Raw genomic sequence first — 72,089 nt, forward strand, 5'->3', positions numbered from 1 at the left:
CTTGGATGGGTTGCTGAGCTGCATGGGAGCAACGCAGAGGGTGGAGAAGGGAGAGGGTTAGGAGTAGCAGGAAGGAGGGAAGGGGGGGAAAACAGGGTCTGGACTTCGAGCTTGCCATTGTTTTGGTTATTCTCAAAGTACATGTGGGATTGATAGGCCCTCGAATTTATATCATTAGGAGTACCAGAGTCTATTAGAGTAAAGCATACAGTTTTGCAGAAGTTAATAGCCGGTCCTTTTGGTGGACTAGACTCTAATAAAAAACCTATATATAATGTGGAAAAAAAAGAATATATAAAAAATAAATATTGTAAAAATTTTTCGGCCTCGATCTTATGAGGTGGTCATCGTATAGATGTTTATAGCTAGTAGAAAATATTGGAAAGATGACAACTAGCATGATACAAAGATAGAAATAACAAAGAGAACTACAGGATTATTTCTAAATTTATGTTATTCAAAATTTAATATTTTTTCAAATCATAGATTTTTGAGATGAAAATACTGCCAACACTCCACCACAAACTAAGGTAGGTATCACTAATAGCTTGGAACACAACTGTTGAAGGCATTAGGAGGCAAATCCATTGGTGAATATATCAATGAGTTTATCATTGGAGGAGATTAGTCACATATGAATGATGATGAGCTGTTCGCTCTTGAACGAAATGAAAATCAATTTCAATATGCTTGACCCGAGCATGGAATATGACATGGACAGTGAGATATATCACAAATAAATTGTTACACAAACATATAGAGAGTTGAGAAAATATGATAGCCAATTTTTGTAGTAAAGATTGAATCCAGTTTAGTTTAGCAGTAGCATTGGTGTGCCCTTTATATTTGGATTTAGTACTTGAACATGGATATGAGTCTATTTATGAATTGACATATTTTATTGACTGCAAAGGCAATATTAAAATGTGTAAGAGTAAGATATCGAAGTATATCCACCGCATTTTGATATTGAGTCGGCTCAAAAAATAGTGAACCATCAAAATGAAAGAATTGAAAATAAGAGTAGAGATAGGCTTGGAATCATCCATATTGATTTAATTTAAGAAGAAGACCATAAATATATTTTGATTGTCAGATGAAATCCAAAAGTTTTTATCTTAGCCTCTATGCCCAAAAAGCAGTAAAGAAGGCCTAGATCCTTCATCATGAATTCAAGTTGTAAAGAAGCAATAAGATTATCCAGGGGAGCAGTAAGAGTACCAAAAAGAATAATATAATAAGCATAAATCGAAAAAGTGCTATATATTTTTTGGTGTACTTAATAAAAAGTAAGACATCAACTTTAAACCCATAAAAAATAAAAGTATGTAAGTGAAAGCTCAACTATTGAACCTAAGTATGTGGTGCATATTTAAGACTATAAAGAGAAAGTTGTAGCTTGCAAATATAAGTGAGAGGTCTCAATCAGTGAAATCAAGAGGTTGTTTCATATAAACATCCTTAGTGAGATATCTATCAAGGAATACATTTTTGACATCCAATTGTTGAGTAGGCCAATCTTTAGAAATTGCAAGAAAAAAATACTGCAAATTCTGATAAGCTTGATAATTCGGCTAAACGCCTCATCATAATCAATACTCTCTTGTTGATTGAAGCTCTTAGCAATTAAACAAGCTTTATAGCACTCATGGAGCAATCCGTTGCTTTTTAATTTTGAACACATATTTGCAACCAATAATATGTTGTGAAGGAAAGGGTGGAACTAAAAGCTAGGTATTGGTATAGAGCAAGGCATTATACTGATCTATCATTGCTTTATGCCATTGAGGGTCATGTTAAGCTTGAGTAAAGTAAATGGGCTCAAAAAGAATATTGGAATGTACAAATGTTGGTAGATATTTTGTGCTAAAATAATGTGGCTTGAGCATATCATCTATTACAAGATTATTTGTTAATAAGTATAATATCTAAAATAATAACAAACAAGCACACGCAGGAAAAATAAGACACAATAATTTATATGGTTCAGCCTTTGACCTATATCTACAAGCAAAGATGGGGACAAATTTTACTATATCAAAAAAATATGGAGTACAAAGAGTATGCGATAGCTCAAATAACAAAAGATGGCCTTCCAAAAATAAAAGAGGTATGATTATAATATATATATGTGTGTGTGCGCGCACGCGCACACGTACGCGTGTGTGTCTATATATATAGCCATCAAATCTTAAAACAAAGAGAAAAAGCCAAAATACCAAAGCATACCAACAATATCCAAAATAGATTGGATTCATACAATTGGTCATATCAAATTCAAGCCACACTCAATAAATCTCCATTTTGGCTTGAATTCTGTTGGGTATAAAATACCCACAGCCGAAACCCTCATCGGAATCGACTACAGGATAGCTCCGCCCGGACTCCTATGGGAGCCGGGCTCCGCCGCCGACATCGACTACAGGACAGCTCCACCCGAACTCCTACGGGAGCCGGGCTCCGCCGCCGACATCGACTGCAGGACAGCTCCGCCCGGACTCCTACGGGAGCCGGGCTCCACCGCCGACATCGACTATATGACAGCTTCGCCCGGACTCCTACGGGAGCCGGGCTCCGTCATCGACAACTCCAACAGTTACGAGTAGGCTCCGCCCGGACTCCTACGGGAGCCGGGCTCCGCTGCCGACATCGACTACAGGACAGCTCCGCCCGGACTCCTACGGGAGCTGGGCTCCGCCGCCGACATCGATTACAGGACAGCTCCGCCCGGACTCCTACGGGAGCCGGGCTCCGCCGCCGACATCGACTACAGGACAGCTCCGCCCGGACTCCTACGGGAGCCGGGCTCCACCGCCGACATCGATTATAGGACAGCTCCGCCCGGACTCCTACGGGAGCCGGGCTCCATCCTCAGCGTCGACCGCTGGTAAGTCTCGTCCGGACTCCTACGGGAGCCAGACTTCGCCTTTGGCTTTAATTGCAGGAAGACTCCGCCCGGACTCCTACGGGAGTCGGGCTTTGTCCTCATCTCCAACAGCTGCCAGTAGCCTCCGTCCGGACTCCTACAGGAGCCGGACTCTGCCAACAACGTCAACTGCAAGCGGACTCCTACGGGAGCCGGATCTCTCCTTCGACTCTAATCACAGGAGGACTTCGTCCGGGCTCCTACGAGAGTCGGACTCCGTCCTCAACTTCGACGGCTACAAACAGACTATGTCCGGACTCCGTCCGGACCCCCACGGGAGTCGGGCTCCACCCACGACCCCAATCGCAAGGAGGACTCCGCCCGGATCCATACGAGGGCCGAACTCCAACCGCTGTCGAGCTTCAGCCGGCAGATCTGCACTCCCAGGCCACAATCACGGTCACGATCCTGCTCCATTTCCTGTGGCGAACTCCGCGCAGCTCCATCACTCCCTGACAGGCCGCAGTAACGGTCACAACACTGCTCCACTCTCTGCGGCGGATCCCGCGCCCACGCGGCTCCATTACTGCCTGACAGGCCACGATAAACGGCCGCGATCCTGCTCCACCTCCTGCAGCAGATATCGCACGATTCTCCCATCCGCTGGCAAGACGCCGCAGCATCTGCATCCCACTTCCCACGGTAGATTCCACGTGGCACGCCCCAGTGATGGCCACGGCTCCGCTCCACTACTCTTCGCAGTAGATTCCTCCTGACTAAGGGCGGCCCACTACCTGGCGGTTACAAACGTCGCCATCAATCCGTTACCTCCCCCGCCTATAAAAGGGGACCCAGATACGTTATTCTATAAGCTCATTTCTTATCTCAAAATTCTGCTAAGTTCTCCGTTCGAGCACTCCATTCTTGTTGAGGCAGAGAACTGACTTGAACGTCGGAGGGTCTTGCCGGAGCAACCCCACCTCCGGTTTAGACTTCCTTTGCAAGTCCCGACGGCGACCGTGGCTTCCCCGACTCCAGTTTCTCCGGCGCAAGCAGATTTTTGCACCAACAGGATTGGCACTAGAGGAAGGGCTGTGCCTTCGCAGTATCCTTGTTCTTAAAGGAGCGCTCAACGGATCCGCTTCCGATCATCTTTTCCGGTACCCAATCCTCCTTCCCTCATCTGATGCCTTCTCACGAGGTCTTTGCACAGCTACCTCCGGCTATGATCGTCGATAAGGGGTGGCCGGATGACCGGTCTCTGCCGGATTCTGTCAACGTCATCTCGGGGGAATCCCGACGGGAGGCAATCAGCGCACCAGCTACATCCCCCAAGCGGCAAAAGGTTGAAGAACCCGTAACCTTCACCGAAAAAGACACCCAGGGAGTCCAATTTCCTCATAATGATGCGGTCGTAGTTTCCTTGAATATAGCAAATTACGACGTCCGTCGCATTCTTGTCGACAACGAAAGTTCGGCCGACATCTTGTTCTACGACGCCTTTTCAAGATTGTCCACTCTTGGCGATCATCTAAGACCGATTTGCTCCCCCTTGATAGGGTTTACCGGTGATGCCGTTCCGACGGAGGGAATGATAGCTCTGACTGTGACCGCGGGTCAGTATCCAAAGCAGTCCAAAGCTCTGGTGAATTTTCTGGTGGTAAAGGCGCCATCAGCCTACAATGCAATCCTTGGCCGACCCGGCCTCAATGCACTCAGAGCTGTCGTTTCAACTTACCATTTGAAATTGAAGTTCCCCACCAACCAAGGGATCGGAGAGGTCCGAGGAGACCAGGCCCTGGCCAGACACTGCTACAGCATCGCCTTGCAAAGAAGTGATCAAGCGGACCTCTGTCCGGTCGATGGGTTGGATACTCGCGATGACCTCGCTGAAGAGAGAGGTGGTCCAATCGAAGATCTAATACCGATCCCTTTGAATGACGGGAACACGGAGCATGTGGTGTTAATTGGCTCCAACCTGGGGGAGGAGGTGCGGACGCGTCTCGTTGATTTCCTCCGAAGGAATGCGGACGTTTTCGCATGGGTCCCGGCGGATATACCGGGGATTGACACAGAAGTCATGGAACATCATCTAGCAGTCGACCCGAAACATCGGCCGACAAAAGAAAAAATCTGGAGTCATGCCCCAGAGAGGCAGAAGGCGATAGCCGAGGAAGTGGATAAGCTTCTCAAGGCTGGATTTATTAAGGAAGTCAATTATCCTGAGTGGATCTTCAATGTTGTTTTGGTCAAGAAAGCAAACGGCAAGTGGAGGATGTGTATCGACTTCAAAAAGCTGAATAAGGCTTGTCCAAAGGACAGCTACCCCCTTCCCAGGATCGACCAACTGGTGGATGCTACCTCAGGCCATAAGCTCCTCACTTTTATGGATGCATTCTCCGGCTATAACCAGATTAGAATGGCACCGGAAGATGAAGAAAAGATAGCTTTCATCACTAATCGCGGCCTTTACTGCTATAGGGTCATGCCATTCGGCCTCAAGAACGCGGGTGCAACCTACCAATGACTGGTGAACAAAATCTTCAAAGAGCAGATCGGCCGAAACATGGAGGTTTACGTGGACGATATGCTTGTAAAAAGCAGGTCTTCCAGAAATCATGTCGCCGACCTCGAGGAAACCTTTGGCGCTCTTCGAAAGTATAGAATGAAGCTGAACCCAACCAAATGCGCTTTTGGGGTAACCTCAGGAAAGTTCCTGGGCTTCATGGTATCGGGGCGTGGGATTGAGGTCAATCCAGAGAAAATTCACGCCATCCAAGAGATGACTGCCCCAAGGTCGATCAAGGAGGTTCAGTGCCTCACAGGAAGGATAGCGGCTCTTAATCGCTTTGTCGCGAGGTCGGCCGAACGATGTTTGCCCTTCTTTCAAACCCTCAAGCAGCCGAAGAACTTCTGTTGGACCTCTGAATGCCAACAGGCATTCGAAGAATTAAAAGGCTACCTTAGCTCACCCCCGCTACTGGCGAAGCCCGAACCTGGGGAGGAACTATTTTTGTACCTGGCAGTCTCTCCCACGGCCCTCGCAGCTGTCCTTGTCAAAGAAGAAACGAAAGTCCAGCGATCGGTCTACTACATTAGCCGCGCGTTGAGGGACGCCGAGACCAGGTATACTAAATTAGAAAAACTGACCTACGCCTTGTTGGTTGCAGCTCGGAGACTCCGACCTTACTTTCAAGGGCACACGGTGACGCTACTCACCGATCAACCGATCAAGGCAGTCTTGCACCGAGTTGATACCTCCGGAAGGATGGCAAAATGGGCGATCGAGCTCACGAAATTCGATATCAACTACAGACCTAGACCGACAGTAAAGGCCCAAATATTGGCAGATTTCATTGTAGAGTGCACCATCCTGGAGGAGGCCGAACCCGAGCAAAGCAGAGTTGACAGCCTGAAGTCTCAACCGGACTCCCCCAACGAAGAAGCCAGTCCCTCCGATTGCTTTTGGACCCTCTATGTGGACGGATCTTCCAACATGGCAGGTGCGGGTGCAGGCCTGATCTTGGTCAGCCCGGAGGGAGTCGTCGCGGAGTACGCCCTGCGTTTCGAGTTCCCCGCAACAAACAATGGAGCGGAATATGAGGCTCTGGTTGCAGGATTAAGGATCGCCAAAGAGCTGGGAATAGGTCAACTCTGGGTGCACAGCGATTCCCAACTTGTGGTGGGACAAGTCAGCGGGAGTTATGAAGCGCGGGAAGACAGTATGGCCAGGTACCTTGAGAAAGTGAAGGAGCTTACCCCCGCCTTTAGCAGTTTTGACATCAAGCAGATTCCAAGGTCGGAGAATACCAGAGCCGATCTTCTCTCCAAGCTGGCGACATCAGCTCCGGCCGAATTGCCCAAAGGCATCCTCTTTGAAGTTCTAAAACATCTGAGTACAGAAGAACCGCGGCCCGTAATGGAGATCGACCACGAGCCCAGCTGGGTCGACCCGCTGATGACCTATCTTAGAGATGGAGTTCTTCCCCGGGATGCGAAGGAGGCTCGGAAGCTCCGAAATCAAGCCTCCCGGTAGATCCTTTATGAGGGCAAATTGTACAAAAGATCATACTCCTTGCCCCTCTTAAGGTGCCTCCGGCCCTCGGAAGCTGACTACGCTTTATGAGAAGTACACGAGGGAGCTTGCGGAAGCCATTTGGGTGCCAGATCTTTATCCCACAAGCTACTCCGCCAAGGGTACTAATGGCCAACAATGCGTCATGATTCGATTGAATATGTCAAAAAGTGTAATCGATGCCAGAGATACGCCAACATCCAGAGACAGCCTGCTACCGAGCTCACCCCTTGAGTGCCCCATGGCCTTTTGCACAATGGGGGATGGATATTCTTGGCCCATTTCCCATGGCATCTGGGCAAAGGAAGTTCCTCCTTGTGGCGATCGACTACTTCACCAAATGGGTTGAAGCCGAGCCACTAGCAAAAATCACAGAAGCGAAAGTGCAGGATTTCGTCTGGAAATCGATTGTTTGCAAGTTCAGTTTGCCTAGAACCCTAATCACTGATAATGGACGGCAATTTGCGGGAGCCAGATTCGCCGAATTCTGTGAAGATCTAAACATCTTCCACAACTTCACATCGGTAGCCCATCCTCAGGAGAACGGTGAAGCTGAGGTAACTAACAGAACTCTTTTGCAGGGGATAAAGACAAGGCTTGAAAAAGCAAAAGGAACTTGGGCGGACGAGCTTTATCATGTGCTATGGGCGTATCGAACTACCCAGAGGTTACCTACAGGGGAGACTCCCTTTGCTTTAGCCTTTGGTACGGAAGCCGTCATCCCGATCGAGCTTAAACTCCCATCGGCATGAGTCGTGGCATTCGACGAACCCTAAAATGCACAAAGTCTCAGAGCCAACCTCGACCTGCTGGAAGAAAGATGGGAGATTGCTCAGGTTCGAATGGCAGCCTACAGACAGAAAGTTGCCCGATATTACAACGCTCGGATCAAGAACAAAGCCTTTAAAGCAGGAGATCTGGTGCTTCGACGAGCTGCTGTCTCGCAACCTCAGGACCGGGGGAAGCTCGCCCCGAACTGGGAGGGACCTTATGAGGTCAAAGAAGTAGTTCGGTCTAGAACTTATTATCTCAAAGAGCTCGGAGGAGCCGACCTCCCACGACCGTGGAGCTCAGAAAATTTACGGATGTACTACCAGTGACTTCGTTTTAGTCGAAAATCGCATACCCATGTGTCTTTAGACAATTCAAGTAAACTATGTCAAAAACAAAAGGGCAATCTCATAAAGTCGAAGGCCCAGTTCCTTTTAGACCGGATGGGGGGAGAGACCCTACAATGCCCATATGTACCCCTACAGCCCTGTTAGGGACAGGAGGAGAACCTCGCCCTAACTTGAGCAAAGTCGAAGGCCCGGTTCCTTTTAGACCGGATGGAGGGAGAGGCCCTACAACGCCCATATGTGCCCCCACAGCCCTGTTAGGGATAGGAGGAGAACCTCGCCCTAACTTGAGCAAAGTCGAAGGCCCGGTTCCTTTTAGACCGGATGGGAGGAGAGGCCCTACAACGCCCATATGTGCCCCCACAGCCCTGTTAGGGACAGGAGGAGAACCTCGCCCTAACTTGAGCAAAGTCGAAGGCCCGGTTCCTTTTAGACCGGATGGGGGGAGAGGCCCTACAACGCCCATATGTGCCCCCACAGCCGAAGTCCTCAGTGGCATCGACTACATGACAGCTTCGCCCGGACTCCTATGGGAGCCGGGCTCCGTCACCGACAACTCCAACAGTTACGAGCAGGCTCCGCCCGGACTCCTACGGGAGCCGGGCTCCGCCGCCGACATCGACTGCAGGACAGCTCCACCTGGACTCCTACGGGAGCCAGGCTCCACCGCCGACATCGACTACAGGACAGCTCCGCCCGGACTCCTACGGGAGCCGGGCTCCATCGCCGACATCGACTGCAGGACAGCTCCGCCCGGACTCCTACGGGAGCCAGGCTCCGCCGCCGACATCGACTGCAGGACAGCTCCGCCCGGACTCCTACGGGAGTCGGGCTCCGCCGCCGACATCGACTACATGACAGCTTCGCCCGGACTCCTATGGGAGCCGGGCTCCGTCACCGACAACTCCAACAGTTACGAGCAGGCTCCGCCCGGACTCCTACGGGAGCCGGGCTCCGCCGCCGACATCGACTGCAGGACAGCTCCGCCCGGACTCCTACGGGAGCCAGGCTCCGCCGCCGACATCGACTACATGACAGCTTCGCCCGGACTCCTACGGGAGCCGGGCTCCGTCACCGACAACTCCAACAGTTACGAGCAGGCTCCGCCCGGACTCCTACGGGAGCCGGGCTCCGCCGCCGACATCGACTACAGGACAGCTCCGCCCGGACTCCTACGGGAGCTGGGCTCCGCCGCCGATATCGACTACAGGACAGCTCCGTCCGGACTCCTACGGGAGCCGGATGGACTCCTACGGGAGTCGGACTCCGTCGATAACTTCAGCAGCGAGCAGACTCCGCCCGGACTCCCACGGGAGCCGGGCTCCGCCCTCAACGTCAACTGCTGGTAAGCCCCGCCTGGACTCCTACGGGAGCCGGACTTCACCTTTAACCTTGACTGCAGGAAAACTTCGCCCGGACTCCTACGGGAGCCGAGCTTCGTCCTCGACTCCAACGGCTGCAAGGCAGACTGCGATCGAAATCCTACGGGAGCCGGACGGACTCCCAAGGGAGCCGAACTTAGCTCCGACTTCAGCAGAGAAAAAATTCCAAGCAAAAAAGGAAAGCAAACGGTGCCCGAAGGCAACGGAAGCTCGAATCCCCGAATTTAAGCCCTAGGAGGGACCTCGGGCCCGAAGGGCCCCAAGCGAACCTACAACCATCAACGGAATGACAATTGGGTATCTTCGAACGGCGTAAAAGCCAAAAAGGAGCTCGGTAAATGACAACCCCACATGAACAGAAGAGGTCGTCGATGACCTTGGGACGACGTGAAAAAGAAAAGAAGAAGAGAAGGAAGAAAGAGGAAAGAAAAATGAAGAAGTTCGACAGACAACTATTTAATGCGAGATGCAGACGAGGTAACAAAATCTCTTTTTCATTTAACAAGAGTATACGTTATAGGATCCGGTGGGTCAGGAAAAAAAGAAAAAGAAGATACACGTCATCGCAAGCCTCGCTAACACGGTTCGGGAAGGATGAACCGGAGGCCGCTCCGAGCTGCAAACTCCTCTTCCCATCTCTGTCCTTCTCAGTCGCGTTCTCCAGTGCGTGTAACAGCTCTCGCCCCATCTCGCCTCATTCTGTCTCCGAAGTCCCAACCCTAGCGAGAAAAGGGTGGGATAGATCCCCGGAGGTGGTAAGGGCAACGGCGGCAGTAGCGAAGACCTGTTTCAAGAAGAACCGGAGTCACCTTGGAAGCGGTAGCGATGCCAGAGATATGCCTCATCTCCGAATGCACCACGACAGCCGCCACCCAAAATGCTCCAGCAAGGTCGGCATGCGCTACTTCCATCGTCCCCGCAACAAGTTCCATTGCCCCACCGTCGATGCCGACCGCCTCTGGTCCCTCGGCCCCGACGGCATCAAGGATCCCGCCATAGCTTATGACGACAGCTCTGCCCTCTTGGCCGGTCTCACCCCGCCTTGCTACTCCGAAATTCGCGGGCAGAATAACTTCACCGACAGCCCCCGTTATTAAACCCCTATTGTTGAAGGAATTCTTCCTTGAGCCCCCTTTAGAATGACGGAGATTCTCACCGGCCGCCGTTCTCCTCCTCACCTTCCTCCAAGCCCTAGACATCCCCTCAAGAACGGCCTCCGGGGTAGAGGACATGGCGTAGGAACCCTCAGAGAAGAATTGAGGGGCTGAAGAAGGCAAGGACTGGTGCGAGGGAAGCAAGGCTCTCAGGCGAAAGAAAGGCGCCAGGATGAAGCCACGAAAGGACTAGGGGTTTAAATAGCCGACGAATCCTAGCGCAGTTATGGCGGCGGGTATTCCTGGGCCAACTGGTGCGTGCCACGTGTCACGCTTATCCCCTTCATCGCTATCGAGAGTTGATCGTTCACAAATTTCCGTGGCACGACGCTTGGGATCGCGTTTCGACGGAGGTTCCGAAAAGACTCTTCAGGTCACCTTCACCGGAAAGCGGGCTTTGACGTGCACACATTAAATGCCAAAATATCTGAAGGCAGCAGTGTGCAAGATTCGAAGGGACGGTTCCGACTGTGCCCATCTCTCTCTCTGTACTTTCTTCGTTTGAAATTCAAACTCGGAAGTAGGGGGACTGGTGTTGGGTATAAAATACCCACAACCGAAACCCTCAGCGGAATCGACTACAGGACAGCTCCGCCCGGACTCCTACGGGAGCCGGGCTCCACCGCCGACATCGACTACAGGACAGCTCCGCCCGGACTCCTACGGGAGCCGGGCTCCGCCGCCGACATCGACTGCAGGACAGCTCCGCCCGGACTCCTACGGGAGCCGGGCTCCGCTGCCGACATCGACTACATGACAGCTTCGCCCGGACTCCTACGGGAGCTGGGCTCCGTCACCGACAACTCTAACAGTTACGAGCAGGCTCCGCCCGGACTCCTACGGGAGCCAGGCTCCGCCGCCGACATCGACTACAGGACAGCTCCGCCCGGACTCCTACGGGAGCTGGGCTCCGCCGCCGACATCGATTACAGGACAGCTCCGCCCGGACTCCTACGGGAGCCGGGCTCCGCCGCCGACATCGACTACAGGACAGCTCCACCCGGACTCCTACGGGAGCCGGGCTCCACCGCCGACATCGATTACAGGACAGCTCCGCCCGGACTCCTACGGGAGCCGGGCTCCATCCTCAGCGTCGACCGCTGGTAAGTCTCGTCCGGACTCCTATGGGAGCCAGACTTCGCCTTTGACTTTAATTGCAGGAAGACTCCGCCCGGACTCCTACGGGAGTCGGGCTTTGTCCTCAGCTCCAACAGCTGCCAGTAGCCTCCGTCCGGACTCCTACAGGAGTCGGACTCTGCCAACAACGTCAACTGCAAGCGGACTCCTACGGGAGCCGGATCTCTCCTTCGACTCTAATCACAGGAGGACTTCGTCCGGGCTCCTACGAGAGTCGGACTCCATCCTCAACTTCGACGGCTACAAACAGACTATGTCCGGACTCCGTCCGGACCCCCACGGGAGCCGGGCTCCACCCACGACCCCAATCGCAAGGAGGACTCCGCCCGGATCCATACGAGGGCCGAACTCCAACCGCTGCCGAGCTTCAGCCGGCAGATCTGCACTCCCAGGCCACAATCACGGCCACGATCCTGCTCCACTTCCTGCGACGAACTCTGCGCAGCTCCATCACTCCTTGACAGGCCGCAGTAACGGTCGCAACACTGCTCCACTCTCTGCGGCGGATCCCGCGCCCACGCGGCTCCATTACTGCCTGATAGGCCACGATAAACGGCCGCGATCCTGCTCCACCTCCTGCAGCAGATATCGCACGATTCTCCCATCTGCTGGCAAGACGCCGCAGCATCTGCATCCCACTTCCCACGGCAGATTCCACGTGGCACGCCCCAGTGATGGCCACGGCTCCGCTCCACTACTCTTCGCAGTAGATTCCTCCTGACTAAGGGCGGCCCACTACCTGACGGTTACAAACGTCGCCATCAATCCGTTACCTCCCCCGCCTATAAAAGGAGACCCAGATACGTTATTCTATAAGCTCATTTCTTATCTCAAAACTCTGTTAAGTTCTCCGTTCGAGCACTCCATTCTTGTTGAGGCAAAGAACTGACTTGAGCGTCGGAGGGTCTTGCCGGAGCAACCCCACCTCCGGTTTAGACTTCCTTTGCAGGTCCCGGCGGCGACCGCGGCTTCCCCGACTCCAGCTTCTCCGGCGCAAGCAGATTTTTGCACCAATAAATTCCATTAAGTTGCAATATAAAATAGTGAACTTCTCTTCATCTCCTCCAATAATGCCTTTAAGAACCTAGCTCAATATCTTAAAGTACGAGCCAAGTTCAAGCAGTGCTTGAACTTAAAAGTGGTAATTGGCTTGATCATTATATCTATTGGATGATCCATCGTAGAAATCTACTATAGTGCAATAACCCCTTATGGTACAATATTCTGAATGAAGTGGTATCTGACATCAATATGCTTGGTCCTCTTATGATACATCCGATTGCTAGTCAGATATATGATACTATGGCTATCATAATAAATAGTTATCATATCCTACTTCATCAATCAAATCTCCCAACCAAATAGTCTCCTTCATTGCCTCTATTACTGCCATATACTCTATCTCTGTAGTAGGCAAAGCAATAGTAGATAATAAAGTCGCTTTCTAGCTGATAGCACAATCTAAGAGAGCGAAGATATAATCTATCAGAAACCTCCTCCTATCTAAATTCCTTGCATAATCAGAGTCAACATAAGCAATAATACTACTGCAAGTGTCTAAACCCCAATCAGATACCAACCCAATATTTATAGTGTCTCTCAAATGGCACAAGATCCATTTCACAACATGCCAATGGACCTTTCTTGGATACCTCATATACCTGCTAATGGTACTGATGGCTTATAAGATATCTGAATGTGTGCAAACTATGGTATACATGATACTCCCAACTGTACTAGCATATGGAACACATGAGATATATTCCTCTTCATCTGATTGTAGAGATAAAGTCAATAAAAATTTGAAGTGTGCTGCAAGTGAAGTACTCACTGGCTTGCAATCTTACATACCAAAATGCTCAATCATCTTCATAATAATTTTTCTATGATAAGAACAATCTGTTTGTGCATTCATCTCTATGAATCTCTATATCCAAAACCTTCTTTGCTACACCCAAGTCCTTCATCTAAAATTCACTACTAAGCTAAGCCTTTAACATATTAATCTCAGACATATTCCTTATTGTAATAAGCATGTCATCAATATAGAGCAACAAATAAATAAAAGAACCATCTGAAAGCCTCTTGTAATAAATACAACTGTCATAGTCATCTGATAATAACTATGCCCAAATATAAATGATCAAATCACCGATACCACTGTCTAAGAGATTGTTTCAAATCATATAATGATTTTTTCAATAAGAAAATATGGTCCTCTTTATCCTAAACAACAAATCCCTCTAGCTACTATATGAAAATCTATTCCTCAAGCTCTCTATATAAAAAAATTATCTTGACATCAAGCTGCTCAGACTTTAAGTCAAATAACACAATAATGACAAGCAACATACGAATGGAGATATATCTCACGATAGGAAGAAAACTTCATTAAAATTTATATCTTTCCTCTAACTATAGTCCTTTGCAATCAAAACATGCTTTGAACCTTGATGCTTTAACCTCTGAGATTCTTTTTTTATTTTCGAAGATCCATTTGTATCTAACAATTTTCTGATTTTGTAGTGGTTTCTCTAGCTCCCATGTTTGATTCTTATGAAAAGACTTAATTTCTTCACTCATAGCAATAGACTACTGTGCAAACTCATTACTAGTGATGGCCTCATGAAAACTGACAGGATCTTGAACCTTAATAGATTGCTACAGAAAATACAAAAAAGACCAAATTTGCATATCCATGTCTCTAAGGAGGTCTAATCTACCTCCTTAACCTATCAATGGATATGGTGTATCACTACTCTTGTGAGGTATCTCTCTCATCAACAATCTCAAGCTCATCACCTTGAACTAGCTGAACTGAAATATCATCCTGTGTTGGACAAATTGAATGTCTAACTTCAAGCTTTACCTGCTCATCAACATCATGATCTTTATTTATAGCAACTGACTCCTTTTTTGAATCAAGCATAATCTTTTTATTATAAGTAACATCTCTATTGACTATGAATTTTTGAGAATCAGGCTCAACACACCACAATCTATAATCTTTTATCCGATTAATAACCAAGGAAGATACATTTCTATGCTTTTTTTCCAAGTTTACTATCACTAACATGTACATAAGCAAGACAACTAAATATCTTTAAAATAAAAAAACAGTAGATATATCAGACTATATTTTAATAGGAGTTTTCAACTCAATAATAGTGGATAGAGATCTATTCATCAAGTAGTAAGTTATATTAATAGCTTCAGCTCAAAAATTTTGAGATAAATCTAATTGAGAAAGCATATAGCGTATACTTTTAAAAGAGTCATATTCATATGTTCTACACCACCATTCGACTGTAATGTCTTCTTAATTATGTGGTGTCTTACAATACCTTCCACCTCATAGAACTGATTGAGCTGACACTCATAAAACTCTATGCTATTATCTATTCTCAATCTCTTGACTTTCTTATAGGATCATTTTTCAACAAGTACTTTTTACTTTTTAAAAGTGAGAAAAAATTTATTTTTATGCTTTAGAAAATATATCCAAATATTTTTTTGAAAAATCATTAATGAAAGTCAACAAATATCAAGAACCATCTTTAGATTGAACAAGGGCAAGACCTCAAAGATCATAGTGGATATAATTGAACGTGCCCTTTATCCTGTGGATTGCTATGTTAAATTTGATTCTAGACTACTTTCTATAGATACAATGCTCACAAAAGTCTAGCTTCTTAATTTTTTGAATATACAACAGATCTTATTAGCTTAAAAAATAGACATGCAGCCTCACTCATATAATCCAAATATATACACTACAAATGAGTACTATTTGAATTTAGATTTAATGAAGAAATTGATGCAGCACCAACAACTGTGCTACTGTGAAGCAAATAGAGGCCATGAGATAATCTACTTTTAATCATTATATGAGTATTTTTTGAAATATTTAAAACTTCATTTTCATCAAAGTACTTAAAATCAGGTGAATCAAGTGTACTCAAAGAAATCAGATTCTTCCTCAAATCTGGTGTGTGCCACATATCAAATAAGATCCTAACAATACCATCATACATCTTGATCTGAATTATTTCTATACCAACAGCTTTATATGATATATTATTCTCTATGACATAACACCACCATCAGTAGTATGATGAGTAGAAAATCAATCCTGACAAGGACATATATGATAAGATCATATTGAATCAAGATCCAAGCATCTCCAAATAAATTGATAGATGTTAAGGGGACATTGGCACCATTAGAATTATTTTCTATTACACTGGTTGAATCACCAATATAAGAGACATTATCAAACTTTTTCTTCTTTTCTTTAAGTTTGGGACAATCAGATTTCCAGTGCCTTTTCTTTTTACAATAATTGCATTTGGCTTTCTTTTCTTTGGATTTTAATTTGCTTCTATTACTTCTTGAACTTGAAGCCAAATTCTTTTCTTTTGATCTACCTCTATCAACCAGACCATCCATTTGATTTTTATCCCAAGTTTCAGATATCTTTTTCTTTAACTTGCTCCAGTTCAATGAAGTCCTCACGTCTTTCATAGAAAGAGTATCCCGATCATATAGCATAATATCAATAAAATGCTTAAATGAGGGAGGTAATGAATACAATAGGAATAAGGGCTTGATCCTCAATATCAATTTTCACATTAATATTTTTTAAATTTAGAATAATTTTATTGAATTCATCAAGGTAGTTTTTAAGAGACGTACATTCCTTCATCCAAAAAGTGTAAAGCCACTACTTCAGATAAAGCCGATTGTTAGAGACTTGATCATATATATGCTTTCCAATGTAAGCTATAATGCTGTAGCAGATAACTCATCCACAATCTCTCATAAAACTTATTTATGAAAGATAATTAAATCACACTGTGTGCCCACTCTAGGAGATCATCCTTATCTTCCTTGATAACATCATCAGTAAAGCATCTCTATGTTTTGATGCCTTCAGCAATCCTTACTAAACCAATAGGACTCACATCTTCACACGTCAAAGATTGAAATTATTCTTTCTATTAAATTTTTTGATCTCAAATTTCACAGCCATCATAAAAAAATTGTGAAGAACAAAAAATTAGAATCAACAGATAATCAAAATTCTAAAACAAATCTGATGAACAAACTTAAATAAATTTGAATCTGACTTTGACATCAATTTATTGTAAGATTACCTATTAATTAGTATAAAATCTAAAATAATAATAAACAATCATATAGAAAAAATAGGACACTATATATAGCCACCAAACTCTAAAATGAAGAGAAAAGATCAAAACATCCAAATAAACCAATAAAGTCCAAACTAAATCAGATTTATACCATAGGTCATATCAAATTCAAGCTACACTCAAGATCATCCTTTAACCATACGACCATATGATCAACCATTAATGCAAGAAGAAGAAGAAGTCATCGATTAAGAAGTAGTCAACAATGACTATAAAACATGGTCACATGTCATGGTTGGGTCGTTATTATATGTTTGTAAAGAATTGGATTGAATTTGAGAACTTGGGGCTGGAGATATGAGTGGATTAATATAGATTGATGTTAACTGACCATTGGCCTTAGATGCAAGCCATGATAAAGGAAAAGGCATTAGGAGAGATATCAGTTCGCTCAAGAATATCACTAGAAGAGTTTTGTATATAAAAAAATATTGTCTCATCAAAAATAATATCATGAGATATGAAAATGCATCCTAAAGATGAATGATAGAACCGGTACCCATAAAAGGCTATAAAACCAAGAAAGACACATGGAAAAGAACAATATTCTAATTAGCTTATTATGGGAATGAAGACAAGGAAAATATAAGGAGATAAAAATGTGAAGAAAATTGTAATCTAGCTTTTTATTAAATACTTTTTCTAAGATGAAGTAAAATGGAGCCTAAGTATGAGTAAATGATTAGTGAGAATATTAGTTGTTTCAAAAGATGTATCCTAAAATTTAGAAAAAAGTTTAGACTGATCAAGAAAAGCAATGCATACTTTTACAATATGGTTGTGTTTGCACTTTGTAGCTTCACTTAATTTGTTAAGAGGAGTGGGGGCATAAGAAGCAATGACCAATTTCATGATCATTTAATTTTTATTAAAATAGCTGTGATAAAAAGTCACAAGTATAATCAATTAGAGAAATTTAATTTTATATTAAGAAATATTTGTAATATGCAACCAAAAATATAGAAAATATGAAAGATATCAAAACAGTTTTTCAATGAAAAATACTAGAAAAAATAGCTACAATCACCTAAACGGTGTACATATTATTGATATTCAAAATATAATATAATAGCAGAAGACTTCCAAATATCAGTATGTACAAGTTCAAAAGCAGAAGAAGATCTAGAATTAGAGTGTGAAAAAGGTAAACAGTGACTCTTACTTAATTAACATGTAGAGCAAACTAAAACTTTATTAGTGTTATAAAAATTTAGATACGAGTTTTTGATAATTTTGGAAATAAGGGGCATAGAAGCATGGCCAAGATGTTGATGCCAAACCAATTGAGAAATGTTAGTTAAAGTAGTAAATGTAACATAGGCCTTTTTGGTGACACTCTCACTGAGAAACAATAAACTTCATTATTAAGAATGTCCTCAAGGATGGTTTGAGCGGGTCTTCACAAAAAAAAAAAAGGTCAAGATAAAACTCAAAATAGTAGGAATTATCATGTGTGAATTGAGATGTAGATAAAAGATTTTTTGGTGATTTGAGGGATAAATTATTAAGTTAGAAGAATGAATAGAAGTATAAAAAAAAGAGTAATCAAGAGTTTTTATAGCTAAATTTGAACCATCTCCTATGGTAACTTGGTTAAGACCACTATAGTCGAACTAAGATGAAAATTAGATAAATCTAGAGTCATACGACAAGGGGTATATGTATCTGTGTACCATATTGGATCATTCAGGGCAATAAGATTTGCTTGTGGAGAAGCAGCTTCTACTTGATAGAATTTATCAAAGTAATGGTAGCACTTCAAGATCGTGTGACTATTTTACGATAGAGTTGACAACATACCTTATTTTAAGTTTGGCCATTAGTACTATTCAGAGGTTTTAAATCATGGCCCTTCTGGTGGTAAGATCCCTGTGAAGAAAAGATAGATACTTTATTAGAAAAATTACATGTTGGCTATAGGGCATGTGAACCTTATTGCCTACATTTTTGCACATAATTTGTAGCAGACATAATTCTATCCATAGTCGAATGAGTTCTAAAAATTTAAAATCTTAATTGGATATCGTGTTGGTGAAGAATTCCATATCTTCAAAACTTACAGCGATCCTAGTGGTAAGGAGCATAGAGATAAGATATTCATGCTCATGACCAAGACCTAGCAAGATTTGGTGTAAATCGGTAGGTGACTCCTTTGTATTAATGGTAGTCAAGTTATTTAATATCTTATTTGTCTCTTGTAAATAATCCTCTAAAGAGAGCACAAAAATCCATCATAAAAGTATTGTAATATGCTTCAATCTGGATGGTATCAAACCATTCGAGATCATGTCAAACATCTCATGCATGCAGTAATCCAACAACATGAACCATCATCATGTCAGATATATTATTGAAAAGCCACACTAGAGCAATTTGATGATGGAAAAGCTATGACTCATAGGTCGGAATAGAGATTGGCTTCTCTATTCTCCCATCACCCAATATTATGACAATCATTAGAGATGGAGGAAAGGTCATATCATCTACAAGATCCCATAGTCAGTTAGCTATTAAGAGAGATTAAACAAATATCTTCAAAGTAATAAAATTATCTTAATTAAATCAAACAGTAATTGAAGGCAGAGTGGTAGATATAGGCATAGAGTTAGAGGAGGATGCCGTAGAGATAGCTAAGGTTGAAGACTTTGATAATATATAGGAAAGAAAATATTATGAAAAATTTTTCTTATCTCAATCTTATGAGGTAGTCATCATATACATTTATAATTAAAAATATACAAGTGATTACCACTAAAATAATATAAAGATAAAAAGAAATAATATACACAAAAAAAAAAATAACATACGGATGTATATTTATAGTTGAAAATATACAAGAGATTACAACCGAAATGATATAAAGATGAGAAGAAATAGCGTATGGATCCCTAAAATCAATTTTAAATTTATGTTATTCAAAAAATAAAAATTAAAATTTTTTTAAAATATAGATCCTTGGCTTGATATAAGGCGAGATAAAGATACTGTCAGTAGTTATCGATCATTATTGGGTGGTGTATGGTTCTCGTGGGCCCTATTCATCAAGTATAATTCTCAGTGCACCACCTTAATAGTTGGTGGTCGTGATCGGCTGCGTGTATGGCCACGTTGGTACATGCACGATAGGCAATAGAAGGGAGGATGGAAGAGGGACCAGAAATTAAAAGACTGAACGATAGACCCTTGTCCTTACATGCGTCAGCAAAAGGACTACATGCTAACTTTTGCAGAATCGAATCTGAGTATATTGAGTAAAGATTTTTTTTTTTTTTTTTTCTTTGAGGAAAGAATATGTCTGGGTAAAAAAAATACTACGTTTATGAACGTAGAGTAACGAATCTGAGACTAGAGAAGGTAGAATGCATGTGGATTTGGGGATCTTCCAATCAAGGAAAGAAAAAAAATGCTTGCATGTTTTTTTTTTTAGGCAATGCTTGGTTGCTGTTAATTACTTCCTCAAATCAGAAGACGGACATTTTTGTTTATGATATTTTTGATAAGCTAGAAATATTACTAAAGTTTTCTTTTTCTTTCTTTTTCTTTTGAAAAGTGGGATCTTTTAGTAATTTCGTATCAGAAACAGTGTCACCGTTGATTTGGTGTCGAAATGCTTACGCATTATTCTGTTTATACTTTTAATAATTTTTAAGTTGTTTTTTTTTTGAGAAAAAAATTCAACACATTTTCTTTTGTTATAAAAATTTTCAACTTATTTGGATATTAAATGGATGAACCATATTAAGCCGTTTGTGAACAGTGAGTTTCAATATGTGGCATCTTGGTGCATACATATTATACACCCAAAGCATTATATTTTTGGTTAATGGTAAAACAAACTATGTCAGTGTGCTAAATCTACTTTCCAACGTCCCTATCTTTTTTAAAAAAATATGTATACCTTTGCATATATAGTTTATTGTACATTTTTTTTGAAAATTATCACTTGCAAATGTATCTCTCAAAATTATATTGACGGCTTTAATAAATGACTATTTTGTGCAAAAATAACTGCATTACCTTTTTGCACTAAAATCATGAAAATTTCATGCAAAATTATAGCTCTTTAAAATACAAATTGAGTAGTAATTTTTTTTTCAAGGGTATTAATGCAAAAGAGCAAAAGCATCATTTTATAGTTAAAATGGTTATTTACTTATGCCATTAGTAAAAAATCTACATAGTAGGCATTGGTGCAAAAAAAGAACGATTTAAGGGTATATGTGCACATAGCAATTTTTAAAAAGATTTTTTTCATAAATCCCATTCTAGAATCTATGAAGATAAATGAAACGCATTTTGCATTGAAGCTTTTGATTGGTTTCTTGTCCAAAACCATAAAGAGGAAGAGATGCTCCTCACTTTGCTCTTTTGACTTACCATCAGGGGTTAACTTGTGGGCTCTGAGGCCTAAACAAATCCACCAAACCTGGTCTTGGGACCAAAAACTGGGGCCACCACGCAAGGTTATCATGTCTACTGATATTGCCACTTCTTTAACCCACGGTTTGCCAAAGGAGTGCAGCAAAAGTAGCACTCAGCAATAGTTCCACTACATGACAGTATATTATGAGGATGTTAGCAAAAGAATATTACATCATTGGGATGCCCATGATCATTTGCAATGAAAAAGTGTGACATACACCCCTTTCAAGGAGGAAAATTACTTTAATATCACTATCTCCCGAGCACGAAAATAGTATTTAAAGATCTTGGGCATCTTTTTAGATAAGGCAGAAGCTTTACTTGCTTTATTAAATGAAAGTTTAAGCTACACTTATCTATCTTTTTTCCTCATAATTGTAAATAGCGTCCTTGATAGTTTGCAAGTTTTTATTGAGAAGTGCTTCATATTTTCTACTATGTCTCTGAGAATTATGGTGGTAGTGTCATCATATCAAGTCATATTGGTGACCTAGTTGTCCTAAATTTTTGCAGATTCACAATTTTTCAGAATCAACAAATTTGTGGTTCTTGGTCCTAGTTGTCCTAAATATTTGCTGTTCTTTTGCATGCTATTGTATATTTCTAAATTTTGAAGAGTGATAATTTTACTATTTATTTTTAATTAATAATTTTGATACTTATTCATCCTTTAGAGTCCTAATTAGTCTTGTGAGCATTTGTGGCCAGTGCTCATTGCCCTTCAAGTCTTCGGTATTGAAATTAAACAAAGCAATAATATAAAGATGCCTTGTGCATCTAGGTTCATCAATCTTTTGGAGTCGGTCCATGATTGTTACTAATAAAACACTTTATTAAAAGCTTTCCTTTGGAGTAGTTTTGAAGGTGATCGATACCAACCATCTTTGTATAGTGCTGTGATGCTGATGCAGTCCCTAACCATATGATCTGCTTGCTTTTTTCCTCCTTTAGTTGTAAATATTCTAGTAGTAACCAGCAGGGATTGCCATGTCAAGATGCTTGCTTTGAGATACAGTTACCTGTGGAGCATTAATTTAACAGGTTTGGCATCCTACTTTGCACAAAGGTGATACTCAAAGCCACATGCTATTTAAATAGATTTATTCAGGAGGCAGAAACATGTAAAGAATTATTATTTTTTCATCAAAAATTGTATTGCTGTAGGCTTGATTTATTAGATATCACTGTTTACTTTATTTGCTTCTTCTTTTTCAGTCATTTATCAGAAAGTGAATACTTAGTTGATGTTTACTAGAGCACCACACCAGCAGCTCTCCATTTTGTGCCCATCGAAAGTACTCCTGTAATATGGTACGAGGGGTTGTGTCCCGATAAATTTTTTATGTACTGTAGATGATGCAGAAAATTCAGTGCAAAGCTTTATGTGATTCATTCATGGAGTCATTATTTTTTTAATATATATTTAATATTTATAATTTTTTTATTTAAAAATTTTAAATGATAAAAATATTTTTATTTTTTAAAAAAATTATGATATCTTATATTCATATTATAACATCCTGTATATAAGAAATTATAATTTTGACAAAATATTATAATATGTCATAGAATGTCATAATTTTTTTCAAAAAATAGAGATATTTTCATTATTCAAAATTTTTAAATGAAAAAACAGAACTGCAGGTATTAAATGCGCATTGGAAACTGATTGGATAAAAGTGTCCCTTCTATATTGTAACATCTTGGCCATATTATGATATCTTGCATGTAGAAAATCATAATTTGATATAAAATGTCATAATATGCTACAGAATGTCATAATTTTCTAGATCATATTATGACATTCTGCGTGTAAGAAATCATAATATGCTATAGGATGTCATAATTTTTTCAAAAGATAGGGATATTTTTGTTATATAAAATTTTTAAACAAAAAAATGGAACTGCGGACATTAATTTATGTTGAAAAATAATAGCTATGTAGACCAATCACATAAAACAGTATGTTTCACATCGGATTTTCTACACCGCTTGTGGTGCACAAAAAATTTTCCATCACTTAGCATCACTTGAGCGATTTGGTGGACACAGCAAAATTATTGTATGTTTAACTGGCAAATCAACATCAGCAGGGTTAGAGAGTTTTTTATGTCATGAAACATGCACTGCAAAGCACTTCTCTTTACTTAAACGAGTGTTATGCATGCGCAATGCATGTGGAAGGATATTTATTTATTTTTTATTGCAAAAATATTGGGGGGGGTAAGGAGGCTGTAATTTCTTGTTGGAGATAAGATGGAAGTGGGCTGATCACTCTCGGACGTCTGCTTCTTTAATTTGCAATTTCAAGAAATAGATTTATTGTGACTAAATTGTTTGTTCTCTCTCCCTCTCTCCTTCTCTTAGTATTATGCTTCTGTCAATGACTTTATTATTTATGCCATTTCAATTGGAAAACTCCAGCTAGAAAGGGTATGTCTTAGCAAGAAAATTTGTCTACTCCTGGACATTACAGTAGTAGAGATAAGAGTTGATTTATAAAACAAAAGCAAGAAGTGTGACCCCAAGCACGAAGCAATATCCTAGGCATTTGATATTTTATATGGTAGGAACTAAATGGATGCTGAAGGGGCACAGAAGAAGAGATGGTATCTAGATTTTTGTGTTTGCTTAGATGTCCAACCTAATCATTTTTGTGATCTCTAGTGCCAAGGTACTGGGCATTGGAGCTATAATACTTTTTTATGAAAATAATGGACAGAAATAGTTGTTTTGTTACTCTCAGATGTAAGTGACATCCAAACACAGAAACACTGGAACTTATTCTTTTGAAAATCTGTTTCAAGTACATCTATTTACTACAATAGCAGTTTTTTTTTCCTCTTTCTTTTCCTTATTTTTGCCAACAGATATCTCCATCAATTCAACCTTCTAATAAAAAAATAAAAACAATAATAAGCAGCAGATAAAAAGCTTGTGATCATGTATCATAATAAAACTTTCAATACACTGCTTCTATTTTACAATCAACTAAGAGAGCAGATGCCAGAAATAAATTGCAACCAAGCCCTGCATTACTAACAAAAGCCACACTTTTGTCAAAAGCAAAACATGGGGCTTATCAACAATGAGAACACATACAGGCAGCTACTGTTACAAAATATCTAACAAGCAACTGTCCCATCTCATGACAGACCAGCATTTACATCAGATATAAGAAACTAACCATTAATTTACACCAAACATATATAGGGTTTATTGTTGCACCACTGGAGATATCTGTACAGGCAGCTGAATGCAACGAACCTCTCACAAGCAACCATCACTCTTATGGTTGGCGCCTTGTCTTACGTAAACATACAGAAGTCATCATTTTCTATTAACTTGCAATTGTCTGTGAGTCTTGACACATCTTAAGACACTGCTCATCAGCCTGTAATTAGACCAAGATTAACAAACTCACAATATCTATTTAAAATCCGGTTCTCATGGAGTTTTAAGGGTTATTACTTCTAAAAGTTCATTAGTTCCATGCAGACTGATCAAAATAGTCTTCAATTTGTGGTGACTCGCAATCATCTGTGACACTGGCTGTCGCTGTTTCTACTTTGCTCAAATCTGCCTGTGAAGAGGAAGAAAAAGGAACTTATGATTAATTCTTAAAAAATAAATTGTGGTCAAATCTATATTTTTCAGAATCATGCTCCTTTGTTTTTGCTCATTCACTGCCCATAAAAACTTTAATTTGAAAAACCGTGATCAAAAAACAATACTGCATCGATATATTCCATTCCATGCTATAAAGGACTTTTAACTTTTCACAAGACATACAACACTTCAGATAAAACCTTATCTTGATTTACTAAAAGCCAGGCTGGCAAACAGGCCCTAGGTCATTTTGCAGGGAAAAGTGTTCCAACAATTAATGTTTTCATAGTTACATGATCAATCAACAATATTTTTTGAACACCAATTGTTAAGGCCCAGATATGTCAGGTGCCTGCATAGTATATGGTTTTGTATTGATGTTACAAGTTGTTACCTTAGCTTTGCTGTATCTTTCAAGCATTCGGCGGTATTGCTGCTGTGCTTTAGGGGAGTCCACCAATGATAGAACCCTTGAGACAGCTTCGTCAAGAGCAGCATACACTTTTTTCTTACGGAAGATCTCGAGTATATCAGCTTCTTCCTCTTCATCGATTGATTCTGCTTCAGCCCGATACCCTCGTAAGCCAACTCCTCTCCTAGACCACCGCAATATTATCTTTTCTAGGATACTAACAGTCAAAAGGAGCTCATACTTCTTTCTTGCCTGATGAGCTCTTACACGAGCCTGTAATAAGAAGAAAGTGAAAAAAACATATTCTGCTTGTTCATTTGGAAAACAACGAACATCTACCAGAGAGTTGAAGGTTTGTCAGAATAGGGTGCATCCTTCTATGAGCAAAAAATCCAAGTCATCACAAGGTACATGAGTTCAATAATGATTCAGATCTTGTTTGTAAATAATTGTCATATGACATTTTGACACTAAATATCAGGCTCTACAGCTGCTATATCTCATGCTAAACCTTGCTTCAAGGTCATATGCTATTATCAGCTAACTGCATAGCTATGATTTGTGTCTATTGTCCAACTATGAATGTTCAAGAGCAGTTTAAGTTAGTTTTCAGGAGAGCCGATAACTGAAAGAAAGTACGGCATTGCTCTACTAATACAGTTGTCAAAAAATAACACTTGGAATTCTTGGTGGGATTTGCATGTATTCTCAATGATCTAGCAGTTGAGCCAACAGTAGTGATCTTATGGTGGTAGAAACATCTTGGTATGTGCCGCTCAAGCTTTAATTTTATTGACTGATTATACTATAATATCAATTAAATTTTCATGCAGATATGTATTACAATTACAAAAGAAACATGGCAGCTTGATTACCTGTATCTTTACAACATGTTTACGTAAGGTTAAAAATTCTTTACGTCCCTTCCAACACCAATAGTTCTTTTGAATAGACAGAGCTGCTTTATGAAACTTAATTCCATGTATATCTTCTGGAGACAAACCATACTTGTCTTGATTTGTAGCAGCATGTTGATGTTTTTTCCTGAAAGAATAAGCACGGAAGGCAAATTGTATTCGTGCTGCAGCTTGAGCTGCATTTCTGACAGCTTCCAAGGAATCTCTTAGTGAAAGCTGATCCTCTGTACCACCTTGTAAGTGGGCACTTTTCTGCGATATGGTCTCCACTCCTGCCTCCGCAGAACCAGACTCTTTGGAAATCTCACTTTTTCCCGTTACAAGAGAAAAATGATGGTTGGTTAGTGCAGCTTCTGAAAGATATCCAGCAAGGCCTTTGTGGCCATTGGCAGCAGCAAGAGAAGCTGGTGTTTTGCCTACTGGATCTTGTGAAGTGGGATCCGTCACAGCTCCAGTTGAAGCACCTGCAGCAAGAAGTGCAGCAACCATTTCCTCCCTGTGACAATCAATATTTTAAAGACTCATAAGCAATTTTTTTGCAGCACAGACAGAAAAATCAAATTCTAAATCAATTTAATATTTATGATATATGCCCATGGGCTCCACCATTGAATATATAACTTTTATTGTTCCACTAAGGATAATCCATAACAGAATGTGTGCTTTGTGAAATCTTAGTTACCTTCCAAAATGTGCAGCCCAATGAAGCGCAGTCCACCCATTTGGATCACGGAAATTTATGCCAATGCCAGAATTAAGAATTGGGCTTAAGGCCCAGTCATAACCCAAGCCAGAAATCATGTGTATGATGCATTGCTCTTGCTTGGACAACACACAAATTTGGTCTGAATTTCCCACACGTTTAGATGATAGCCACAGCTGCAACTTATCTTTTAATAGTTCTTGCACAATCCTATCTATTGTGTTTGTTGGAGTATCTCTACCAGTTTGGAGAGATTCAGCAATTTCCCCGAACCGATCCTCATTTATTTTCAATTTTCTGGAAGGATCAAAATATGATTCAACACCACCTTCTTGAAGAACAGATGCACTCTGATGGCCCAATAAAAGTATCTCTACAAATTTGACTAGCAACAACAGTTCCTCAGTGCTCTTCATTGTATCTGCTTTGTGTAAAGTGCTACTGAAACTTGAGGTACCAGGCTTTGAACGAAATTCAAATTCTCGTACATCACTGCAGGGTTCCCCATTGCCAGATGTAATGCACAATTTGACTTTTCCAGTATCATGCTTGGGAGTCAGACATCGGAAGACACCTTCCTGAACAATTTCTAGAGGAACTTTAGTGTCCCCAAATAATATGCCCCATGAGTGCCCTGAAGGATTGCAAAGAAAGTCTGCCACAATGATAACCTGCACTGTGCACTTCTTTGTTTAGTTCTAAGGCTGCTTGACACAAGTTCTTCATAGCATTGAAGAAAATGATAGTTTTGCTAAGGATGTAAAGAAAAATTAACAATAAGGTTGTAAAGAAAGAAACAAGAATGTTCATGGTTCCTTACATTTAACAACCATTACCATAACCATCAAGCTTTTTCCCAGCTATATGTATTAACTTTAAGAACTAATAATCACCAAGCATTCCTATTTTTGGCAACCTTTAATGTTATCTCAAGCTTTTCAACATCATTAAACTGGCTGCTTGTATATATGTCACCAATATGTCCTCCCCTACTTCAAAAAAGATCAAAGTGAACCTCCTTATTGGAGCTCCTACGATCTTCATTCTACATACATATCCTACTACAGTCGATTCTCCATCACTTTGTCCTTAACTTCTCAACTCCTATAACTCCTCTAATATAACCATTTCTTACTCTAATGTTTCAAATTTTACTACATGATCATCTCAACATTACCATTTCTACTACATTGAACTTGTTTTTTGGGCCCTCTTTATTGCTTGACATTCTGAAGTGAACCACTCACAACACCTTTCATAAATATTTCCTTTAAATGATCCAGGTATATGTTGAGCACATAAGACCCTCGCAGGACCTTTCCACTCCATCCAATTGGCCCTATTTCTAAAGCTTGGCTTCACCATTTTCTCCATTATTTTCCATAATAGATCTTAAATAAAAACTTTATCACTCTATGGTATTTCTAGTCCATCAACCTAGACCAAGGCCTTATCTTCATTTTTACTTTCACTAAATTGCATTTTAAATACTCTAATTTTTTGGTTGATATTTAAGCCTTGATCCTTTAAGGCCTTCTTCCATCAAGCCAATTTACTCATGTACTTTCTCATGAATTAAAACCATATCATCTGACAATGAAGCTATTATTTTTTCCCTGATAAGAAAGAATAAACCTAGTAAATCTCACAAAACTTTCCAACAAATTGTAAGCGATGACAAAGGCTAGAATGAGAAGGGTCTCAAAGTCCAATATTTCTAAAAATAACAAAAAATAATTGAAATACGATGGATATTTCTTATAATTTCAGTTCATTTTGCATTAGTAAAATGTTCATTTTTAGGCTGTAATTCAAAATTCGGTATGTGGTTAGCCCTAAGTAGGTAGCTTTGACCCTAATCAGCATAGTGTAATCTGTAGCAATATTCTTGTTTTTGCTCCTAAGTCAGAGTCACTCCAAGCATGGTTCGTCATACCGGTGCATGCCACCCATACAGCACATACCATACCGCAGCCACTACCAAATCGAGACTTGGTACAAAGGGCATTCTGAGTCTCAGTCTGCGAAACCCCTGTACCAGGCATATTGACACTGAACCAGCATCGTAGCAGTATGGAGTCCAGTACTGATAAGACAAACATTGACCCTAAGGCTTGTTTAAAAAAAAAAAAAAAAAAGAAGGCCTTCAAGATTATTCTTGTACTTTCATTTCTTAGTATCTTTTCTTTCAGCTTTTTTCTCAATTTTTAATTCAATATTGTCCCTTGAAGGGGCTGTCTCTTTAACAGAACTCTACAGATCAACAAGCTCATGGTAGATCCACCTGACAACATGGCTAGATCTATTGCTGTTGTTTGAGAACTACAGTTACAACATAGTATTAGATAATCTATGAAATTAATCCAACACACTGCCTAATGTCCTCCCTTCAGTTATTATTGGCATCTCTTGTTCCTTTTGAGACAATGTTGGATGAAGCTTGATCTAGAACAGATTTTGTTACAACCATGTCCTTTTGCATTTGTGTGAGATGTGAGTTTCTTCCATGCTAGAAAAGATTTCTGTCCAAAATCTACATCATTTCTGATGTTCAACAAGGGTGTGAAGAGGATAAAGTGTTGATATCATTTATAGACTAAGTGTGCCATATAGAAGTATTGAAATTGCTAAAACAAGGTTTATGCTAATTCCTGATGTTTGTACAAATGAACCAGATAATCATGTTAAATCCAAAATAAGTTCCAATAAATGACATTTAAGTGCTTTGAATGTGAAAGATTTGTTATCAAGTTGGGAGCATACTACCTTTATTCTGTCAGATGGGGAAGATGTTAAAGAAGACTGAGAACCCAGTGAAGATATGCAAATCAAGTAGCTTCAAGTTTGGGGAGGCTATTAGTTGTTCTCCAAAATTGTGTCTTAATGATCAAGAGAGAACGACAGAGTAAGAATTTGGACCATAATGATATTCTAGATCAGCAATGAATGATACATCACCCATATCCATGCAGTATGACTTAAAATCCTGTTGGATTAGTCGAGGAAGAAGAAAATCACTTTACCAATCTATCTTCCAAAAAGGTGGTTGAAGATGGCTTTAATGTACACTTGCCATTTTTTGGATGATCAATCACAATGCTTCAAGGTACACTGATTAATTGTTCTAGAAGAAGTGAAGATTTGAATCTGGCATTAGTGAAAACCTGACAGCCATCCAAGTTTTCCTTAAGGATATATGATGAGAGGCTCATCTTCTCCTAGAATGGAGCTCAAAGGTCTATCAGATTGAATCCAATCATTTTGCCGTCAAGGACAGGATCATGCAACACATATGGTGTGCATTATCAAGTTGTATGGTTCAAAAAAGTAAATAAACATGCTAATGAAGTTGAGATTTGTGGGTGAACTCCCTAATGTCAAGTATCAATAACATTTGACCCATCAAGAAAGATGAAGATTCAAGTCTTGTTCATGTTTTGTCAAAGTTTAAATATTAATTAGCATATGCATAAAATCTACACTGAAATTTTTGTAAGCAATTTGATCTGTACTTTCAGCCAAATTTCAGGTCTATGCATTTGACGCGCCACTGGTGATTTCATTGAGCTTGAAGATCTAATCATTTGTCAATAACCAGCTGGACTAGCATCATTGCAAGGAAGGATAAAGGATCTTGTTATGGAGGTTCAGGGGGAATCTTTAGTAGTTTTTAGAATCCTATCTTGCTTATGAATACCAAAGGCCTGTTATGTTTGTAGATTAGGTTGAGGTAATCCTGAAGGCTTTAGATTGTCTCTTGAGAGTGTTTAGGTGCCTTTAGACATGGCACTTGCAAGAATCCAGATCTCGTAACTGGTGACCAAGAGCGACTATTTTCTATCATTCTCCAACTGATTTATAACCAGATAAGAGTTTCATTCCTTCTTCTTTCTCCTCTTAGGTCATGATGTTTTACACCATGCCACATCATAGTTATCGCTCTACCAAATATGAGGATGTTTCCTAGTGAAAAATTTTAAGGTAGAAGTATACAGCTATTGATTAACTGAAGCTCTGATGGAAGAGTTCATAAATATATCAGTTTGCTGGAATTCTTCCCGCACTCTAATGAAGATTAGATTTGAGAATTTGAATTGAAAGGATAGGAACATAAATCTAAGACCAGTGATGGTAAAGGGGTATGAAATGACGGGTCTTGGTAATGGTTGAATAATCCAAAGTTCATAATACAAAGGAACTGAAAAGATAACTCACAAAATAAGAAGAGGCAACCTTGGTGGAGCTGCCATTAGATGCATGTTGGAATTGTTCCCCAGGGTTGAACAAAAGATCATCCTCATGCATGTAATTGTCACTATGGAATAAAAGCTAAATCTCTCAAAATTAGCTACAGAAGAAGGTGCCTATCACATGAGTTGTCCATTGGGTTCCTCGCCAGGCTAAAAATACAAAGCTTAATTATCAAATCACTTATCATCGCTAAGAAGACATAATGGCTGACACAGAAAGAAGCGAATGCCTTTCACAAGAAGGCAAATAAGGGATTATGCAAAATCAAAGAAAGAATGAAAGAACTTCACAAAAGACGGATCTCAATAGAGCTTGTACATACCCCTGAAGTAAATCTCAATGACTACAAGACTTCGTCATCAACCTTACAACCAAGATCCATAGTACCGGGACCAACACTTGTGTCGGTAAGGCGGCAATACAATATAGGACGCCCCTGTGCTTGTGACCCGATAGGGAAACCAACAAGAGAAGGAAGAGGGAGAAGGAGAGAGACTAAAAGAGAGAGAGGAGGGAGAGGGAGACAAAGGAAGAAGGGAGAGAGTGGGAGAGGGTGGTGGTTTTTTGGGGGGGGGAGGCGGGGGGACGGGGAGGGGTAGAAGGAATGAGCATAAGAGAGTGGAAGGGAGGGAAAGGGATAAAAAGGAAGAGAGAGAGAAAGAGGAAGAAAGAGAGGGTGGTGGTGAGTGAGGGCCATTAGCATAGGGTTAAGGGCAGGGGAAGAGAGGGCTTCAAAAGCCCTCTCTCCTCCTTGCATCAAAATGGGGCCAACAAGAAAATAGAGGACAAAAGAGAGAGAGAGGGAGCAAGAAGGAGAGGGAGGGGGAAGAGGAAGAGGGTGGTAGTGAGCAAGAGTTGCTAGAACATGGCCAAAGGAAGGGCAAGAGAGGGCTTTTGAAGCTCTCTCTCCTCCGTGTGTCAAAATAGGAGTAGAGCACTCTCCCTCTCTCTCTCTATCCTATTCCGACACACGAAAGAGAGAGGGCTTCAAAAGCCTTCTCTTGCCCCCCACCTCCGGCCATGTTCTAGCAACTCTTGCTCACTGCCACACTCTCCCTCTCTCCCTCCTGCTCCTTACTCCCTCTCTCTCCCTTGTCCTCCTTTATTTCCTTCTCCTTCTCTCCCCCTTTTGCCAGTTTCTCAATTTGAAGGCCGAAACCATCCCAATCCACCACTGATACGGCTCGATTTGCCCCAAATCAAGTAGTTCAAGATGGTTCCACCATCCTTGCTTACAATTAAAAATAAAACCAAGACATGATTGTTGAGACGGTTATTCAAAGCTGGCTTTAGAATACCCAAAATATCCACCACAAAATTTAATTAAAACAAAGCTAAAATGTGAAAAGTGACATTAGACTCATAGACTAAATGGAATTCCAAAAATAAACTAGGAAAAAAAGCTCTTGCAATGTTTAATATTGCTTCAAGAACTCATCTTGAATTTAGGTCCTTTCTTTAAGATATAAAATTCGAGCACCTACAACATCATACGCTGCAATATAAACTATGTCAGAGGTTACTGGCACAAATCTGGCATACTTCTGCACCACCTGGGTTAGCTATGTTGCTATATATCAGTTTATACCATTGCATGCTACTTCGACAACATAATTCCATATGGTACGTAATAGTAGAGGGATTTATCTGACTTACCCTCTTGTAACTTATGTTTGACCATCCCAAAAAGCATTAATTCCGCTCATGGTTTGAACTTCTTGTCTATTGTTATTTTCAACTTTTCATTTTTGCAGATCTAAAGGTTCAATCTATGAATTAGATGATAAAGTGATAAAATTTGTTGACAAGTGCCATGTTGGAAGATACATGATTCATTTAGATATATCGAAAAGCGGTAAAACTGATTCCCTTTGACGGGAGCCAACATCCTATGATCCTCTTCAAGCAAGATCAATCTTCCTAGTTCTCCAAAAGAACATCCTTTGATCTGAAATTCACCATATAATTTAGTCATTTACATCAACAAAAATATACATAAATAATTTGCAGCAATAAATTCCCTTTGGTAACCATCCATACACAATAACACATCTGAAACAACCTTGTACCACTAATACAGATAATTAGTACCTAATACATCATATTAATCCACCAATATTTTGTTTAAAAAAAAAAATCATATTAATGGATAAGCACATAACATTGGATATCTTGCATTTTTATCAATTGTTGATAGACCATATGAATATCTTTACATAAAGGAATAAACTTGGCCTTTATGAATCGATGTACACCACTTACGTAGTTTACATCCCCACATTCTTCACTATTACATGTCCTCAATCTCTTTCTTTATGCACCATTACAAAATTCAACAGTGAGTGCATTGGTTGATGTGGCGAATAAGCATCACTAAATTCTTTGAGCCAAAAAAGTAGGACCATAATATTCCAAAACAAATTATTGAAACTTTCTAAATCCCCACTGTCTAAAAAACTTCCTTCCACCTAGGCCAGCTGATAATTCCTAGAACCTTTCAGTAACTTCAATCTTCTGTAGCAGACCACATATTGAGCTATCACTCAGCAATCACAACAACCCATTTGGGAGGAGGTCTGGGAATATGTTTAATTTTGCAAATTTGCTACAGGGCAGTGGCTCCACCCTTTCTCCACTAGGGAGGAGAATCTGTATCACACCTTTTTCCTTTTTTTTTTTTTCCTTCTTTTTGAGATAAAGTTATGTCCAAGTCCAACAAACTTTTTGTTATAATAATGAAAAGGGTGCATCATAGAGAGAGATAATGGTGGGGATCCCACCATTATTTGCAGAAAAAGAAAAACAAATCTTCAGTAGCAAACCTTTAAATTGTCTGATAAACTTGTAGATCCTCAACTGTGGGTTATATTGCATTTGAGTTTTCTTGCTTTCCTTTCTTCTTCTTCTTCTTTTGTTCTTTTTTTTTTTTCTGTAGATGTGTGTGTGAAGGGAAGGGTGGCAGGCCAGAGGAGGGAATATTGATGAAACTGGAGAGAGTGAAAATTTCTTGATTTCCTCTTTTATAAGATATAATTTAATAACTTCTATCACTAACGCATTTACGTTCTCTTCTTTGTCATTAATCCAGGCTAGACTCATGGAGTAAATATCAACTTTTTTATGGTTCAGCATTCTTTGATATAGCTTCTTCAACTTTCAATGACCTCAACATGATCATTTGACATCAGAATATGAATGTCTGTTGCCTTGTTGTTGCAAATCACCTATTTATTGTCCAATCAAGGTTGTCACAAAAGAGTATGCGAGACATTGCCCACATGATACAACAACAGCTTGAGTCCTTACATGTATTATTTTGAAGGGAAAAATGCATTACATTGTGAATAGGTTGATCTGACCATTCTCTTATGAAAAATGGTGAGTCAACTTGTTGAAATTCATGCCCCCACCATTGATAATCAAGTTAAGCACCCTATTCCCACATCTAATTTGACTGTGTAAGAAGTGAAATATTTTAACATGTACAATACCTCCCAAAAAGATTCTTCCTTCCATTCCTCTTCATTAAAGTTAGGTGGTCGCCCACCATGTGCTATTATCTAACGTGGAGAAATCTTAAATGTAACTTTTCATGACATCTATATGCATAAAAAGCACTCTATGCAATACTCAAGAAAAAGATTTTCTTATTATGTTTGCAGTAAGTTTATCAAATCCAACATTCATGTCGTTGTGAAATTCTACAAGTTTTTCATACAAAATTGTGTGTCATTTTACAAATTCTCTTTGCATAGCTAAGCACTGAAATAGATCAAAAAACATGTTGACAGAAAAGATTAAAGAATCAAAAAATTCCATAATATTTTGTCGGCTTACCTTTGTACTTTCAAAAGAAAATGCCCACTCTGGAGAGATTTCACATATGCTAAACCATGGTTTTTGTGCTACTGGCAAACCAGAATCTGTTGCAAGAGGAGTTTTCAGTGGACTCTGTTCCAGCCATATCCCTGAGAAGGCAGAAGAAGAATATACAGCATTTTCATCTAAGAGCACTGTCTCCAGCCCATGAATGTTTTTATCTTTTCCATGAGTCGGCAAGCCAGAGTCACCTCTAAAAGAATTTTGGTCAGAGGTAGAATTTAGCAGGGTATGAGACCATCCCGAACACTCTGCAGCCCAAGGTAAATGCATGCATCATTAATGCTACGAAACTATGAATTACTTTACAGTACATAATAATGGAAATTAATAAGGTGCCCAATATTAGCTATATGATAGTCCAGAGTAGAAATTTATTGGTACTAGTAAATTGCATGGTTATCAAAGATAGATTAAGCGGCAATCAGCTAATGGATCATAAATTGTTAATGGTATTATGGCTTGCTTTGACATCGGTGGCCTCTTCTCTGGTGGTTTCTCTTATTAAGTTTATTGCAACAAGCAAAATACTGTGTTTACTAAATCATGAGCTGATTTGTAGAAGATTAGCTCTTGCTTGGATATTGGAACTTGAATTAGCAAAATCATGAGTAGATGGTGCAATCGTAGTGAAAACAGTTGAAAACTTCTCTCAATAAGTTATTTTAATCAGGTTTGTTAGGCATTAAAGTTAGTCACTGGACCAAGCCTAATCAACCCAACCAATAGTCATTGACTTCGACCATGTTGATTATAAAAATGAAGAAACTATGACGTACCTGGAGTCTTCACAATCTGGATGGTGCTAGAGCCATCTTGCAGTCCAGCCTCTTCAACATAACCACTTGCTTCATGTTTGAATTGATCAAATAGACTGTCAAGTGTTTCCTGTGAGAGGTCCCTTGTCTCATAGTTTAGAAGCCCTAAATGTTCTGATTCCTGATTCTGATTGCAGTTAGGATGTAATTTCTCCTTGGAATAGATGTCACCACCACCACCATTATCATCATCCAAACTTAACTGCTCTTCAAGCTTTCTTAGTGCTTGACTGACATCTGGCAGCAATGGCTGATTATAAGTTTCTGATCTATCCATTCTATCCAAGTAGGGCCTCTCAGTTTTTCCTGCAACAAACTCAGAACTAACTTCTTCCACTGATACTGGACTGCTAGAATTTTGGCATCCTTCATTTAAGTCATTAATTTGAGAAGGGAAGCCTTGTACTTGAGCATCAGTTATACCGTTGCTCTGATTGCAAGTTGGAGAAGATTCAGTTGAGAATCTGAAAATTGGTTCAACAAATGTTCCCTGGATGAAACCAAGAAAAAGTGAAGTAAAACAATACACAATCAATACACCTTCATATGTACCACTTGTTAAAAATGAATGCACCACTTGCATGACAACAACAAGAAGAAATGAGAAAGCATAGAAGAGCTAGGAATATAGTAAGTGTAGAATTGCATCTTAAGAGACAATGACACTCAGTGTGAAAGTGGATCAGATAATATATATCCGAATCTATCGGGATATGGATAGAAATTTGAGCATCAAACCAATATTTGTATCCATATCCATATCAATCAAAAAAAATAGATATGGATATGGATAGACATCTGATCCGTATCCAAATATGTCATTCTATTTATAATTTTATTTAATTTTATATAGCACTCATGAATTGTTAAGAGAAATAGATAACCATATTAATATGCTATTAATTTGATTTATAATCCACTTAGTAATATCTTTGATTCTGTGGTCATAAAGTTTAGTTATCCGACTTATATCTGGATTTATATCCATACTTTCAGTATCCAACTAGTACCTATATCTATTTAAAACAAATAAGGATATGAATTTTTGCATCCAACTATTATTTGTATCTATATTTGTATTCGTCCAATAAAACAAATATAGATATGGATATACTATTATTAGATTCATATCCGATCTGGTTTCACCCCTAAATGACACTATATCACGATATTAGCTAACACAAAATTTGAGATAGTGTTTGAGCCTTCGAGGTTTATTTTGTACTTGGAGTTTACTAGCCAGCAAATGGGTGACTAATGTGTTATTCCTCTACACTTTAATCCATTGGTTCTCCATCCAGCTTCTTATCTCACCACTTTCTGAGACATTATCATCCTTTGCCTTCCATTGCCATTACTACCTTTGAAATCCTAGAAGCTCCATTACATCCAAACCTTGTGGGTTGATACTACAAGCTCCTTCTTATGTCTTGAGGTCTAAATTTTTTATTTACTTATGTTTTCAAATCATAACTTTGTACTCTACATGATCATGTATCTGTTAGGTTACCTACGCCTAAGAGAAGATTAGTTGATCATAAATAGCATATGTAACAGAATGACAGTTACCCAGGCATATATGTATATGATGTGCCCTCAACTTAAATAATGAAGATAAAAATAATGTTTGGTTTCCCAAGGGCTGATCCAGGATTTTGTTTGAGAGGGGGTAGCAATTAAACCATGTTTCTTATACTAATTTTGTGTTTATCCTTTTTTATTTGTTCCGCCACATTCTTTTCCATCCATTCTTCCACTTGTATTGTTTTAAATCAGAAACAGCTATTTTGGTAATGAAAACAAGTGAGATGTTGACTTATGAAATGTAATCTTTCTGTACACACCTAGTGGGTCTGTTGCCTTTGCTAAATGGGGAGATGATGCTCACTTAATCATAACCAATACTTTAGGCATGAATATTTATTTAGAAGTTATACTGCTATCCAGTTAAAAGCAGTGAACCCATATTCCAAGTTTAAGCCACCAAGCAACTCTAACTACATATCCAGTCACCAAAAGAAACCCACAGTTTTAGCAGCAGTCTCCTATCAGATTACCTATATTCCTTATATTCTAGCAACTGACCAAGAAATTTGGGCACAAGGCACCAATGATCCTGCACTCCAGCATAGCCTAGGAAATCCAAAACTCTCTCCCCTCCCTAGCATTGCCATTATTGCCTTTGCCTGCAAAAGGCACTGCCACTTTTGACATAAAGTGGCCACCGCAAGAAAGGAGGCTACCCTAACTCTTTTATAATGTTGGTGGTCATATTGGTGAAATTTGAAGCCACTATATGGCCCTGAATCTTCAGTTGTCAGTCAAATTTTGTTGGTGAATCTTGAACCATAGTGTAAACATTTAAGAAGCAGGCTTTGCATATTGTGACTTTTCTCCATGTATTTGTCTATGACTCTACGGCACCTAAAGCTTCCAGTTTTCTGATGAGTCAACTTTTCTCAGATGAGAAATGCTGAAGATTCATATCTTTTTTAACAATCTTTCCTTGATGTATTGAACAGCATGAATGGTTCAGCCCTTCTAAGGAGAACCTAGATTTCACTTCCACAAGATCAACATTTAATATCCCATCCTGCTTACCATTAAAAAAAAAAAGAAAAAAAAACATTATCAATTCACATTAAGACAGAAGCCTTGTATAGCTATTTAATGGTGACAGTTGATCCTTCAAGTTCCAGATTCATGCATTATTGCATCTTAGCATAAATTCAAGCAGTCTACATTTAGTTAAAGAAATTTAAAGAAATGTCTAAATTAGACTGGGTGAGTATGTGCATGTGCGTGCTTGAGATATATATTAAGTATGTGTGCATGCAGCGGCATACATGTATATATTTTCGGACGTTTCAATAGATGTATGTGTGTAGTTAGCACAATTCTGAAAATATAGATGATCATTTGAAGATTATAAAGCATAAAGCAATTTCATTTCAGCATATAGATACACAGGTGTGTAAAGACTGGTGTTGCAGGATACTCTTATATGTCCAGTATAGAATATTTTTTCAGTTTTCTTGTTTGGTGCTTTCTCCATAACTTTGATTGGTTGTGTTCAGGAAACCTTAATGAACTCCTCATAAACTACAGTCCTTTCTTTCTCAATTTTCTTCTCTTTTTTCTTTCAGCACTCTTTCATCTTCTTCCACTTTGGGGAAATGATGGATTGAATGGATGAAGATAAAAAGTACATATAGAATTTGTCCATCTTTTCTTTTCTTTCTTTTTTCTTTTTTTTTTTTTTGTGTGTGTGTGTTGTGGGGGGGGGGGGGGGTGGGGGATTGCGATCAGTAACAGACCTCTGCCACTTCTCTATAATGGACAAAAACAATGTGCTCATAGGTCCTGCAGAAAAGAAGAAAAGTGTACTTAGGCACATATAATTTATTGAAATACTTAATGATTGTAATACTAGGCATGTAATAGTGCTACTCATCACAATCTTCTAATGATATGAGTGTTCTATAAAAGAACTGGCATACCCAATATAAATCGTTACTGTATTGAATTCTTTTAAAAAGCATTCACATGAACAAACAGCTTTGGCACACAAGATTTGTCATTGGTACAATAGAATCCAAAATGAATTAGTTATTATGGAAGGCTAGTTTGGAAGGGAAAAAAAGGCAATCATTATATTCGATTGTATCAGACACTTGGGAAGTTTCTCAAACAATATCATTTATTTTTATCAAATAAAAGGGATCTATTAAATATCATCGACGAAGTCAAAATCTTATCCCTTCACATAAATATTGTGGCATTTGTGATATCCAAAGGAGAAAAGCACTACTTCTATTACTCATGCATGACCAAGAAAGCTGGGTCAATACCACTCATTTCTATAATCAAGATATCCTCCCAGAGAGAGAAAAAGTCCCTCCATAACCCAGAAAACTGATATACAAGCACCTAATCTAAGAAGGCAGCAGAAAAGAGAAGCCAAGTGGACCAGATGTGACCTCACAAAAATTAGTCTCACAGCTTAGGTCTACCCCTAAACCTAGTCCCAACTTGGTACCTACCTAGCGATGGTTTGGCACTCTCAGACATAAAGTGAGTTTAGATTGGAATTGCATCAAACTGGGCTCACACCCAACTCAACCCAGTTGCAGTGTCGCTGATCTCAGATTTTTTATTTTTAGACCATCCCCTTGAGGAGTCAAGTTTGAATCTTCATGGACAGCAAAGAGTATGGACTTATTTTCACCTCCATCTTCTACGATGTTTTACTCCCTGCTGATGGAACTACAGGTGGTCTACTCCCACCTTCCTCAAACAAAAGAAAATTTGTATGTTGAATTAAATCTTAAAATATGACCAAATCGGACAAGTATCCTTCCATAGTTCCATATTATGTGCATGTCTACCATTTAACAATTAATAAAGTCAAGCCAGTTGATAATATAACTTAGACTCTCCAATATGAAGGTGTAAACTTTTCATGAACTTCATGGGTAGATCATCATGATGAAGTTTCAAAGCATCCAACGATTAATAAATCAAAAAGAAAATAGGGAATAATTCAACTAAGAAAATCGAGATAACATATCCTCATAAATGGAGAAAAAAACTTATTGTGGTAGTGTTCTACAAGCTCATGGGCTAAGATAGTTTTTTTTTTTTATTAGTCAAACTAATATAATAATAAAATCAAAGGGCAAAAAAAAATTATATGATCAATCAGAAACAAAATGTGATTAAAAGGCATGCCAATTCTTTAAAAATTACTAGGAATATACAATCTTACGGGTCCAGCATCCAATAGACGCGCCTCTGAAAACATTGATTTTGCTCCCCACGAGCATAGTAACAAGCCAATACTTCAATATTCGCAACCTAGCCATGTTAACTGAATTCTCAGAACATCATTTAAAAGAAAGGAATATACAGTGCAAATGACCACACAAGAAATACATAAACAACAGCAGTATAAACCATGGTCTGCTGTATTGCCCAATATGGAGCATACCATACCATACTGATATGCCATACCACTCCGTACCGACATTATACTGATATGCCAAGACGGCAAACCTTGGCATAAAGTGATTTCAGATAAGATAACTGATTTTATTGATTGACTAAAATATGCGCATGGAGTACCAAGAATTCGATGTTCACTGATATTTAGGAGGCATAATACAGTCAAACAATGGAGATATTAGCAACCCATATGCCAATCACTGTCAAAAAGAGAAATTCTAAATCTCTATTAAATAATTGATAATTAGAATAGAAAATAACCTGCGTAACAACTACAAATTAGTGTACATATAGAGCTGTGACTCATTTCTTTCCAATAACTGGCCAGGTTTTTGAGTTATGGGGGCATAATACCAGTCATCAACTGTTATGTATGTAGAATAGTAAACCCCTATATCTGCTCAAGGTTTACCAGCACAAATGACACATTTGTGTCAATCTAAATAAATACAGGTGGATACGGTCGCAATACATGCCAGTAAAGCATATGGAACAGAAAGCAATACAGGATGATACAGTTGGCAATGTCGAACCTTAGATGTAAGTTACCAGGGTTTGGTATCAGGGCAGAATATGTTGGATAGTATTGTTGATGCCAAGGCAACCCATAATTGTGTGACCCCTAATCTAGCTGCTGAGTACTGGCTTTCAAAATGAAAGTTTTCACAATTGTGGAAGTACATGTCACAGCAAATATGAAAACCAGCTTAGCCTCAGTACTTGCATTTTCATACTGCACATCCTTGTTTACTTCTGTGGGAAGCATATTTAAAACATTCCAAGCAACCGTTAAAAATTTCACTTCACTTTTATGTGCAGACACAAAATCCATGCTCAAGGATCTTGACCAGTTATATCATAAATTCGGTGGAATAAAATTGTCAGGGTTTTTCTTCTCTAAAAAAAAAAATGTCAGGGTTTTCCTTCTCTCTTGCTTGAGCAGAATATCAATTTTTTCAATACTTCTCATCCTTTGATTTTTCAGGTGGCACCCATGGAGCTCTTTATTAAAAGGTTTTGTGGTAATTTCAAGAGCAAGAATGATCATTAAGGTCATGAGTTGAATCATTAATGACATGCCAAGATGTTGCATTTTGTCAGGTTGGTCGTCGATAAGAATAATCAATTTAGCGAACTGGTATCATGAGAAGCTATATTAACAATGATTAGTAAGTACAGAAACTGCATGTGCAGATTTATATAAGTCCCTGCCTTATAAGACATAGCACTTCTTTTTATCATTTGACAGAAAACATAAGCAATACTTTATGACTTGAGAGAGAAAAAAAGAAGAACTCTAGCAAAATGTTGGGTTGAAACGAGGGGGAGGGCAAGATAGCTTCATTCAGAAAGGCTGACATTACAAGCATAAATAAGTCAACTAAACAAACCTTAAGACGCTCATGTGCTTCTGCAAGGGTCCTTCCGTTGCTCTTTTTCCGCCACAAATGTCCATCATTACGGAAATTGCGAAGTACCCTTCTATTGAAAAGGAATAAAGAACCACCTATTCAAAAGTCACATCAGATACCACAAACATAAGCAGCAGAGGATTCAACTCAATCAACAACAAGAACAACAAAATCTAATATCCTAGAAGAGCATGCATATTACTAGGTGGCTTAAGAGGAGGCTTATGAGTAAGCTGGAAACTTTCATAATTCTGTAAGATAAAAAGAACTTCTATAGGCTTCAACCAACGTGTCTGAGCTTCTCTGCGGAGTTTATTTATATCAAAACCTGAAACCACACAAGACAAAAATGATATATCATTTCTGTTGCAGTTCAAAATAAGTTGAATATACAGCAGACTTCTAGATTTCTGTTGCATACATTTCAAATATTGGAGTATTCAGAATGGAGAAAAGGAGAAATGCACGGGCTAAACTGCCACTACATGCGCCAACCACTGTAACTTATCTATAACCCACTAGAATATCATACATAGTTGTAAGAACAACAAAATAAAGTGCAGCTTTCTGCATCACACTTGAAGATCTTATTCAGCTAAATCTGAATTCAATTCCAAATTGCAGATTCTTTGAAATAAAAATCATGAAATAGGATTAGTGGAACAATTGGCGCCACTTTGGTGGGCCAAAAAGAGACCAGAACTGACCTGAACTCAACAAGAAATCAAATCATATTTGCAAATGGACGAAGCCAAACCGTCAGACACATATGTAGATGATTGACGATTTTAGCATCAACACATTGCACACTGCACATAACTTCATGAGTAATCAATCTTTTCCTTCCATAAATGCTAAGTCATCGGCTTTCCCGTTAGAAGAAGGCAAACTATATCATCACTCCACAAATTATAAATTCTCATCCTAACAGGGAAATCATCTTCCTGGATCAGAAAGCAAAGCCCACTAATATGTATCAAATTTTAAGCATTTACAGGAATGTAAGAGTACCTCGAGCTTCAATTTTTGGAACACTTCCAACTCTCCTAAAAAATAACAAATATGCACAAGTTTTCATTTTTAAGACAAATCGGCAAAGAAACACATTAATTAAGTATCAAGAAGATATGCAAACCTTTCTAAGATCATAAAAAGGATCTCAACAATAATCAAATTAAGAGTTAATTAAACGAAGTGCACTTCTCTGCAGCACACTCAACAGCTCGCTTAAAGCGATTCTAAATTCGATTCCAAGTAAAGACTCTCCCAATACAGGAGCAGAATCATTTCATTCGATAAAAGGGGGAAAAAAGAAAGAAAAACATACAGATCGAAAAAGGACCAAAATGGACCCGGATTCAACACAAGAAATCGAGAATTCTGAATTGAAAACGAAGCAAAACCTTCCACTTTGATTACCTGGCTGCATCGCGATCAGTCCACAGAAACAGTTCCGAAATCGAAGCGGCAGCTCGAACTCGAATTGGAGACAAAGGTATCAAATTGGAGCCCTAAAAGATATCGAGAAGGGTAGGAACCAAGAAGGAGATGATATCCGAGTAGAGACCCAGTGACGGGAGTCAAAAACAGTGGTTAGCGCGCAAGTTGCCGAGATTGGAAAAAGCGTCGAAGCGCGGAATAGTGGATTCGGCAAACGAAAGGAGGGGAAGAAGGAAAGCAAGATTCGGGATGGTGCAGAAACGAAGAGCGGGAGAGATATAGACCGGCAGGGAGGAGGGAGAGCAACAGACTATGAAATTACTAAAATACCCTTAGGATATACTCGGAGTGGGCCAATTCTAGTGTCCCATGAGTCATGAGCCTTTTTTTGTTTTTTTAATCTTTTTTTTAATCTTTAAAGGATTCTGAGTGTCACTAAAGTAGCAACTGGATGGCCTGCGTGCACATCACATTGTCCTTTCCTTCTGGACTCTGGCAATATTGGTCCAGAGGGGCATGCCTTTAACATCAAGTACATGTTTTATATATACATATATATATATATATATATATATAAAGTATATGTTTTAAATATTGGAAAATCTCCATCTCAGGATCACTGGCTTGCCTGATTGTAGATATGTGCATGTGATTGACAACTAATATTAGTGATGGGATAATTAAAACTTGACATTTGTGTGATTGAGCTTTTGATAAAAAATTATATATTTGATTCAGCATCTCGTTCTTTTTTTTTGCAAAATATAAGGTCTAGCTTGATATTGATGGAAAATTGCAGGCACTGCTAACTTAATAGATCATCTACATAAATATTCAATGAAATGGTAGTTAGTCCCCTCCAGATTCTGCATATGTATAGAGTCCCACTATTGAGCATATGATTTTTATTTTTATGCTAGATTAGTTGGCACTATTCTTGTTTTTGATTATATACAATTTAAATCAAATGATCCAATGCTAGAGAGAGAAATTTTCTCAACCTAATTGGTTCAAATCTTTCAAAAAAAAATTAAAAAGATAGAAGAATTTTGAAAGTAGGATTTATATTCTTTTTCCTCCATTGATGATTCACTCACTATAAATTGAGATACATAATTGTTATTTATAATAGTGATAAATCCTTCCTTGCATAATTCGGAGTAGATTTCTCTCCTAATTTGAAGCAAACTATATTTCCAAAATTAAATATGACTAATAAAAATAATCATTAAAAAATAAAATCCTACATAAGATAGATTTTGATTTTTATATCAATTTTATCTTCTTTTATCTGTTTAATTCTTCATGGACTTTCAATTTGACTGACCTTTTTTAGAGCCCAAGGAATTAGCTCTAAGACCTTTTTCAAGGCCTAATTTTAGCCTATTTTAACCCTTTAAGGGATTAGCTCTAAGACATAGATCTCAAAAAAAATATTTAATTAAAAAAAAAAATCATCCCAAGTTATGATCTTTCAAAGCTTAACTCATGGCTTAGCTTTTCAATATGACAGTTCTCTCTCCTAAATCCTATTCAATCTATTAATAGTAACCAAAATGACATCAGATCGGGTGTAATAATTTTCCTGGATCACTAGTAACTAACAAACTATAATAATGGCTGATCATAATTGCTCCAGCCTTGAGTTGGTTAAATTATTTATTGATTAGTAGGTCTGGAGCGACATAATTTATTATTTTTAGTTCATACAACAGAACATGCAAGTTAGGGGGAGTTGTTTGTTAAAAAAATTTATCACCGGCAGGAGTTATTTAGATAGAAAACTATTGAAGAAAATCAGAGATTTGTTTTTTTTTTTTTTGAAGAAACAAAAGAGTATTCAGATTTCAAAGAAAGCTATGACAGGCAATAACTCTTTTTTCTTCATTTTGAGAATATCCAGTAGGCTTTATTTAGATAATTTTACGTGCATATCCTACAACACATGCATACCCAACACATGGGTAAGGCTTTTAAGTTTATTTTGTAGGTTTTTGTTTTTTAATTTCTTTTTTAAAGTACATTGGAAGGGGAAGACCCTCTCAAACAACAAAACAAGATTAAGACGCAAGGATACACAAACAGCATCATTGAGGACTAGGTTACGGTGCTTCCAAAGGGAAGTTGGTGGTCCTAATGACGTTACCTGGTCCAATTAACTTCAGGTAATGAGTCAATTAATCTGATGTTACTGAGAAGTGGGTGTTGTGGTTTTTCCTTCACTTCTTCCCAATTTGTAAAGTCCATTTGTAAAAGATTTTGGAAGGCACTAAGTTTTATAGTGTCTATGATCATTTTACCATCATTGTGCTATTGTTTTCTCTTTTATATTAATTAAAGTTGTAATTATTTTTGTATTTGGAAAGTTTAGTCTTTGTTTCATCTTTCTTGCATGGATGATTCTCATCACAAGTTTTTTTTCTTGTTACAGTAGATGGTAAATAAGAGGTTATAAAAAGACAACGTGCTCTTGTAAGAGAAGTATGGGAACAACTAAAGAATGCTTTTTGGAATGATTTAAATCAATGGAATTGCACTACTGTAAGGAACCATCTACAATTTCTTGATTGCATGATAAATATGAAGTTCATTTTGTTGGGATATGCAAAGATGGACCACTGCTCTGTGGATGATTATATGCTTACATGTGAATAAAAAAAGTTTGCAAAATGAGAAAACAACCTCATACAACTTGCCTATGAGAGTTGTTTTTCGTTTTTTCGTAAAAATAGAAGTTGTTCAGTTCTTTAATTTTTTTCAATATTAAATAATAATTATATGATAATTAGTGTATCATTCAAAATAGAGACAGAAGTAAATCCTAATTGCTAGAATATTTAATAGCTAAACTAAAAAGCCTACCAATTAAAGTCAATGATAAAATCCATACTGCTACCAATGCTAGTGCTTAGGAGTTTTACAATCTTTTTTAGATCTTTTTAATCGATACAACAAAGATTTAGTTAGGTCTAAAGTCTTATAACATTTACAATCATTTTGCAACCAATATACTCAAAATTTTAAATTTTATTGGATGAAGATATCTTAGTTTCTCCATAGAATAGGATACCTTACTGTCCTGTCTCATTTCTATGATAGTTCTGATAAAAAATCCTGTAGGTATCTTTGTCTTTCTCCTCTTCTTCTTTTCTTTACTTTCTTATTTTTCTTTCTTTATTTTCTTCCCTTTTTCATTATCTTTCTTACTTTCCCTTTTGTTATTCTTTCTTTTTCTTATCCCTTTTTATACTCCTTTTTTTCTATTTTCTTCTATCATTTCTTCTTTCTTTCCTTCATTTCATTCTTTTTCTTGTCCATTCTTTTCATTCTTTTCTTTTTTTTCCTTCTTTCTTTTCATTTTTTTCTTCATCTTTCTTTCATTTCTTTTCTTCTTTTTTTTTTTCTTTCTTTTTTGCATGGATAAGTTTTGAAATCCGAACTTGTCCTAACCTATTTTTTCATAGGAATGAGAAGAGCCAATTGCGAACAGCCCCTTATCCATTGGAACTTAAAATCTTGGATGTATTATTGTTTTTTACTTTATGTTAACTAAAAGCATTTTTACTAATGGTGATTGTCCAACACGTGGTTTTTGGTTTTCTGGTTGAGAAGTTGGATGGTCTTTTATTCCAAAAACACCATCAAATTAAGAGTCAATATTCTACCAGAAGTCCTTCACCTTGTGTTTGATTGAGATAACGAGAGAAAAAATTGATGGATTTGAAAAGATGGATGCAGGGGCGACTGAAGGGCAAGGCCATCGAAGTCCTTGCCTTAGGCCCCCACACCCAGGAGGCCCCCCGCTCCTGAGTCTCGAGTCCCATCCCACCTCCAGACTCCACGCATCCACCCCACCTCCATGGGCTACGGCTCCAGCCGCTCCACGCCTCCACCCCATCCCGCCTCCATGGCTCACGCATCCACCCCACTGTCCCCCCTCCATCGGCTATGGCTCCAGCCGCTCTATGGCTGACAGCTCTGGGCTCCTCCACTGCTCCATGCTCCACCCCCGCTACCTCCCCCTCGCCCTCCCTGGCTCTCTCCACGGCTTCGCCCCCAGGCGGCCGCAGTGCCTCGCTTGGCTCGCACAGTCGGCCGTCGGCTGGTCACCAGTGGCAAGGAAGACGTCTCCACGAGCAGCGCAATGATGGACGAGAGTCACAGGATGGTAGATTTTTTTTATTTTTTTTATTTTTCAGAGAGTCCCCACCGCCCCCACCCCCTCCTCCCCCGGCTCGACACATCAGGCCGTCGGAGATGATTTTTTTTCATTTCTTGGAAGCCGAAAAGCCCCTCCCTGCCCCCAAGTCCCCCTCCCCCTCCCCCCCGCTCATCCTGCCGCTCTTGCGAGAAGATGAATGGCATCGGGCTGCTGGCGCCGCGCGTTAAACTCTTCCAAGGATGAAGATCGAAGGCCCCTAGTCCTAGAACTGGAAGACCGATTTCTTTTTTTTTCATTTTTCGGAAAGCCCCTGCCCTAGGTGGCCAGGTCCCCCCTTCCCGCTCGGTCCGCGAGTAAGAAGATGAACGGCGCCGCTTACCGGAGGCCCTGAGCGATCGCTGACGGCTGATCGATCGATCACAGTCACCGATGGCAAGGAGCAGTAGAAGATGAAAGGTCTGTGGCGCCGGTCGATTTTTTTTTTTCAGAGACCAGGGATACGTGGCAGATCATAAAAGGTTATGTTCGCGGTAGCGTGAGAGAAAATGAAAAAAATTAGTTTTTAGCTTTAGGCCTCCAAATGTATTGAGCCACCCCTGGATGGATGACCTTCATCTATTATTTGATTCAAAAAATTTAAAAAAAATGAATTTGAAAAATAGAAATCATCTATCCATTTTGGCCTACCATTTTTATCCTATCAAATTAGGATGATACAAAAAATGATGGATGAAGAATATAAAAATGAGTAATAATTAAGATTATCTTCTATTTTTATTTATATTCATTATTTTTAAGTTAGTTTTTTCTATAAAAATTAATTAACTATTTAAATTAAATTATAAATTAATCAGTTATTTATATAATTAATATGTATAAATAAATTTATTCATATATATTAATTTATAAAATTATTTGTTAAATTAAATTAAATTCAACTGAATATATATATAATTTTTTATAAAATTATTAATTATAAAGATTATAAATTTATATGTTATCCTATTTCTTTAATATAAATTAATATTATAAATTGATAATAATAATAATAATATTATTATTATTATTATTTTATAAATAGATAGTTTAGTAAAATTATTCTTCAAATATCGTTTATTTTTTTTTTACATTCCTCCTACGTAGGCGCAGCAAAAATTATTTTTATTTATATTTATATTTTATCAAATATATGAAAGGCATCCATCCTCTGCTGTATCTATCCATCCCCTCCGATCTATCTTTCTTCTAATTTATTCTTGGAATCAAACAGAGGATGAGTATCATACTCGACAACGCTTACAGCCATTCATTGGATCCATCTCCTTTACCAACCGTAGGTGGCCGACCTGAGCGCCACTCATTTCTTCTCTCTTCGGGGCCGTCAAACTTCTTGACGAGACCATATCATCTTTCTCGTTTTGTTTCGTTAGCCGTACCAATGCGCACTGTCTATTTCACTTTATGCCAGTGGTTCTCCAGGACAAGTTTGGCACCTCCCCTTTTCATACACTAAATGCTCGGTTGGTGACCTCGCTTTTTTATGCCAAGTAAAAGGAGAGAAAAAGTTGACTGAAATTGCACTTTATTTTTAAATACTGTTTGGAAGGATAAGTCTTTTGATATATCCCACCCTTTCTGCCTGGATGATTCTCATCAGTTATTTTTCCTTTATATACTGGGTTGTATAAGGGAGATTCTACATGGACAGCAGGCTCATGTTAGAGAATTATGAGAACAACAAAAGAAGGCCTTTTGGACTTACTTAAATCAAAACAGTCGTGGTATTGTAGAGTAACCGTTTATAATTTCTTCATCAATGATCAACATGAAGTTTTTTATGTTGCACCATGTAAAGATGGATCAGTCCTCTATCGATGATGATATGCATGCTTGCATCTCTGAAGAAAGAATGTAACAAATGCGAAACAACTTCATACAACTTGCCTACGAGAGTTGTCTTTTTTTTTTTTAAAAAAAAAAGGCTTCTCAGCATTAGATAATAATTACGACAATTAGCATTTAGTTCACCTTTTAAAACAGAGAAAAAATGCTAACTGGCTAACTCCAGAAGTCTACCACAATCGCAGAAAAAATCCATATTGGCCGGGCAACGTCGATACTTTGGTGGTCCTCCACTTCACCACATGCTTTTGGGAGTGCATAACTGTCTCCTTTTTATAATGACCATTAATGAAAAGCATGAGGTTTACCTGAGGAAACATATGGCTCATACTAAGCACAAGTGGCTTGGCATCGGCTAGTAGGCTTGGCATTGGCTTCTAAAAGTCAAGAGCCCTCGTGTCCAATGAAAGACACTCTTTGCTTTGTGAAGTCTGATATGAAGGAAGTGCAATTACAAACTTTCCCACCTACATCACTATTGGAAGGGAAACCACGTTGTCAAGAAGGATGCGAAACAAACACCAGAAGGACAATTTCTTGAGTTGATGTTACAACAACAATGATGACTTGCGACAACACCGGCAAAAGACTTCCACCCAGTGGAGTAGAATAGGTAGACAAAGTCCTCCTTGCCTTAGAAATTACAGGAGTTAATTAAGAAAGCTGTTGAGCTCTCCTCCTTTCAAATTGGCCTTCTATGAATATCTATCAGCTGAATTAGGTCTGCAGTTTTCGTAAGACTTTTCCACTCCAAGTCTTCATGAAAAGATGAGAGTCTTCTAGATGAGCATGCATGTGGAGGCTGCCTTTTCTAATGGCTCCGGCGATTCCGGAGCATTCGCCTCGCCACCCTCTCCCCATCTCCACTCCCTCTAACGTTCCCCTTGATGCTGGAAAACAACCGATAAGGACTCATGGAAACGTAGTGCTGATCGACGTGCTCCCAAAACACGGTAACCCCCCTACAGGAGCTCAAGGCTTGGGAGTCTGCAACCCAACGACACTCTACGGAGAAGACGGTCCATTGCAATGGGAGTGAACGCCATTCCCCTGGGACGGAAACAATGTTTGAAGAGATCCCGGGGCCCACCTTTATACCACCGTAAGCCCTTGCAGCCAATCTACGCCACTCATGGTGCTTTGCGGCCGGTGAATCCTCCAATTAAGGTGAACGAGAGGATAAGTAGATTATAACCACTTATGAAGATGAACGGTGATAGGTCCATTATTTTAGATTGATATTGTAGGTGCTTTATGTCTGGTGTTTTTTTATGAAATTATCATTCATTATATGATAACTCTGATGTACTATCTAATGAATGGTTGGGTTGGTCGAGTCATACTTGGACTCGATTATTCATTAGTTAGAATTATTGAGTAGGTTCATGTTAATGGTTGGACCTAACTGAAACTTTCAGTGGAGGCCGTTAGCTTTACTGAAATAAAACCTGGGGCGAAATAAATTACTAAAAATTGTTTGAAGAAATAATTGATTAAAAACCTATCCATAGATGCACATGGGTTGGTCGAGCCATACTCGGACCCGTATGCAGTCTGTGTGAATTCTAGTACCCACTAAAGATTAAGGTAATTCCTCAAATTGGAGGTAGAGACTATCAATTCGTATAAAATAGTGTTTTGTACTAATTAGGTCAGTATTTTTTTTTCTTTTCAGAAATGGCCAAAAACATGTCACTCCACTCACTGTTTGACAGTGATGAGCTTATTGGACTCAACTTTGATAGCTAGTATCGGAAGTTAAACATTGGTCTTGAGTCCAATCTAGCTGAGAAGTCTAAGGTGGAACCGAGTCTGGCAGACTATGACTCAAATAGACTAAAGAGAAATGAACAATTAGTTGCTGGTCAAAGTGCTTATATGATAATACCTTATAATTTTTCTATATGTGATACTACTACTTGAATATTGAATACCGAAAGTCTAGTTCACATTTGCAATTCATTGCAAGAACTTCAAATTGGTAAAAAATTTGAGAACGACGAGAGATTTCTGAATATGAGAGATGGAAGCCAAATTTCAATCTTGGCTTTAGAAATCGTCGAGTTTGTTTTCAAATTCAATGGTGTCATTTTGAGTGATTGTCACTATTGTTCATCTTTCTTGATAAATATAATCTCTGTTGGCCTTTTGACGAAAGATGGTTATAGTTTATCAATAAAGAATGATTATTGTGATATCATTATGAATAATGTTACAATAATGTGAGGATAATTAAGAAATTGCATCTATATTTTATCACAACCTGTGAGTGTAACGTATACTCCAAATAAACGCCCTAAGTTAGATAATATCATAGATGCCTATCTTTGGTATTGTAGGCTCAGTCATATTAACAAGAACATGAGACACAGATTAGCACAAGAGGGTATCCTCCATATCAATGATTGTGAATCATTACCGACCTATGAGTCTTGTCTTCTTGAAAAAATAACTAAGTCATCTTTTATTGAAAAAGATAAACAAGCCAATGATGTTCTAGGTCTAAACATAGTGATGTATGTGGACCTATGAACATTAGTACCAGAGGAGGATATAGCTATTTTATTACATTCACAAACGATCTATCTAAATATGGGTATATCTACTTGATGAAACACAAGTCTGAATCATTTGAAATATTCAAACAATTCCGTAATGAAGTAAAAAAGAAAACTAAAAAAAGATATGAAAATTCTTCGATCTGATCGAGGGGGTGAATACATTTTCAGTGAATTTTTGATATTATATATAGAAGAGAATATGATTCTCTCATAATGGATCCCTCCAAAGACACCACAACATAATGGCATCTTGAAAAGGAGGAATCGAATCTTGTTAGACATGGTTCAATCTATGATGGGGTTTGCAAATCTGTCGATTTTTTTTTGAAGATATGCACTTGAAACAGTCTGTTTTGTGCTCAATAATATTCCAAACAAGTCAGTTAGTAAAACACCATATGAGATATGGTCAGAGTATAGGCCGAACTTCTCTTATCTTAAGGTCTGGGGATATCCGACTTATGTCAATCGACTATAGACCGATAAGCTTGGACCTAGGTCCAATAAGTGTTATTTTGTAGGGTACCTCAAAAAAATAAGAAGATATTACTTTTACCTCCCTACTGAATGAAAAATATTTGTCAGCAGTAAGGCACACATTTTGAAAAAAAAAATTCTTAGTGAAAGAACAAGTGCCTTTAAAGTCAAACTTGATGAAGCACGACAGATAGAAGAACCGACACCACTGACTGAACCTAAATCAGATTTGATTAGATCAAATCCAGAGCCCAATGTATAACCACCCTTAAGGCAATTCGATAGAGTACCGCATCAGCCAGACAGATACTATAGTTTCTTGATCTGAAATTGAGATCCTGTTAAGCTCGATGAGAACAACGAGAATCTGATCACCTATATGGATATAATGTAGAGGTCTGACTCTAAAAAATGGCTTGAAGTCATGAAATCCGAAATGGAGTCCATGAAAGTCAATGATGTGTGGACATTAGTTAATCTACTTGAAGGGATAAAACCCATAGGCTGTAAGTGGATCTTCAAAAGAAAAATGGATGCAGACAAAAATGTGGAGACCTATAAATCCCGTTTGGTTGCCAAAGGATATCGTCAGCATTATGGTATTGACTATGACAAGATGTTTTCTCTTATGGTAATGCTCAAATCCATTCGAATAATGCTTGCGATAGCAATATACCTGATTATGAAGTCTGGCAAATAGATTTGAAGATAGCTTTCCTAAATGGAGAGCTGAACGAAAAGATATATATGATACAACCTAAAAGGTTCACATCCACAAACGAGTTCAAGGTACGCAACCTTCAGAGATCTATTTATGGATTGAAGCAGGCATCTCGGAGTTGGAATATACATTTTGATAAAATGATCAGAACATATGGCTTCATTAGGAATGGAGAAAAATCCTGCATATACAAGTGGACTAATGGTTTAGTGATTGTATTTCTTGTTCTATATGTGGACGATATTTTCTTAATCGAAAATGATATCTCTGCATTATAGAGAATAGAAGTATGGCTGTCGTCATAATTCTCCATAAAAGATCTGGAAGAAGCAGCCTACATCCTAGGGATGAAGATCTATAAGGATAGATCTAAGAGGCTACTTGGGCTCTCCCAGTTTATGTACATAGATACCATGCTAAAACAGTTCAGTATGGAGAATTTCAAAATAGACTATCTTTCAATAGGTTATAAAATTTTTTTCTCGAAGAAGGATTATTCGACAACTTTTCAAGAGAGAGAGTGTATGAGTAGAATTCTATATGCCTCAATAGTAGATTCTATAATATATACTATGATATGTACAAGACCGAATGTGGCATACTCACTAGGAATAGTGAGCAGATACCAATCAGATCCAAATAAGAACCATTGGAAGGTTGTAAAAACTATTCTTGAGTATTTGAGAAATACTAAGGGCCAGTGACTTGTTTATGGAGAATCTGACTTGAAACTTGTAGGTTATACTGATTTCAGTTTCCAATCAGATCGTGATGATAGTAAAAGCGTGTCAGGATATATATTTATCCTAAATAGTGGAGCAATCTGTTAGAAAAATTTCAAGTAGTATACTGTGGCCGACTCAGTATGCGAGGCGGAGTACATCGTGGTATCTGATGCTGCAAAGGAAGCTGTGTGGCTAAGAAAGTTCATCACCGAGCTTGGAGTGTCATTCTCCTTTAATGGTCCAGTTATGATCTACTGTGACAGTACTGGAGTCATAGCTCAGGCAAAGGAGTCGAAGGCACATCAGCAGATGAAGCTTATTTTGTATCGCTGCCACTTTATCCAAAAGATCGTGGATCAAGGTGAGTCGAGCTTCAGAAGATCGATGGAAAAGAGAATCTGACCAACTCATTCACTAAAGTCTTTGTGGTCAAGGAGGTCAAAGATCATAAATCGAAGATGGATATACGATATTGTACCGATTGGCTTTAGTATAAATGGGAGTTGTCAGAAATTATATCCCAAAGCCAATCATCAGCCTGTTGATGGTTGTACTAATTGATGTAATTGTATATGAATTGATCATTAATAAAATATTATTTGACAGCTTTTCATCATAAGCTTGTACATCTTTTATTTCAAACTTCAGTGTTATGATAAAAGTTTTTAAGACTATTTTAAATCGATAAAAGAGAATTTATCGTTTAGTCCTTAAATAAGTTCACGATCAAATGATATGTTATTACTAGGACGATAGCTATATCAAGTGTAGATTATTATGTGTCATATAAATTGATTGTCCTCTTAACCAAGAAGTGTGGAGACACTGGAATGGAGTGCAGGTGAGAAGTAGGAGTAATTTCATTGAATGTGACTAACTTTGGAGAACTTAGCTGTCAAGAGTTACTTTAAAGGGATATTGGTATAAGTGTCCCTTCGACTTGAGATCATGGTAACTTGCAAACAACTCACTGTGTTTTAGTATTGGACTATCTAAATTTTTAATTCAGGATCGAAAAGTTTTTTGGTATAATCAAGTACTTGTGAAGTCAGTGCATGAGTCAAGATGGGATTGACTACTCCAAGAGATTAGAGAGAATGCTTTATGTTTCAATTTAGTAAAATCTTGACCAGGGCAATCTGTGTGAAGAGTCACAGAATTTATTAGGTTGAGACACATAATGGATGTACTGTTAAAAGTTGATAGTTTAAACTCTAAGACATCTTGAGCATTAAGGGTCAAATGGATGAATTATACAGTAACCATATGTCAGTAGGTTCTGAGTATTGCTTTGCATACATTCGGCCTATCCGGACGTCGGATACCATTATTAGATGATTACTTCGATTGGTACAGAAATTTATTCTTATACTATCGGCTTAGGTTCGAATCTATAAAGTCACACACATTAGAAGTTCCTCTCTGATGAATTGACAGATCGATGATTGAGAATCGTCCGAGGATAAAATCATTAATACGATTGATGATTAACCCTGTGTAATAGTTGCAATAACATTATTCGCTAAGTGTTAGTAAAATTTAAGAGAATTAATCAAAAATTAGATTATTAATTAGTTCAATTTAATTGAGTATTGAAGTTTGGATCAAGTATAATTGAATTGGATTCAATTTGATCGAATCCGATTAGGGTATGGAATGACCTAATCGCTAAGGGAGAATTAGGCCTGATTTGATCAGGACTTGGGTTCAATCTTTTTCTAATTAGATTAAGATTTTGGGTACCTAATTAGATTAGATTAACTCATATTTATTTGGGTCTAAACTAATTGGGTTTGGATGAAACCTAATTAAGAAGCAAATAACCAAAACCCTAGAGTCCAAATTGGTTGGACTTCCCCCCTTACGCCATATCTCTTTTCCATACCACTTCTCATCACACAAAATGAGCTTGTGCATGAGAAAAACTCCAGCAAAGCCTCTGGTTATCGTCCTCCATGGATAAGGAAGAGTTGGTTTTAATTTGAATTGAAAAAGGTTTGAATTCAAAACCCTAATCCCTATCCAATTCAAACCACATGCCGGCCATCTTGTGAAGGACTCCTTTTGTGAGGAGAGTGCTCCCTACGATTTTTCCACACCCCACACCTCTTTTTTGGCCCTTCTTGGATGGGTTTGGATGAGGATAAAATTTGATAGAGTTTGAATTCAAAATGGTTTTAAATTCGAACTCAAATTGATCCCTATCCAACCTTTTCCCTTAGTATTCGGTAACCTTAAATGTTATGATTTTTGTGTGCCACTTCCTCTAGGCTTTTCAATGTGTGAGAGTGCTGAGAAAGAGAGGAGTCGAACCTCTCTTAGGGGTGTGAGGATCTGGGGTGGATGCTATTCATTGGCGTGAGCATTGGAGGAGATCCAACTCCTCTTCGGGTGAGAGACCTAGAATTATTCTAGGGTTTTTGGGTGAGGAAAAATACTAGTGAGAAGAGAGTTTCTCTAATTTTTTCTTTACCATTCAGCATCTTCTTTGATCCATCTTCAACATCGAAAGTGTCCAAGGTGATCGAAGAAAAGGATCAATCAGATCTGCCATCAAAAGCCGTCTATATGAGCTAGCACTCTTGCGGAAGACTGATCGGGTCGAGGACTTCGTGTGGATGATCCGTAGAGATAAAAAATTTTATGCGGCTACGAACGACCAGAAGAGCCTCTGATCCACAAGTCTCAGTTACGGTGTTCATCTATTCGCGCTCAGGTATAAGGTTCAGAACTCTAGTTGCTACAGATATGATCTACTATTTGTGCTGATTTTTTACATGCTTGCTGATTTTAATTTCAGACTTTTTATGCATTGTCTATCATGTCATAGATCCTTCTATAGGTGTTTTAAGATTTGATCTTATGCATGTATTTGTAGATTAAAAGGTTTAATCTAGCTTTATTTCGCTGCAAAAATTTTTGAAATACATGTATGAAACCCTACGCTTATCCAACATGCCTACGCAAATTTTATATCGAAAAATATTTTTTTTATTTTTTTTATTTCGATAAAATATTTTTCGACGTAAATTTTGCATAGGCAATAAGATAATTACCTATGCTTATGTTATGCGTAGGCAATTAACCTTATTGCCTATGCTTATTTAGCATTGATAAATATTTTATTTTTTATTAATTTTTTTATTTTTAAAAAATATACTCTTTACCTACGTAAACTTTTTCATAGATAAAGCTTGCATCGGTAAAAATCTTATTTCTTATAGTGACTATTATCACAATGATTATAGCTTATTGGATGTCTAATTTTATGCTACCATCTCGTATAATCTCAGAAATTGATAAACTCCGACGGGCTTTTCTTTGGTGTGGTGACGGAAATCTGAGCCGGGGTAAGAGTCTATTACCCTGGTCCAGCATTTGTCGACCTAAGAAGCTGGGTGGCATGGGAATCATAAACCTAAAGATCTACAATCAAATCCTGTCCTGTAGATGGTAGTGGAACTTATTCCGGGGTGATGCATCGTTCAAACCATGGAGTAAACTAGTATTTTCAGGCTATTATCGGCAGCAGGCCATGACTCTGAATCCTCTACCTCAAAGGCACCTCTCGGAATTCTGGAGGAAAGCTCAGAACGTGAGTGAATTATTCCGTGTTCTTGTAAACTTTAAAATTAGAAACGGACGGTGCGCATCCTTTTGGCTTGATTCATGGTTGCACATCCAGCCATTGAAGGACATATACCCAAGATTATTCATTGTTGCACCTAAGAAGGACATTTCGGTCGCTGATGCTCATAGTTTAATCACGAATAACTGTTATTGGCCACCATCTCTACAAATGAATAAACACCCAGATGCTCAGAGGTTGATACAGGATATAAGCGCAGTTGAATTATCCCTTCTTCTTAAAAGATGGAGGAATTAGACCACTATTCAGCAAGATTGTTTGGGAAATCAAAATACCAGAAAAAGGTAAATTCTTCATTTTCCTTGGCTTTCATGATCGAATCCTCACAAAATCAAACCTCCGCAAATGAGGGTGGAAAGGACAGGATACTAGTACGTTGTGTGGTTCAACCTCAGAAACAGTAGATCATCTGCTTCTTCTGTGCTCTTTCTCAAGAAAAGTTTGATCATTATTATTGGAAAACCTCCACCTTCAAGATCTCCCACAATCTCTATTTACTCTCTGGTGTTCATGGCGATTCCATGCATCCATGAGCACGTACAATGCAAGACTAACTCGATAGTCTGCTGGCAATCGGTCTATGGACTTTGTGAAAAGAAAGAAAGAAACGGTGTTTTGAATTTCATGCATATTTACCATCGCCAGCAGCGGCTCAAGTTGCCAAACATTATATTTCCTGGAACAAACTGTTATGCGAATCAACCACAACTTCAAATTTTGTCGGTCAATGCATGCAGAAACTACTACAAGCTAATCAACTAATCACAAATCCTACAACCTCTGCAGGCTCCTGACATTCTCAATATAAGCCATCTACTCAGTGCTGTAAGGAAAGCTGGACGATCTATTCATATACAAGTGAATCCGCTTCCTTCACTCACATAATGGCTATTTTGAGCTGATACTTTGATATGCACCATCATGAAGAAAGAGATGATTATATGCCATATATGGATCCAAGAGCCAAATTGATAATTTTGCTCACGTACGTAGAAGCATGATGTGGTGTGAATCAGATTTGATAGGAATTTGAAAGAAATTATTGCTTGGAAAAAGGGCCGAGTTTAGAAGCTTATTTTGTTCTTCCTAATTCACCGTGATCTCCAGCCACCATCATTTTCATAATAGCAAGACGCAATCAAGGTTGTTTTATTCTTCCTAATTCACCATGATCTCCAGCCACCATCATTTTCATAGTAGCAAGATGTAGCCAAAGTTATTTTTTTTTCCTAATTCACCATGATCTCCAGCCACCATCATTTTCATAGTAGCAAGATACGGCCACTATCATTTTCTTTGTAGCAAGATATAGCTACTATCATTTCTATGATAGTCAAATTCTGTTATTTCTTCCATTTACTAAATTTGTCTTATGTTCCCTCTCTTATCTATATAAAGGGAGGCGACCTATGTATTCAATTCAGATTTCAATGAATGAAAATGAGTGTTGCTGATTTCTCTTATCTAACCCCTGTGTGTTAGTGGCGAGTTATAAACCCTAAAACTTATCACTTACATTCTTCTTTTCTTGAGTGTGGCATTCTACCCCTTTGTGATCTGATTGTGGTGATTTTCTTAGCAATCAGATTTCAAAGATTTCTTTTTTTTTTTCTCTTTTTCTGTGCTCCAACCTTTATTCTTACCTACACAAGATAGTTATTTAGGCCTGGGCACATCAGTTTGGTATCAGAGCCTGAGGGAGTGTTTGACATCCAAATCATATCTGGAGGAGACGAGGCCCCTGTCATTCCTAGAGGCATGAGTCTGGAATAAGCTCAGATTATGGGGCTCCAGCGGCGTCAAGAAGAGATGATAGAGCAACTCAATCGCCTAACACAAGCATTTGAGTGTTGGCAACACTTCCCCCACCACCACAACAGCATGGCCATCCAGCACCACGACGAGTTGATCGCAATGATGAAGAGGAGTATGACGAACCGGGGATGATGATGGTGTGGAGGAACACTCATGGCAAAGGCGACAGCAAAGGAGTTTGGGAGACAATATTAAGATGAGGATCCCATCCTTTAAAGGAACCAGCTCACCGAAGAATATCTGGAATGGTGCAACGTGTGGAGAAGGTCTTTGAATGTCAAGAATATTCTGAGTAAAAAAAATATAAACTTGCTGCCCTTGAATTCACTGATTATGCTAATCTTTGGTGGAGAATGTGAAAGCTCAGCATAGGAGGGATGGAGAAGAGGAGATCCGAAATTGGAGGCTTATGAAGTGGATCATGGAGAAGCGATTTGTCCCTCAATATTATAAGCAGGAGCTATATATCAAGTTACAAAGCTTGAGACAAGGGGGGATGTGTGTTGAGATTGTGTCAAAGAATTTGAGATGCTGATGATGAGATGTGATTTGCGAGAACCTCAAGAACAGACCATTGCAAGGTTCTTAGGAGGCTTGAATAAGGAGATTGCTGATACGGTGGAGTTGCAATCTTATGTGTTCCTTGACGATGTGATCAAACTTGTTGTTAAGGTGAAGAGACAGTACAAGCGTGGTGCAAGTAAGCCAAGTAAGACTACCAACTCATCTTCCTTATCACCATGGTCCGTCCTAAGGCGGTGCCAAAATAAATAGAAAATATGATTCTAGCAAGCAAGTCACAGATGCGGCCAAAGAAAAAGAGGTGGAGAATTCACAACCTCCCAGACGAAGTCGAGATATCAAGTGTTTCAAGTATCTTGGTTACGGTCATATAGTCTCTGAATGTCCAAACAAGAGGTGATGTTCATTCGGGAGTCACAAGAAGAAATTGAAAGTGAAGATGAGGCTATTTTGGAAGAGGTAAAAGAAGATTATGTGGAGTTTGCAGATGGAGAGCTGTTGGTTATTCGTCGCAACCTGAACCTACAAGCCAAAGTGGATGATGAGCAGCGCGAAAATATCTTCCATACCAGGTGCACCATCCATGATAAGGTATGTGGTGTTATCATTGATGGAGGTAGCTGTACCAATGTGGCTTCTACTATTTTGGTAGAAAAACTTAATTTGGTGACTATGAAGCATCCCCGTCCTATAGATTGCAATGGCTTACTGACGATGGTGATGTGAAGGTTACAAAGCAGGTTGTAGTACCTTTCTCTATTGGCAAGTCCTACAAAGATGAGGTTGTTTTGATGTGGTTCCTATGAAAGCCAGCCATCTTCTTTTGAGAAGGCCTTGGCAGTACGATCGGAGGGCTATTCATGACGGCTTCAAAAATACCTATTCATTTGCCAAGAATGGAAAGAACATAGTGTTGGCACCACTTAGCCCGCAACAGGTCCAGAAGGATCAGCTTGTGATTGAAAAGGGTAAGAAAGAGAACTATTTGCCAACAAGGGGGAAGTGAAGCGAGTTTTGACTAACCATGAAATTATTTTTGTTCTTGTAGCTAAGTAGGTTCCAAGTGAAGAAGTCTCTCTTTCACCGCAAATGAAAGAGATCTTGAAGGAATTTACAGATGTGTTCCCGAAAGAATTACCAAAAGGATTGCCACCAATCAGAGGGATCGAGCATCAGATTGATCTCATTCCAGGGTTTGCCCTACCAAATAGACCAGCCTATAGATGCAATCCGAGGAGGCCAAGGAGTTGCAGCGGTAAGTTGCGGATCTTTTGGAGAAGGGTTATGTGAGGGAGTCTATGAGCCCATGTTCAGTACCAGCTCTGTTGGTACCAAAAAAGGATGGATCTATGCGGATGTGCGTGGATAGTAGGACAATAAACAAGATCACAATAAAATATCGCTATCCAATCCTGCGACTGGACGATATACTTGATGAGTTGCATGGAGCTAAGGTCTTTTCAAAAATAGACCTTAGGAGCGGATACCATCAGATTCGCATGAAGGAAGGTGACGAATGGAAGACCGCATTCAATACCAAGTTCGGATTGTATGAGTGGACGATCATGCCATTTGGCTTGTCTAATGCACCTAGCACATTCATGAGATTGATGAATCATATGCTGCGTAAGTTTATTGATGATTTTGTGGTTATGGATCGATTCTCAAAAATATCTCATTTCGTGCCATGCCACAGAACCAATGATGCTTCACATGTTGCAGAATTATTTTTCAAAGAGATAGTACGTCTGCATGGTGTACCAAAGAGCATTGTGCCTGATCGAGATGTCAAGTTCTTGAGTTACTTTTGAAAGACCTTGTGGAAGAAGCTTGGTACTAGATTGCTCTTCAGCACGACTTGCCACCCGCAAACCGATGGTCAGACCGAAGTGATAAATTATACCCTCTCTTCTTTGCTTCGCACTGTTGTTAACAAGAATATGAAGAATTGGGATGAGTGTTTGGCTTATGTTGAGTTTGCTTACAATCGTAGTATTCATAGCACTACTAAGCATTCTCCTTTTGAAGTGGTTTATGGGTTTAATCCTATCACCCCACTTGATTTGGCACCACTTCCAATTAGCGAAAGAGTTTGTATGGATGGGAAGAAGAAAGCTGAGTTGGTTAAGTCCATGCATAAGAGCATCAAAGAGTAGATTGAGAGGAAGAATGCGGCTTATGAGAAGGCAGCCAACAGAGAAAGAAAACAAGTTCGCTTGGCTCCAGGTGATCTTGTTTGGATACATCTTCGCAAAGAACGATTTCCAAACCAAAGAAAATCTAAGCTCATGCTGCGTGCTGATGGTCCATTCCGAGTTGTTGAGAAAGTGAATGACAATGCTTACAAGATTGAATTGCCTGGTGACTACAATGTGTCCGCTACATTCAATGTTCGAGATCTTTCTTCTTACTTGGAGGATAGTTTGGATGATGAGGAAGACTTGGATTTGAGGGCAAATCCTACTCAACAAGGGAGAAATGATGTGCACCATCATGAAGAAAGAGATGATCATATGTCATATATGGATCCAAGAGCCAAATTGATGATTTTGCTCACGTGCGTAGAAGCATGATGTGGTGTGAATCAGATTTGGCAGGAATTTGAAAGAAATTATTGCTTGGAAAAAGGGCCGAGTTTAGAAGCTTGTTTTGTTTTTCCTAATTCACCATGATCTCTAGCCACCATCATTTCCATAATAGTAAGACGCAATCAAGGTTGTTTTGTTCTTCCTAATTCACCATGATCTCCAGCCACCATCATTTCCATAGTAGCAAGATGTAGCCAAAGTTATTTTTTTCTTCCTAATTCACCATGATCTCTAGCCACCATCATTTTCATAGTAGCAAGATACGGCCACTATCATTTTCTTTGTAGCAAGATATAGCCACCATCATTTCTATGATAGTCAAATTCTGTTATTTCCTTTCATTTACTGAATTTGTCTTATGTTCCCTCTCTTATCTATATAAAGGGAGGCGACCTATGTATTCAATTCAGATTTCAATGAATGAAAATGAGTGTTGCTGATTTCTCTTATCTAACCCCTGTGTGTTAGTGGCGAGTTATAAACCCTAAAACTTATCACTCACATTCTTCTTTTCTTGAGTGTGGTGTTCTACCCCTTTGTGATTTGATTGTGGCAATTTTCTTAGCAATCATATTTCAAAGATTTCTTTTTTTTTTTCTCTTTTTCTGTGCTCCAACCTTTATTCTTACCTACACAAGATAGTTATTTAGGCATGGGCACATCATACTTTTTCTCTGCTTTTCAGATATATATTATAACAAATGCAGTAAATTATCTTCTAATTTAATACAAAATCTCTGAGTTAGGTTTTCCCTAGCTCATTTACATCAAATATATATATATATATAAAAAAAAAAAAAATATATATATATAACAACAATGACATGCATGCTGAGAATAATTAAAGTGTCCAAAAACTTTTTAGCACTTTGTGCCTTGTAAGAAAAAGGAATCTGGTAAACTGGCTTATGCCAATGGTTACATCCATTGGTTTAAAAATCACAGATTCGAAGCTCTGAGTCTTGGATAGTGTATTCCCACAAATTTTGACCTTCTAAATTGTGATAGAGTTGGATCTCCCTACATGAAGCAATCTCCCTCTTTTAGCGGCAACAAAAAAAAAAAAAAAGGAAAAAAAGAAAAAAAAAAGAAAGACAACATCAACCAGCCAACTGTGATAGAGTTGGATCTCCCTACATGAAGCAATCTCCCTTTTTTATCGACAAAAAAAAAAAAAAAAAGACGACATCAACGAGCCAACAGCTCTCTTTTTCTTCAATCCATTTAGAACTCAGTTTCCACAAGATCTACCTTTGACATTAATTTGCTACTCAACAAATCAAAGAGCAATTTTGATCCCCGAACTCATTGTTGACATCAGATGAGGTCAAGGAGCTCGTAGGACAAAATCTTAAGGGTGCATCTGGTTCATGATTGGAATGGATCGGAATAGAAATCAAAATGACTATATCATCCAATATATTTGGTTCGTGATCAAAAAATCGGAATGAAAATCAAAATGAGATTTAAATAATGAAGGAGATTAAGAATTAGATTTTAGAGGATTGGATCATTTTCATTTCCCTTAAAATTAGAATAGAAATAAAATTTCTTCTAACTAAATGATTGGAATGTGAGTCATTTATTCCATTCCTAGTCCAAAATTCAACTCCCCCAACCTAACATACCTCAAGGCACTAATAACAATATTACATGTTCTCTCAAATGTCTGACATATATGCAAGGGAGACGAAACATGAAAAGCGTTGGTAGACTTAAATATATACCCCTCCCTAGATTAAGGAATCCCCATCAAACTGACTTCACCGAGATATAGTCCAACAAAGACTCCACCTATCAAGAAGATGCATACCGTTTGTTTTATAACTAGCTTTTCTTAATGTTTGGCGTGTGCAAGTGAGGAACCACGGAGAGCTACAGTTCCAAATGATCAAAGTTCTTTCTTTTTTTTTTTTTTTAATGCTTCATATAACTTGATAATTGCAGATGTCTTCTTTCCTTTTCATTAAAGAGATGCAAGAAATGCGTATCCAGCCGACGTATGGAGCCATTAGTTATCGACGAACTTTGCAATAGGAGACAGAGAGAGAATGTATACTGAAATTCTAATTATTATCGAGAGTTGGTGAAGCTTGTACGATATCACACGTGCATTAAATTTAACAAACGTAGAGCCAAAGGAAGCATCAACCCAACGTTCTTTTCAGATGTGGACCGGAGACATTGAAACATACATATCAGAAAGCATTGCAGCACAAAACTCCAAACTTTGGTACAACGCTAGAAGGGAGCCCAGATATAGTCAAAATCATCGGACAAAATCGGAGCGTGAAGCGGATGTGGAATCATATCTGAACAAATCTAGATACCTGTAGTGATGTGCTCAATGACGTAGGATATCACCTAGTCAGCCCCACTCACTACAAAAAAACTATACGGTATCGATCCTTTTTTACCGACGTTTTTAGAAAGCGTCGTTCGTTAACGACGCTTAAAAGCATCATAAAATTTAAGCACCGTCAACGCCGACGCTTTTAGCAAAAACATCGTTAAATAAAAAAAATACCGACGCTTTTTTACGTCATTATTTAACGACGCTAAAAAGTATCGTTAGGTTCGTTTAATACCCCCAATCTCCCGTGCCTTAATCTATCTACTGCTGCCCCTTTCCATCCATTCCTCCGCCGACCCTATCTCCGCCGCCGGCAGCGCACCCGCCGTCCACGCCGCACTGGCCCTCCTCCCCTCCCCCCTTTCGATGATCGAACGGGCTTCCAGATTTAGTGCCCGGTTCACTGGTTCAGAGCAGCCCTACCGCCCAATCTTTCCGTGCGCTCCCAAGCCGCCTTTTCGCCCTTGTCTCCCTCGCTCCATGGTCAGGTGAGATCTCTTCCTCCTCCTCTTCTCTTCTTCTTAGGAGCTTTTAGAACTATGGAAACAAAGGTGAGATGATTCTGAAATGACTTGGCTTTATGCTTGCTTTACACCAGAATTTATTGTAGGGTTCTAAGTGTTGATCTTGTTTAAAGATTTTTGTATTAGAAAAGTAGGCATGCAACTTTCTTTACTCTTGTTTATGGTGGGAAATGTGTGTATGGCATCCCCTATGTACATGCAAGCACCAATTTGCTATGCTACCAATTTGATTACCATGTTTTAAGTATAGGTATAATATATATATATATATATATATATATATATATATATATTCGTAGATAAGCTATCAAATTCTAGAAACATATTCTAATTAGACTCCATCTTATCAACTGAAAAAATTCCTTCTCAAATGTGAAGGGAAAATTACTAGCTAATTTGTCCTTTTCTATAAAATACAAGAGTTTTCATTAATAACATCTCTCTCAGCTTTAGGTGTGGTTGCAATTGATGATGAAGATAAATTTTTTGAGATTCATATTGCAGCAAAGGCTAAAAGTGTGGACCACTAAAATAGAAGGATGTGTTTTAAGAGAACAAAATCGTTTAAAGTATTTTACCAATCTTGAACTATAGATGTGTTAGATGTTCAATTAAGCTTGTAAAATAATTTGTAATATTTTAAGAGATGCTGCATATATAAGGAATATAAATGCTTGCTCTTTATGCACAACATATTATCATAGTTAACATTCGGCATCCTCATACATATTTGATAGGGAAACCAGTTGCAGATATTTTGTCATCCCACAATCTATAGCGACAATCATAATTTTCATGGATGGTTGTTGCCAGGATGCTTTTATGTTGCCCCTTCTAAAAGAAGAGCTAAAGAAAAGGAACTTAGAAATACAGATCACTCCAAAATGATAGATGCTAGCTTTATACCGGGTTCTAATTTGGGGCTCGAGAGTTTATGAACAAATGATGAGATATACTATAAGGATTGATTACTTCAATTTGATTGACAAGACATCTGGTTGCATATCTAAGTAGTTGGCAACGAAATTTGCCAAATTGAAACCCATCTTGATAAACAACAGTGAGGGATAAGGCTAAGATTAATGTTGTCTCAAAAAAGACAAAGGCTAAGCACTAATGGAGATTATATTGTGATTGATATTTATGTACCTCTTTTTGCCTTAAATTGCTTTCAATTTTTGAATGGAGGGATGTTATTGCAGTATTTTTTTTTTAAAAAAAAGAAAGAACTTCTGAAGAACCACCCCCGCGTATGTGTGTTAACAAATTATAAGAAATTTGCTTTGTCATTTTGGTTCTTTTGACATTCTAGTCTTTTTGACATATTTATGTTATTCCTAAGGTTTTTTTGCTTCTCTCTCTTGATTTATTTAGATATTCCCTCTATTTAGATTCGTCTCAATACACTGGTATTAGTTCTCTAGACCTCCTACTCCAACACAGATGGATTTCTCAAAAACAACAAGGAATTATAAATTTGTCCACCTATAGCTCACTAAATACTATGTTAAATATCTCCAGCTCTAGCATTTTTCCTTTTTAACTTTGCTCATGCATTTGTGTTTGTATATGTTTACACTTGTGAACATGAGCAACATAAGAAACCACACTTGCCATGTAAAAGTACGTAGATTTTTTAAAGATAATGATAAACAAATAAAAAATCTAATATCGAATGATGGTTGGTTCATATGTACTTGTGGAGCGAACGTATAAGTCATGATCATCCTCATCCACACCTCTCCTAAATTATCAAATATGGTAAACATGTATAGCATAAAATAAATGATATAGAGCTAGATCAATTTACAACCACACCCTCTTAGTATCTCTCTATGAGGTTCACCCGAAAATATATAGTACAATTAATTAAGGTTGTGATACATGGTTGATGAATGGATAATTTCATAGTTTCATGAATCCTGATTGATTGCTTATCTGACATGTGGCACTCGTTATGTGGCTGGACCCTGATATCGTGTGGCCTACGTTATCCTTATCTTCGTGGCTGATGAAGACTAAGCATCTGGATTAAGCTGGGCCAAGTTTCTTTGTCCATTACTCTCCAAGTTAATATCAGGTATTAAATCAAGTTAATTATGAATTAATTTTAAAAAAAATTGCATTGCATAGAAACATAGACCCATCTTTTGATTAATGTACATATTCTATTGTATCCGTACATTTATTTATTTTTGTACGGATAAAAGAATTATGTACATTGATCAATTGATTGTCCAGTATGGACAGTTTGGAAAATATGAGTAATTCTATAGGTCATTACCATAATCAAATGGTATGTTGAGGGTTCGAAAAAAATTTCGGATGGTATTTTTCTTTTGTTCTCCCTATACGGGAGAACTAAGGGAAAATGCTGTCGAAATTTTTTCGGCTCTTGTTACATATCATTTGATTTCTGTAATTGACCTATAGAATTAATGCATTTTCTGAATGGGATAGGACCTTCTTTACCTATTAGTTGATGATAGCAAGTATTTATTATGTAAACTTTATCTAGCTGCTATTTTTTTGAATTTTATGAAATGACTGATATTTTTTACTCATTGCATTAATATAGATTGTATAATTTTTTTTATTTTTAGATAAATTACAAGTTCGGTCATTTTTATCCTACAATGGATAAAAGTTGGATAAATAAACCAAGGAATAGTAAAGAATATTTAGATGGAGTTCATGACTTCATTAAATTTGGTATGGAGAAAAGTAGTTTGAATGGAAAGATTTTATGTCAATGTCGGAAATGTGTAAATAGTTCTTCTTTAGATCCATAAAATGTTGAAGAACATTTGGTATGGAATGGTTTTTTAAGAGGTTATACCGATTGAATTTTTTATGGAGAATCTATGTTGCCATCATCATGTAACCAACCCCTGACTCATTTTGAATCCACTAGCCTACAAGACAATTCTGCAAGAGATGATGATATAAGGGGTTTGATCACAGATGCTTTTGGATTTGGTGTTCAAAATTTAGGAGAATCCAGTAGTATACAAGAAACAGTTGGGATGTTTGATGGATGTACGCATACGGAACGTATGCATGTTGAGGAGCCTATACATACATCTAATGATGAGATAGCTCGTTATCACACCTTAATGAAAGATGCAGACGAAGAATTATATCCAGGTTGTACGAAATTTTTTAAGATTTCTTTTCTTATACATTTATTTCATATAAAATATTTGAATGGATGGTCTGGAAAGAGTTTTACCATGCTGCTCAAGTTATTAAAGGATGCATTTCCAGAAAGCACTCGTTTACCACCATCGTATTATGAAGCCAAGAAAGTAGTAAAGGAATTGGATCTTGGATACGAAAAGATTCATAGTTGTCCGAAAGATTGTATGTTATATCAGGGTGAAAATGCTAATCAAGAGTCATGCAATGTATGTGGATCTTCAAGATGGATAACACAAAAAGAAGATCGAGACGATGTACTGAATGAATTGGATGCAACGCGGAGTAAAAAGAAACCAGCCAAGGTATTGCGTTACTTTCCTCTTATACCTAGATTGAAAAAGATTTATGCATCATCAAAAACAGCTTCATCAATAAGATGGCATGATGAAGGACGTACAAAGGATGGAATGTTGAGACATCCAGCAGATAGTCTTCAATGGAAAGTATTTGATGATAGGCATCCTGATTTTGCCTCTGATGTTCGTAGTGTTAGTTTTGGCTTAGCTTCTGATGGCTTCAATCCATTTCGGACCCTGAGTTCTACCTACAGCACTTGGCCAGTCATTTTGATACCTTATAATTTGCCACCGTGGATGTGTATGAAACAATCATCACTTATCTTGTCAATGATTATTCCAAGAGATAAGGATCCAGGCAATGATATTGATATTTTCTACAGCCTTTAATAGAGGAATTAAAACAGTTGTGGGAGGGTGTTGATGCATTTGATGCTTCCAACGGCCAAACATTTAAACTACGGGTAGCTTTGTTATGGACTATTAATGATTTTCCAGCATATGCCAATTTATCTGGCTGGAGTACAAAGGGACGGGTCGCATGTCCTTGTTGTGGAGATTCAACACATTCAATTTGGTTAAAACATGGAGGTAAATTTTGTTACATGGGACATCGTCGATGGTTGGAAGCAAATCATCCGTTTCGATTTCAGAAAGATTTGTTTGATGGTACTATAGAATTGGGATGTGCCCTATTCCATCTTCTGGAACTGATGTTCATAGACAAATGGATGGCATCAATTACAGCTATGGTAAGCACTCAAAGTCCTCTAAAAAAAGAGGAAGGGATGATGTTGAAAGCTCAGTGCATGAAGGGTTACCAGAGGAAGTCAGTATCAGTACTATAGATGCAGAGGTATTTCAAGATTCAGACAATTATTTCGAGGATGAAAATGAGGAAAACACACAGATAGCATCTACACAACAGCCCAGTAAACATTTATGGAAAAAATGAAGTATCTTTTTTGACTTACCTTATTGGAAACATAATCTTATTCGGCACAATCTTGATGTCATGCATATAGAGAAGAATGTTTGCGATAATTTACTTGGAATATTTTTAAACCTTGATGGAAAGAGCAAAGATAACATGAAGGCACATCTTGATTTAAAAGAAATGGGTATCCGATATGAAGGCATGTCTTGTTACAATTGTACTTCGATTATCGTCATTCTTTAAGGCATTATGTTCCAAAGTTATTGATCCTCGGGAACTTGATCAGTTAGAATCCGATATTGCAATTACACTTTGCCAGATGGAAAAGATTTTTCTCCTGGATTTTTCACTATTATGGTACATCTACTCATTCACCTAGCTTCAGAAGTTAAAATTGGTGGACCGGTACATTATAGATGGATGTATCCTATTGAGAGGTATTATTGCAAACCTTAAATCTTTTGATAATTTTATTAGAAACAACAGCATACTGATATTTTAATAAATATTTAATTCTTGAAGGTATCTTGTGCGTCTTAAAGATTATGTGCGAAATAGAGCCTATCTCGAAGGCTCGATTGCTGAAGCATATATTGCGGATGAATGTTTGACATTTTGTTCAAGATATCTTCAAGGTGTAGAGACTATTTTTAGTCGACCTCAACGGCATAATGACTTTGTGGAGAATGCAGAACTGTATAAGTTCTTAACTGCTGGAAAATTCTTGGAAAGAGCTGAAAGTATTGTACTTGATCAAAAATCCTTAGCACAAGCACATCGTTATGTGTTACTTCATAGTGACATAATATCTGACCATCGCAGGTTAGTATATTTAAGGAATGACATCAAAATTTAAATTTTATATTAGATATAATGTTCTAAATGATATATTTTTATTTTATGCAGTGAATTTTTAATTTATCAGAGACGAGCCAATCATAACATTCGTCCTAATGCAAGGATTGAACAGCGATGGTTAGTCGAGTTATTCCCTATGTGACTTTTGAATCAGATGTGATTTATATTTAATTATGAGATACATTAATTTTTGATACATATTTAATATCAGATAACTCAACAGCACTTCGTCATATCATTTTTTTTAGGTATCAAAGATGATGGAGACAAATAATTCAGATGAACTAATAGCTCTTGCTCGAGGACCTAACAAGATTGTGAATAGATATAACGGTTTCATAATTAATGGCTTTAAATTTCATACTAGAGAATGGGAGAAATTTAAAAAAACACAGAATAGCGGTGTTATGGTGGAAGCGGATGGAAAATCCTATATGGTGCACTTAAAGATATCTATGAGTTGGATTATTATGGAAAATTTAAAGTAGTACTGTTTAGATGTGATTGGATAGATATAAACTCACCAAGGAGTTTGAAACAAGATGCAAATAGATTTATATTTGTAAATTTTTCAAGGTTGATACACACTGGTGTGTTATTGAAGGATAACCCATTCATTTTTTCATCTCAAGCTCGACAAGTATTTTATGTACAAGACGCAAAAGATAAAGATTGGTTTACTGTCATAAAAACAGAACCTAAAGACTTATATGATATGGAAAACCAAGTGGAGGATGATGATGATGACACTTATACACAATGTATACCCTACAATTTTGTGCCAGCTGATGATTTAAATGCTACGACGACGTTGGTTAGAACAAAATTTGAAGGAAACACTACTGCTTGATTGTTACTGGTAATAATTATTTATGATGTATATATTTTACATTAATTATTATGTTATTTTACTCCATATATTAACTGATTCTACCTTTTATTTATATAAATGCTAGGTGACATCATGCGTCGCAGGGGACGATATG

At 38.5% G+C, this 72,089-nt stretch overlaps 3 protein-coding genes across 6 annotated transcripts in view; 1 reads left to right on the forward strand and 2 right to left on the reverse strand.

Moving 5' to 3' along the window:
- The window catches only part of LOC105035830 (non-specific phospholipase C6), a 3,033-nt gene extending 2,879 nt beyond the window's left edge, over window positions 1–154 (reverse strand). Inside the window, exon 1 of the mRNA XM_010911531.3 lies at window positions 1–154. This exon is cut by the window's left edge and continues 972 nt beyond it. Within this exon, the coding sequence (XP_010909833.2) occupies window positions 1–118 (118 nt within the window). The 5' untranslated portion in view covers window positions 119–154.
- A 24,222-nt stretch (window positions 155–24,376) lies between these two features.
- LOC105035831 (calmodulin-binding transcription activator 4) lies at window positions 24,377–44,080 on the reverse strand. 4 transcript variants are annotated; one of them, XM_010911533.4, is made up of 12 exons: window positions 43,792–44,080; window positions 42,575–42,700; window positions 42,352–42,467; window positions 40,725–40,813; window positions 39,274–39,319; window positions 35,918–36,446; window positions 35,097–35,389; window positions 26,988–27,679; window positions 26,264–26,801; window positions 25,371–25,661; window positions 24,839–24,950; window positions 24,377–24,761 (listed from the first exon to the last, which is right to left on the reverse strand). In XM_010911533.4, the coding sequence occupies exons 1-11, from the start codon at window positions 43,799–43,801 to the stop codon at window positions 24,852–24,854; spliced, it is 2,829 nt and encodes a 942-aa protein (XP_010909835.2). In that variant the 5' UTR covers window positions 43,802–44,080; the 3' UTR covers window positions 24,377–24,761; window positions 24,839–24,851. The 4 variants fall into 4 exon arrangements, with proteins under 4 accessions (XP_010909835.2, XP_010909839.2, XP_010909834.2 ...); XM_010911537.4 differs by having other exon boundaries at window positions 24,377–24,950; window positions 35,097–35,227; XM_010911532.4 differs by having other exon boundaries at window positions 24,377–24,950.
- A 17,355-nt stretch (window positions 44,081–61,435) lies between these two features.
- Window positions 61,436–72,089, forward strand: part of LOC140851229 (uncharacterized) — a 12,622-nt gene continuing 1,968 nt past the window's right edge. The window contains 6 exon segments of the mRNA XM_073242789.1: window positions 61,436–61,577; window positions 61,580–61,995; window positions 62,503–62,799; window positions 65,510–65,775; window positions 65,946–66,061; window positions 72,060–72,089. The exon segment at window positions 72,060–72,089 is cut by the window's right edge and continues 162 nt beyond it. Of these exon segments, the coding sequence (XP_073098890.1) occupies window positions 61,436–61,577; window positions 61,580–61,995; window positions 62,503–62,799; window positions 65,510–65,775; window positions 65,946–66,061; window positions 72,060–72,089 (1,267 nt within the window).

This window comes from Elaeis guineensis, chromosome 8, assembly GCF_000442705.2.
Source record: "Elaeis guineensis isolate ETL-2024a chromosome 8, EG11, whole genome shotgun sequence".
Lineage (NCBI taxonomy): Eukaryota > Viridiplantae > Streptophyta > Magnoliopsida > Arecales > Arecaceae > Elaeis > Elaeis guineensis.

Excerpts from the sequence above, each read along its gene's own strand:
- LOC105035831 (XM_010911533.4), bottom strand. Across the intron at positions 42,468-42,574 it reads GCCTCCTCTTAAGCCACCTA|GTGGTTCTTTATTCCTTTTC; the intron begins GTAATATGCATG and ends ACTTTTGAATAG. Across the intron at positions 26,802-26,987 it reads TGGGCTGCACATTTTGGAAG|GGAGGAAATGGTTGCTGCAC; the intron begins GTAACTAAGATT and ends TGATTGTCACAG.